Raw genomic sequence first — 72089 nt, 5'->3', positions numbered from 1 at the left:
TAAAGCCACAAGTAACACTTGAGCACTGTCAGGTGTTGCCCCAAACCAAAAATCAATCAATAAATAATATATGTGTGCTATAATATATATACAATCATATATTTGATAAAACTATTATTTTTAATGATTTTAATTGAGAATAAATTAAATTTAATCAGTTGATATTGTTTTTTTTTGTTTTATTTTGGATGGTTGGTTATAAATGACAGAAACCTAATCACAATTTACTGTTTTACATAATAAAACTATGCATTACCATGGACTCTTATTCATAGAGGGCAACATTTTATCCACCTCGCACTTATTCTTTTGTTTTGTTTTGTTTTGTCTTAATATTACTTCCTTTACTCAATTATCTCAAGGGAATAAGCATCTGTGATCACCACACAGGGAGTTTCCATTTTGTCCCCAGATAAGGATCTGCCATTGGTTGTCCAGCTTTAAAGTTCAAAATTATTGTGGAATGAATCCAGTTGGCCTTGTTTACCTAAGACATGACCTGGGAGGTGACTCTTAGTGAAGATTGCTAATTCCCATTAGGAACATATGGACAGAGGCCAACAAAATGCTACCTTTAGCAGAGAAAGATTTTCTACCATAGACCAATGTCCTGAAAAATCCCCCTATTGGAGTTTGAAGGGAATTTAAATAGCTCAGGAAGGCTTCTAGTTTGACCATATTTCACAAATGAGGAAGCTGTGTTTGGAAAACTAGTTAGCAAAACTAAAACTACATATCTGGCCTTTCAGTTGCCAACCTGGTGAATATAGTTTGTCATCTTCCATCCTCACACTATCAAATGAGAAATGTATTAAAAATACAGATTTAAGGTTCTCCCTTGGGGTGTAAGAGCTGGGGTATGCGGGTTTTGATTCAATTAGAAGTACACCAGCTGATTCATTCTGTTTTATTTTGATTTTTGGTGTACATCTGATGGTATCCAGAGCTTACTCTGTGCTATGCTCAGGGATCACTCTTAGCAAAGCTTGGTGATCATCGAGGGTGCCAGGGATCAAAACAAGGTCAGCTATGGGCAAGGCAGTTGAGCTGCCCACTGTAATATCTCTCCAGCTCCCAAATCTTTTTTAATTGAAAAAAGTGGCCCACACGGGTGTTTTAGGGGTAGAGTGTTATACCCACCAAGGTACCAATATATCTCTATCACTGTTTGTAGTATGCCTCTCACCTGCTTAGCTGGCCCCTCTTGCTAAACCTCTATTATGTTCTCAGAATCTAAATCAAGATTCTACTGAAACATTGCCTTGTGCCTTGCTTTGTTTATTTACATAAAACTTGAACTACAAGTGACTAAAGAGATGGCAAAAGAGTTAAGTCATCTGTCCTTTATGCAGCCAACCCTGGTTTAATCTCTGTCACTAATAATGGTTTCCTAAGAGTGGCAAAGGTCATTCCAGTGCTTTGAGCCAGGACTAAATACCTTTGCATGTGGCCCCTCAAATTTCTTTTTTTTCTTTTGTTATGGTGATGCAAAAATTATACCTTTAATTTATAAATAACTATAATTTTAATTGTTTTTTAAAATTTATTTATTTCTTTATGTAAGCACTGTGGTTACAAAATTGTTCATGATTGAGTTTCAGTCATATAATGTAACAGTGCATGTATGCCACCATCAGTGTTCCCAGTTTGCCTCCTACCCTCTTCTTCCCCTCAAGTTTCTTTTTTTTTTTTTTTTTTTTAGTTTTTGGGTCACACCCGGCAGTGCTCAGGGGTTACTCCTGGCTGTCTGCTCAGAAATAGCTCCTGGCAGGCACGGGGGACCATATGGGACACCGGGATTCGAACCAACCACCTTTGGTCCTGGATCGGCTGCTTGCAAGGCAAACGCCGCTGTGCTATCTCTCCGGGCCCCCCCTCAAGTTTCTTAATGGAAGTACATATTTCTCTTTCTGACTTATGTTGCTGAACATACCAACAAGTTGCATTTTTGTTGTAGCAAAGTGCAGGATTTTTTTATTTATTATAGTTCAGAAGTAGATTTTCCTGTGTTGTGTCATTTTTGTCCACATATATCAATATACTCAGTTATACACAGTGGTCATCTTTTAATATAAGTTCAGAGTTCAAAATAAGTATTAAAATTATAAAAATATTAAAAAGTATTAAAAAGAATAATTATTTAAAGTATTAGGAATGGAATATTTTAAATATCACAACCAATCTCAATGTCCTAATTGCTTGATTCTCATTAGAGGACAATTGAAATCATTTGTGTATAAAACATAAATAAAAGTGAAGAGAGAGGCTGGAGCAGTGGTGTGGAGTGGTAAGGCATCTGCCTTGCCAGCGCTAGCCTAGGACGGACCGCTGTTCGATACCCCTGCATCCCATATGGTCCCCCAAGCCAGGAGAAATTTCAGAGCACATAGCCAGGAGTAACCCCTGAGTGTCAATGGGTGTGCACCCCCCAAAAAAGGTAAAGAGAACTAAAATTCACCAAATCTCTAATGGTAGGAATAAATAAATGAAAGAAGTATAACTTTGTATATGAATATTAACCTTCATTATCCTACACTATCATTAGGAACTTCCATTGTGTTCATATTTTGGCTATTTGTTATTGTAAATAGCATGCCAGTGAATATAATTGTGCATATATTGTCTTTGGATTCATGTTTGCATATTTTTGTTTTTGAGATAAATGTCTAGGAATAGAGTTTGTAATGTATTACAAGCTTTATAATAGAGTCTGTGATCCAAACAATAGTAAATGAGAGTTTCTTTTTCACTAGGAATCTGCCAACTCTGGAGATATTTATAGCTTTTAAATTTAGATTATTCTCACAGGAAGGAAGTGCTTTCTCACCTTCATTTTTATTTTATTTTATGTTATTGATAATCAGTGATGATGAACACAATTTCCCATACCTATTGGCCATCTGTCTTATTGGCAAAATGTCTATTCTGATTTTTTTTTTTTGAGGGGTTGATTTGTTATTTTTGTTAAATTTCTGTGAGTCCTTTCTATCTTACATATTAATATTTTGTCAGTTACATTGTATGAAAATATCTCCCTCCACTCTTATTCAATAGGGGTTTCTTAAATTGAATTTATTTGGTAGGTGGTTATTAGCCACACTGAATGGTGCTCAGAAGTCATTTCTGGCTCTGTGCTCAAGAGTGATAACTGGTGGTGCTCAGGGGACTAACCATATGCAGGTTGACACATGCAAGTAAGAGCCTTAACTCCTACATTATTTCTCCAACCCTGTCCTTTTATTTTTAACTACAGTTCTTTTTTGGGGGTAGGATAATTTGGGGACTATATTCAGTATTGCTCATTGGTTACTTCTGACTCTGCACTCAGCTATTTCTCCCGTTGGTGCTCAGGGGATCATGTGGGATGTCAGGAATTGAACCCAAGTCAATCACATGTAAGGCAAGTGCCCTACCCACTGTACTCAGTTCTTTTTTTATTTTTATTTTTTTGTACTTAGTTCTTTCACTGAAGAAATTTTGTAGTTTAATGAGATTCCATTTAGAGTTTTTTGACAATGGAATTAAATCATTAAAAATTGTTATCAGGCTGGAGCAATAGCTTAGTGGTAGGGTGTTTGCTTTGCCTGCAGCTGACCCAGGATGGACCCAGGTTTGATCCCTAGCATCCCATATGGTCCATGGACCCTGCCAGGAGAGATTCTTTTTTTTTAATTCTTTATTTAAACATCTTGATTAAATATATGATTGTAGTTGGGTTTCAGTCATGTAAAGAACTCCCCCTTTCCCAGTGCAACATTCCCATCACCAAGTCCCAAATCTCTCTCCTCCCCACCTCACCCCCAACTGTACTCTAGACAGGCTTTCAACTTCCCTCATTCATTCGCATTGTTATGATAGTTCTCAGTGTAGTTATTTCTCTAACTTCATTCACAACTCTTTGTGGTGAGTTTCATGTAGTGAGCTGGACCTTCCAGCCCTCCTTTCTTTTGTCTCTGAGAATTTTTGCAAGAATGTCTTTCATTTTTCTTAAAACCCATAGATGAGGGAGACTATTCTGCATCTATCTCTCTTCCTCTGATTTATTTCACTCAGCATAATAAATTCCATGTATAGGAAAATTTCATGACTTCATCTCTCCTGATTGCTGCATAATATTCCATTGTGTATATGTACCACAGTTTCTTTAGCCATTCATCTGTTGAAGGGCATCTTGGTTGTTTCCAGAGTCTGGCTATTGTAAATAGCACTGCAATAAATATAGGTGTGAGGAAGGGATTTTTATATTGTACTTTTATGTTCCTAGGGTATGTCCCTAGGAGTGGTACAGCTGGATCATATGGGAGCTCAATTTCCAGTTTTTGGAGAAATCTCCATATTGCTTTCCATAAAGCTTGGACTAGACGGCATTCCCACCAGCACTGAATAATGGTTCCTTTCTTTCCACATCCCTACCAGCACTGCTTGTTCTGATTCTTTGTGATGTGCACCATTCTCTGTAGTGTGAGATGGTACCTCATAGTTGTTTTGATTTGCATCTCCCTTATGATTTATGATGTGAAGCATTTTTTCATATGCCTTTTGGCCATTTGTATTTCTTCTTAGTCAAAGTGTCTGTTCATTTCTTCTCCCCACTTTTTCATGGAATTAAATTTTTTTCTTGTAAAGTTCTGTCAGTGCCTTGTATATTTTGGATATTAGTGCTTATCTGCTGGGTATTGGGTGAATAGTTTCTCCCACTCAGTGGGTGGCTCTTGTATCCTGGGCGCTATTTCCTCTGAGGTGCAGAAGCTTCTCAGCTTAATATATTTCCATCTGTTTTTCTGTGCTTCCACTTGTTTGGAGAGTGCTATTTCCTCCTTAAAGATACCTTTAGTCTCACTGTCATGGAGTGTTTTACCTACGTGTTGTTCTATATACCTTATGGTATCAGATCTGATATCAAGGTCTTTAATCCATTTTGATTTTACCTTCATACATAGTGTTAGTTGGGGGTCTGAGTTTTTACTGTATTTCACATGTTCGGCTAGCAGGCTTATTTTCAGAGATTTTTAAATTTTTTATTTCCTCATTGGCACAGAAGTTATTTGATAGCATATGGTATCATCTCCAAATATTTGAAGTTTTTTTTCTCAGCTCTCTTTTATGCTCTATTTTTAGGAGTCTTTTGTGAATCAAAAAGATGCCTGATATTCTTGTAACATGTGGTCTGTGTTGGAGAATGTTCCATGTATTCCAGAGAAGGAGCATTTGTCTTTTAGGAGTTGGAGAACCCTTCACATATCTATTAAACTCAGATCTTCAACTCCTCATTTAAGGATGTTTTGAACATAGTGTTTTTCTCTCTGGTTGATTTGTTCAATAGAGTGGGGTGTTTAAGTCTCCTGTGACTGACTGTTGTAGTTTAAGTCTCCTTCTATAGTGACTCTTCTTGGGTTTTGTTGCTTTACTAACTATGCGACCCTTTCATTTGGTGCCTACATTGCAATAAAGATTAGGTTCTCTTAATGTATGTTAATAAAAGTTTTGTCCCCTTGGTATATGGTGTCATTATATCTTATTACATTTTTGGGGTTTGCATTATATACTTTTTTGATACATGTATGATTATCCCTGTCATTTTTCAGACTATCATTTGTCTAAAAGATGTTTTCCAATTTTTTACTTTGAGCTAGTCTTTACTTTTGAAATATAGGTAAATCTCCGGCAGACAGTGGAAGGTTGGATTGTTTTATGATTCTTCTAGTGAACGTTATGCCTTTTGATTGAAGAGTTCAAATCATTGATACTTAGTAAAATGATTGATACACAAATTTGTTTTGTGCCCTTTTTTTTTTTTTTGGTTTTTGGGCCACACCCGTTTGATGTTCAGGGGTTACTCCTGGCTAAGCGCTCAGAAATTGCCCCTGGTTGGGGGACCATATGGGACACCGGGGGATCAAACCGTGGTCCTTCCTTGGCTAGTGCTTGCAAGGCAGACAGCTTACCTCTAGCGCCACCTTGCTGGCCCCTGTTTTGTGCTTTTTAGTCAATAAGTTTATAAAATTTTCGGAGGTAAGGTGCCTGCCTTGCCTGCGCTAGCCTAGGACGGACCGCGGTTCGATCCCCTGGTGTCCCATATGGTCCCCCAAGAAGCCAGGAGCAACTTCTGAGCGCATAGCCAGGAGTAACCCCTGAGCGGCACAGGGTGTGGCCCAAAAACCAAAAAAAAAAAAAAAAAAATTTTCTTGTACTAGAATCCTTCCTGGACTTTTTTTTTCATATCTTCCTTTCTTTTTCAGTTTGGGGTGTGTGTGTGTGTGTGTGTGTGTGTGTGTGTGTGTGTGTGTGTGTGTGTGTGTGTGTGTGTAGCTTCCCACATTGTACTCAGAAGATCTTGAGGGCCTTCCAGTGATAGTAGGCAATTGTGCTGCGTGGTTCAATTCTAAGGGAGGAGTATGCAGATTTGATTGTCCCATAAGTGTTGGGGACCACAGCTACCTTGTTGGTGTTTAGGAATCCCTAGGATTATAGGTAATACTTGGGGATGATAAAACAGGATCTCTCTCATGTGTTGTAACCCCTTTGCTATTTTTCAGACCTTCTATTTCTTCATTATGTATTGTAAGGTACACATGCTAGGGATGACTATCTAAATTTAAGCTGGTATATGTAGCAATTTGGAGTTCATGGTTGTAAACTTGTTGAGACAGTGACAGTGGCTCAAAGTTTGTGTGTACAAGGGAATTTGTGGTTACCTATATCAGTCTAGCAGACTTGGACCCTGATCCATGGCTCACAGTTGCCAGTGTCTGAAAACAAATATGGTGTCAAAGTTCAGCCTGAGAGCAATTGGCGATTATGGTTACATGTGTCCAATAATAATTGTTCAGTGAGTGACCTTCATGGCTACCTGCAGTTTTACTTTTCCCATCATCTGGCAGAAATTGTAGTGTTCACTTTCCGTGGACACATTGCTGAAATAAATTCAGCAGACTGAGAAGATCCTGATGTTTAGGATTCATTGCTTAGATAAGAAATTCTCATACTTAGATTCTCACCCTGATATGTTCACGTGCTTTAGCTGAGATGTTGGGAGCATTTGCTGTGCAATACAATTGAAAACAGCTGGTTAAATGGTATATTACAAACATTTTGGAAATTTTATTAACCTTTTAAAACCTGGCTAACCTATATAGATGAAAATTTTATTTGTCTAAGTTTCAAGGTATGTTTCAAATTCTCACCAGCTAATTCTGCCTTGGGGTCAATGTTGATCGTTTTCAATTCAGACTTTCCTGCCTACATTCCACTGGTGTTATGATTGAGATATAGATTATTAAACACTTAATTTGCCATAAATACATTTAATTGCTTTTATATATCAAATGTTTATTTGGAATTAGAGGAACATTTTATTTATTTATTTTTTTGGTTTTTGGGTCACACCCGGCAGCGCTCAGGGGTTACTCCTGGCTCTACGCTCAGAAATTGCTTCTGGCAGGCTCGGGGGACCATACGGGATGCCGGGATTCGAACCACTGACCTTCTGCATGAAAGGCAAATGCTTTACCTCCATGCTATCTCTCCGGCCCCTAGAGGAACATTCTTAAATGTTTAAACATTAGTAGTTTCAATAATAAACTGTAACTTAAAGTCAGGGCCACTGGGCAAGTTGACAGATATATTACTGGTTCTTCATTATAGGCACATAAAAGACTGAATTTGTAATTTTCAACATTTGTGACAATCCTCCTTACTAATTCCCACAATCTGGTCATCATTATGCTGGTTTTCTGCCTATGTGCTGTGGTGAGGAGTTGGTCTTTATTTGCAGCATTATTGATTTTTCTGATGCAAAATCTCCTCATATGGCTGATGAAGGTTTCAAATATCAACAGTTTAAAAATTTATTCAGGAAATTTCTAAATATTGAAGAATAATCACTGGACTCGTATTTAAAGGAGTATTATACCATACAATGATCAATTTTGGCACCAATTGGCAATTTTTCTTCATAAAACAATATTTCAGACTGATTTATTATAGTCAAGCACATTTTAAAAAGTGGTTATAACAAAATTACATGAAAATGTCATTGTTAAAATACCTTGCAGTACTATCCAAGTGTCTAAGTTCATTTTATTCACCCAATTTGATTAGAATATAATAGACTTGACTATTTCAAAAAATTAGTTGTAAATAATACAAGCATAAGTCTTCCATCATTTGAATACAAAAATTGAAGAAAGTTTGGTATCTTTTTGTGTGTGTGTGTGTGTGGTTTTTAGGTCACACCCGGCAGTACTCAGGGGTTACTCCTGGCTCCATGCTCAGAAACTGCTCCTGGCAGGCTCGGGGGACCATATGGGATGCTGGGATTCGAACTGATGACCTTCTGCATGAAAGGCAAATGTCTTACCTCCATGCTATCTCTCCGGCCCAAGTTTGGTATCTTAGGTCAGTTGTTAAACCTCACTGAAATCTGTGATCCAGAGAAATTAAATTCTCCTCTAAGTTTTTAGCATATTCTCTTTCTGACCAGTTGTCCACTCATTCTACAAGTTGAAAGTAGGAAATGCTAGCTAAATACAGACCTTTGTGAAAAATGAAATACCCAACACTCTAGGCTAGGCAGTCCCTAGCCTAGAGTAAAGAAAAGTAAAGTAAACTGTAACTACTTTCAGTTACTTTTTAAGATTGTCTTGACCTATGAGAGAGTTAGATTGCACAGTAGAGCAGAGGGCACATACGCATAGGCTGTTGTGTACACAATAAAACCACAAAATAAAAAGCAAAGTAAAATGCAAGTGCTCTTCTAATCTCAATTGCTCCACCTTCAAAACACTCAATCTCATGACCAAAATAATTAATCAGGTTACCCCATCCTTTTCCTGTAAAATTTTTCTTTTCCTATTGATTTCTTTTCCTATAATTGCTGAAGTCACTCAACTCCAGTAACCTCCTGTCTCTTCTCTCAGGAATTATTCCTAGCAGTGCTCTGAGGACCAAATGGGAGGCTGAGGATCAAATCCAAGCTGACTGTATAAAAAGCAAGAGCCCTGGAGCAGGAGAGATAGCATGGAGGTAGGGCAATTGCCTTGCATGTAGAGGGATGGTGGTTCAAATCCCGGCATCCCATATGGTCTCCTGAGCCTGCCAGGAACGATTTCTGAGTGTAGACCCAGGAGTAGCTCCTGAGTGCTGCCAGGTGTGACCCAAAAACAAACAAACAAACAAACAAACAAACAAACAAAAATGCAAGAGCCCTACCTATCAAACTATCTCATTGGACCTATTTTTATTTTATTTTATTTTATTTGCTTAAGGGCCACATTCAGGATTACTCCTGCACCTTGTGCTCAAGACCCATTCGTGGTATGGGTTGGTGGGAACCATATATAATGTCAGGAATCAAACCCTGGTCGGTAAAGTATAAAGTAAGTCCCTTAACTACTGTGGTATCTCTTTGACTAAGCATTTTCTACTTAAAGGGAAGTTAAACATAAAGCAGAAGACCAGATGGTTGAATATTCTCTGAACTTAGGCCCATTTTATAGAGCATTCAGTTGTTTATTTCCTTATTACTGTTGCTGCCAGCAAACATTCAAAAAATGTACACAATTGATTCTGGTCTACGTAATGACATAAATTATTAGTCTCTCTAATTGAAGCAGAACGTTCCCAGCCTTCGTGGTAATGTTCAATAAGTAACCTTGGTAGGAAATACTTAAGCAACAACTTGATTAATATAGCCTTAATAATCCTTAATCCCAATGGGTACTAAAAATGATTTTTAATTTTAAAAGCTATTTATTGTATTAAAATTACAAAAATGATTATTTTAACATAGAGACAAAACTAAAACTATTGTCTTGTCACCAAAGAGCAGCTTAATTTTTAATTGTATACCCTGTAACAAAATAACATTTTTAAAATATATTTTATTTTATTTAAACAACTTGATTACATACATGATTGTGTTTGGGTTTCAGTCATGTAAAGAACATCGCCCCTCACCAGAGCAACATTCCCATCACCAATGTCCCAAATCTCCATCCTCCACACCCAACCCCCACCTGTACTCTAGATAGGCTTTCCATTTCTCTCATACATTCTCATTATTAGGACAGTTCAGAATGTAGTTATTTCTCTAACTAAACTCATCACTCTTTGTGGTGAACTTCATGAGATGAGCTGGAACTTCCAGCCCTCCTCTCTTTTGTCTTTAAAAATTATTGGAAATATGTCTTTCATTTTTCTTTTTTTTATAATTTTTTAATTTTGAATTATGAGAACAAAAGATGCAAAGAAAGAGGATAAGGTAAAGTTACAGTGGAAGGACAATCACCCATAACATAATTATCGGAAGAAGTCCCCTTGCTGATATCTTAACTTTGAACTTTCACCAAAGAAAGTTAAGATAAATAAAACAGAATCCTTGTGCAATTACTTTGTCCCTCAAGCCCCCAGATTGTAGCACATTATAATATTTCTTAACAGCACACAAGGCAATCTAAAGCCATCAAACTTACGTAACTCCTTAAACATTAGAGGCATAGTACTTTTTACATTTCCATGTACATGCATATTAGCTTAAGTTAACCTCAAATTTTAAGTGGGTGCGTTTTAAGGATTAGAGTCAAAGGAGCACAGTAAAAACGGTGTTAGAGTGGCAATTGTTGTTTGCATAGGCCCACCAAAATATGAGAGGCATGGAAAGGAATAACCTTGGCCTAAATACAAAGAGATCCTACCCCTGAAGTTTTCTGGCATAAGACCGGCTCTAGGCCTCGGGAAAGTTATCGTTCGCTCCAAGACATTGTCCGTAGCGCCAACACACTTATCACACAGTCTCTGTTGTTGGTCTCATGTTTCTGTATTAAAGATTCTGGAATCTGCATGTCCTACATTGAAGTCATGATGTGGAGTGCCTTCTCATTTCACCTCACCATGAAAGGGCAATGCAGGAAGCCCTGTCCTGTAAGCGGGTCGTTGTTGTTAAGTCTTCTCAGTGTTAAGGGAAGTCTCTTTTGAGCAGGACGATGTCTGAGCAGTGGTAGGGTCTTCCGTGGTAGAGGATTGCTTCCAGGTGATGTTATAGACAAACCTCACCATAAAGGGGCAATACAACAAGCCCTGTCCAGTAAGCAGGTCATTGTTCTTGTTGTCTTCTCAGTGTTAAGGAGTGTCTCTTTTGAGTAGATCGATGTCAGAGCAGCTGTAGGGTCGTCCCTGGTACAGGAATGCCTCCGGGTGATGTTATATACAACCTTGGATGTTTTGTAAATGTCTTCTGTAGATCAAGGGGTAAATGGAGAATGCCCATTCTTCTGAGGCCTGTGCCAGGTCTTTATGTCAATGTTCAGGGTGTAAGGTCTCCTTGCACTACAAGATTTGTGTGTTCCCATTTCTATTAGATAAGAACTTATTGGTATGTATAGTATTTTCCCATGTTAGTGTGCCTACGCAAACAAGTAATAAAGCCACGTGGTGCTATCAGATATATGGGGGCATAAGAACATTTCCAACAAGACCCATGACTTGGTTCAAACATAAGTATTAAACTGAGGGATTCTTTCACACCAAATTCCATATTGAGCAGTTCACAAAGAGAAGATAAAAAACATGGGGGGGATCATCACTGTATAAGAAAGTATTTAGAAAAAGTTATAGCCGTCAAAGGAAACACCCATAAAATGTTGAAAAGATATGTGTCCTTTTTATGCCTTTTAAAATAGTTGGGTGGGTGTTAACTTTACGGCACCACTTTGGTCTATGACTTAGGACTCAACAGTACTTAAGTTAGAAAGGGTAAAAAAGGAGTAATGATGATAAGAGTTAAAGAAGTTAAAGAGAAATATGAACTTATGAAGGGGTATGCAAAAGGACAGAGTACAAAATGGACATTCTGCATACATAAAAACATAATTCAATGATAGTGAGTACTATTAATGTTTCTTGTGAGAATACTATTAATGTTTCTTGTGAGAGTACTACTAATGTTTCTTGTAAGAGTACAATTAATGTTTTTTGTGAGAGTACTATTAATGTTTCTTGTGAGAGTACTATTAATGTTTCTTGTGCGTGCGGGGGCTATTGCCCCCACGCGATTTTGAAAATGTAGACTGGACAGAGATTACCAGTGCCAACCAAACCTCCTCCTGTTAGACTCCCGGCTCCCAGGAAGGAGAGATCCTTCAAGAAGCTGGGAGACCAGAAGTTCAGAGCCCCTCCCAGACCCTCCCTAAGGAGCCACATGGATAGTAGGGGAAGGCCTTGGGTACCTTCAAGCTCCACCAAGGGACCCAACTCACCGGCTTGCCCAGGCGTGTGGCCCGGGGAAGCCCTGGAGATCTGGAGCAAGGCGGCAGAGGGGTGCTGGGGTTACCCAAGTCCCGCAACCCCCTAGGCCCGGCCAAGCAGGCCTCCGGCATGGCGGGGGACTGCCAAACCTCCTCCTGCTAGACTCCCGGCTCCCAGGAAGGAGAGATCCTTCAAGAAGCTGGGAGACCAGAAGTTCAGAGCCCCTCCCAGACCCACCCTAAGGAGCCGCATATATAGTGGGGGAAGGCCTAGGGTACCTTCAAGCTCCACCAAGGGACCCAACTCACCGGCTTGCCCAGGCGTGTGGCCCGGGGAAGCCCTGGAGATCTGGAGCAAGGCGGCAGAGGGGTGCTGGGGTTACCCAAGTCCCGCACCCCCCCTAGGCCCGGCCAAGCAGGCCTCCAGCATGGCGGGGGCATGCCAAACCTCCTCCTGCTAGACTCCCGGCTCCCAGGAAGGAGAGATCCTTCAAGAAGCTGGGAGACCAGAGGTTCAGAGCCCCACCCAGACCCTCCCTAAGGAGCCACATGGATAGTAGGGGAAGGCCTAGGGTACCTTCAAGCTCCACCAAGGGACCCAACTCACCGGCTTGCCCAGGCGTGTGGCCCGGGGAAGCCCTGGAGATCTGGAGCAAGGCGGCAGAGGGGTGCTGGGGTTACCCAAGTCCCGCACCACCCCTAGGCACGGCCAAGCAGGTCTCCGGCATGGCGGGGGCCTGCCAAACCTCCTCCTGCTAGACTCCCGGCTCCCAGGAAGCTCATTTTTCTTAAAACCCATAGATGAGTGAGACCATTCTGTGTCTTTCTCTCTCTGACTTATTTCACTCAGCATAATAGATTCCATTTACATCCATGTATAGGAAAATTTCATGACTTCATCTCTCCTGATGGCTGCATAATATTCCATTGTGTATATGTACCACAGTTTCTTTAGCCATTCGTCTGTTGAAGGGCATCTTGGTTGTTTCCTGAGTCTTGCTATGGTAAATAGTGCTCCGATAAATATAGGTGTAAGGAAGGGATTTTTATATTGTATTTTTGTGTTCCTAGGGTATATTCCTAGGAGTGGTATAGCTGGATCAGATGGGAGCTTGATTTCCAGTTTTTGGAGGAACCTCCATATCGTTTTCAATAAAGGTTGAACTAGATAAGAGTTTGTTTCTCTCCACATCCCCGCCAACACTGTTTGTTCTCATTCTTTGTGATGTGTGCCAATCTCTGTGGGGTGAAATGGTACCTCATAGTTGTTTTGATTTGCATCTCCCTGATGATTAGTGATGTGGAGCATTTTTTCATGTGTCTTTTGGCCATTTGTATTTCTTCTTTGTCAAAGTGTCTGTCCATTTCTTCTCCCCATTTTTTGATGGGATTAGATGTCTTTTTCTTGTAAAGTTCTGTCAGTGCCTTGTATATTTTGGAGATTAGCCCCTTATCTGATGGGTATTGGGTGAACAGTTTCTCCCACTCAGTGGGTGGCTCTTGTATCCTGGGCGCTATTTCCTTTGAGGTGCAGAAGCTTCTCAGCTTAATATATTCCCATCTGTTAATCTATGCTTTCACTTGCTTGGAGTGTGCAGTTTCCTCCTTGAATATACCTGTAGTCTCAATGTCCTGGAGTGTTTTGCCTACGTGTTGTTCTATATATCTTATGGTTTCGTGTCTGATATCGAGGTCTTTCATCCATTTGGATTTAACCTTCATACATTATGTTAGCTGGGGGTCTAAATTCAATTTTTTCAAGTGGCTAGCCAGTTGTGCCAACACCACTTGTTGAAGAGGCTTTCTTTGCTCCATTTAGGATTTCTTGCTCCTTTATCAAAAATTAGGTGACTGTCTGTCTGGGGAACATTCTCTGAGTATTCAAGCCTATTCCACTGATCTGAGGGCCTGTCTTTATTCCAATACCATGCTGTTTTAATAGCTATTGCTTTGTAGTACAGTTTAAAGTTGGGGAAAGTAATTCCTCCCATATTCTTTTTCCCAATGATTGCTTTAGCTAGTCTAGAGTGTTTATTGTTCCAAATCAATTTCAAAAGTGCCTGATCCACTTCTTTGAAGAATGTCATGGGTATCTTTAGAGGGATCGCATTAAATCTATACAATGCTTTGGGGAGTATTGACATTTTGATGATGTTAATCCTGCCAATCCATGAGCAGGGTATGTGCTTCCATTTCCACGTGTCCTCTCTTATTTCTTGGAGCAGAGTTTTATAGTTTTCTTTGTATAGGTCTTTCACATTTTTAGTCAAGTTGGTTCCAAGATATTTGAGTTTGTGTGGCGCTATTGTGAATGGGGTTGTTTTCTTAATGCTCCTTAGTACTATTGGTGTATAGAAAGCTCATTGATTTTTGTGTGTTAATTTTGTAGCCTGCCACCTTGCTATATGAGTCTATTGTTTCTAGAAGCTTTTTGATAGAGTCTTTAGGGTTTTCTAAATAGAGTATCATGTCATCTGCAAACAGTGAGAGCTTGACTTCTTCCTTTCCTATCTGGATTCCCTTGATATCTTTTTCTTGCCTAATCGCTATAGCGAGTACTTCCAGTGCTATGTTGAATAGGAGTGGTGAGAGAGGACAACCTTGTCTTGTGCCAGAATTTAGAGGGAAGGCTTTCAGTTTTTCTCCATTGAGGATAATATTTGCCACTTGCTTCTGGTAGATGGCCTTAACTACATTGAGAAAGGTTCCTTTCATTCCCATCTTGCTGAGAGTTTTGATCAAGAATGGGTGTTGGACCTTATCAAATACTTTCTTTGCATCTATTGATATGATCATGTGATTTTTATTTTTTTGTTGTTGATATTGTGTATTATGTTGATAGACTTACGGATGTTAAACCCTCCTTGCATTCCTGGGATGAAACCTACTTGATTGTAGTGGATGATCTTCTTAATGAGGCATTGAATCCTATTTGCCAAGATTTTGTTGAGGATCTTTGGATCTGCATTCATCAGTGATATTGGTCTGTAATTTTCTTTTTTTTAATAGCATCTCTGTCTGGTTTAGGTATCAAGGTGATGTTGGCTTCTTAAAAGCTATTTGGAAGTGTTTCCATTTTTTCGATTTCATGAAAGAGTCTTTCCAGGATTGGTAGTAGTTCCTCTTCGAAAGTTTGAAAGAATTCATTAGTGAATCCATCTGGACCTGGGCTTTTGTTTTTGGGCAGACTTTTGATTACCATTTTAATTTCATCAATAGTGATGGGGGTGTTTATATATGCTATATCTTCTTCCTTCAATCGTGGAAGATTATAAGAGTCCAAAAATTTATCCATTTCTTCCAGGTTCTCATTGTTAGTGGCACAGAGTTTCTCAAAGTAGTTTCTGATAACCCTTTGAATCAATGCCATATCAGTAGTGATCTCTCCTTTTCATTCCTAATATGAGTTATCAAGTTTCCCTCTCTCTCTTTCTTTGTTAGTTTTGCCAGTGGTCTATCAATCTTGTTTATTTTTTCAAAGAACCAACTTCTGCTTTTGCTGATCTTTCAGATTGTTTTTTGGGTTTCCACTTTATTGATTTCTGCTCAAGCTTTGTTATTTTCTTCTGTCTCCCTATTTTTGGATACTTTTGTTGAGCACTTTCTAGTTCTATGAACTGCATCATTAAGCTACTCAGGTAAGCCCCTTCTTCCTTCCTGATGTGTGCTTGCAAAGCTATAAATTTTCCTCTCAGTATTGCTTTTGCTGTGTCCCATAAGTTCTGATAGTTTGTGTCTTTATTATCATTTGTTTCCAGGAAAGTTTTGATTTCCTCTTTGATTTCAACTCGGACCCACTGGTTATTAAGTATGAGGCTGTTTAACTTCCAGGTGTTAAAGTTTTTTTCTGTGTCCCTTTAGAATTCACATATAATTTCAGAGCCTTGTGGTCAGTGAAGGTACCCTGCAAAATTTCTATCCTCTTGATATTATAGAGGTATGTTTTATGTGCCAGCATGTAGTGTATCCTGGAGAATGTCCCATGTACATTGGAGAAGAATGTGTATCCAGGTTTCTGGGGACGGAGTGTCCTATATATATCCACTAGGCTTCTTTCTTCCATTTCTCTTCTCAGGTCTAGTATATTCTTGTTGGGTTTTCGTCTGGTTGACCTATCCAGTGTTGACAAAGCCGTGTTGAGGTCCTCACAATTGTTGCGTTGTTATTAATATTATTTTTCAGATTTGTCAACAATGGTATTAAGTATTTTGCTGGACCCTCATTTGGTGCATATGTGTTTAGGAGAGTGATTTCTTCCTGCTCTATATACCCCTTCATTAATATAAAATGTCCATCTTTGTCCCTTACAACCTTCCTGAGTATAAAGTGTGCATTATCTGATATTAGTATGGCCACTCTAGCTTTTTTATGGGTGTTGTTTGCTTGGATAATTTTCCTCCAGCCTTTTATTTTGAGTCTATGTTTGTTCTGACTATTCAAGTGCATTTCTTGTAGGCAGCAGAAGGTTGGATTGAGTTTTCTGATCCATTTAGCCACCCTGTGTCTCTTAACTGGTGCATTTTGTCCATTGACATTGAGAGAAATAATTGTCCTGGGATTTAATGCCGTCTATATCAAAATTTGGTGTGTCTTTTGGTCAGTCTTGTCTTAAATTAGGTCTTTCAGTTTTTCTCTTAAGGCTGGTTTTGAGTCTGTTAAGTTTCTGAGCTGTTTTTTGTCTGTGAAACCATGTATTCTTCCATCAAACCAGAAAGTGAGTTTTGCTGGGCAGAGTATTTTAGGTGAAGCATTCATTTCATTGAGTTTTTTCACTATGTCCCACCACTGCTTTCTGGCCTTGAGTGTTTCTGGTGACAGGTCTGCTGTAAATCTCAAGGATGCTCCCTTGAATGTAATTTCCCTTTTTGATCTTGCTGCTTTCAGAATTCTGTCTCTATCTGTGGGATTCGTCATTGTGACTAGGATGTGTCTTGGGGTATTTTTTCTGGGGTCTCTTTTGTTTGGTATTCTTCGGGCATGCAGGATTTGATTGCATATATCCTTTAGCTCTGGAAATTTCTCTTTAATGATGTTCTTGACCGTTGATTCTTCCTGGAAATTTTCTTCCTGGGTCTCTGGGACTCCAATGATTCTTAAGTTGTTTCTGTTGAGTTTATCATAAAGTTCTATTTTCATCTGTTCCCATTCTTTGACTAATTTTTCCATTGTCTTTTCATTTGCTTTAAGCTTTTTCCCCAATCTCTCCTGCTGTATGGATTTGTTATTTATCTCATCTTCCACAGCACCCATTCTATTCTCAGCTTCTGTTACCCTGGTGTAGAGCTTATACATTTTGTCATTCAATTCGTTTACTGAGTTTTTCAGGCCTGTTATTTGACCTGTTATTTCAGTTTGGAGTATTGGGATTTCTGTCTTCATATTTTCTTGGTTCTTATTAGTGTTCTGTTCAACTCGATCCATGGTTTCTTTGAGTTCTTTGATTTTCTTCCGTATTGCTCGTCTAAACTCCTTATCTGAGAGATTGATTAGTTGGTTGGTCGTTTTCTGGCCATCAGAATTGTCATCTTCATTCTCTATGTCTGATGCTGGCCTGCGTTGTTTCCCCATTGTCACACTTGTATTGTGGGTTTTTCTACGTGTTATGTGTTGTGGTGGTATTCATTGGCTAAATGATGTACGTGGACATGCTCCTCTGGCTCCGTTCTTCATGGGTGAGTTGACTTGCCTCCAAGGAAGGTGTGTCTTCTGTGGTTGAAGTCTCACACGGATAAAATCTAGGCCCTAGCATGCAGCAGAGAAAACAGTCTGGGGAGAAATGCTGTGCTTCAGTAATACAGCACAGTTCTGAGTGTGATTTTTTTCTTCTTGTTGCCATGGCGTTCTTTCCTTAGAAAGAGCGTGCAGCCGTGTAACGAAGCGAAGCAGCCGTGCTCTGCTGGAGCCTCTTTTTGGCCAACTCCCAATAGGTTCAGGTGACAGGACAGGAGACAGACAGACACAGGCAGCACTCACAATACTTTCCCAGCCTAACGTCCACAAAATAGCATTTTAATTGAATTAGTGCTTTGTATAAGTTCAGAACTATTTGGGGGTACCAAAAATAAATGAATGAAGCAGTCCCCCAAGATTTGGTGTAGAGGGTATTTGAATGATTAATTAGGAACTAGATTATTGGTAGACGGGTTAGTTAACTCTTGTTATCTTTATACATTTTGAATATTTATAGTCTTAAACTTAATTGGAAAACGTTATTTCTTAGGTATGTCAAGGTCCTCTACAACCTCTTTAAGTCTACTATAACTTTATTTTAACTTACTGCCTTGTACATGTTTATTTGGCTTTGATTATAATAAATAGATTTAATAAATCTACTGTGCTTATGAATTTGTTTGTTATGCTGATTCCTGTGGGGAGTATCCATTTCTGTGTGTTTTAGACATTAGATTTTTAAAATATAGATAGCTATTATGAATAGAGATAGATTTCATTCCCAGATATATTTATAAAAGTTTTTAAAAGAAACAGACACTTCTTTAAGAAGATATACAGATAACTAAAGGTATCTGGAAAAAATGTTATCTGTGACTTATCATCAAGGTCATGCAGAGCAAAACAACAGTGAAATATTACCTCATACTATTGAAATCAGGATACATAAAAAATAGCAAAAAAACAAAGACTGCTGGTATTAATGTGGATAAAAAGAAATCCTCATCCACTTTTGGTGGGAATGTGAGCAGAATCAACCTCTTTGAGAAATCATATGAACAATTAAAAAAAAAAAACCCTAAGAATTGAGCTTCCACTTTTACTTGTTTTAGTTCTCAGCATCTACCTCAAAGATCCACAGCCAAAATTTGTAAAAACAAACAAACAAACAAACATAAACATTTGTTTTTATACATTCCTTGCAACATTCTCTTGGAATATTCAAGGTTTGGAAACAGCCCAAAATACAAATACAGAATGATCTTTCTTATATATAAAATATTTTTTAAAAAATGTAAAGATGAAACAAATGGCCAAAGGCAACACACTGAAGAATCAATCGGTCTATATAACTGAACTTATGTAGTGAGGGAAGGAAATGGAAGGAGTCACAAAAACATTGATGATGGGAATAGGCACTCTGGTGGTGGGTGGGATGTTAGAATAATGTATGTGTGAAGTTATTATTATTAACAGTATTGTAAATCATGTGAACTTAATAAAAGAAAAAATAAAAAACAGTTGAAAATGTGAAGAAGAAGAAGAAAAAAAAAAAGAACCTGGAGAGATAGTGCAGCTTGCAGCTGGCCCGAGTTCTATCCCAGGCATCTTATCTGGTCTCACAAGCCAACTGGGTTTGATCCCTGAGTGCAGAGTCAGGAGCAAGTCCTGAGCAAAGTCAGCTGTGGCTCAAAAACAACAACATAAAAAAAGAAGAAAGAGGGCCCGGAGAGATAGCACAGCGGTGCTTGCCTTGCAAGCAGCCGATCCAGGACCTAAGGTGGTTGGTTCGAATCCCGGTGTCCCATATGGTCCCCCGTGCCTGCCAGGAGCTATTTCTGAGCAGACAGCCAGGAGTAAACCCTGAGCACCGCCGGGTGTGGCCCAACAACCAAAAAAAAAAAAAAAAAAAAAAAGTGAAAAATATGTATTTCAGACTGAGTGAATTAGTTGGTGCAACCAGCTTCTGACCCAAATAAGACCCCTCTCTGAGCCAAGTTGATAAGCCCAAGTCAAGAAAGGGAATAGGGTAGTTTCTTCTGGTCTCAGATAACTTCCCTGGATCACTTAAATATATGATTAGGACCTGATTCTCTGGCTTGGTTGATATGCCCCTCTGACCCAGTATCTTTAATCTTTCAGACATCACAAAGAGTTAGACTTAAATGAAAGAAATTGTCCTGATATATATCTGACTACAGTCAACTTGTCTCAGGTTTCTATGTGCTTCTAAAACGGCTAATGTCTGCTCTGCATTCCATTCCACTGACCATGTGGTACATTCTCCGTGCAGTCGGCTGGATGAAGAAAATACAGCTGCTCAACCCTCAGAGTTCCAAGTGCTTTCTCTTGTCATCTGCTTTCTCTGGCTCCTGCCTGCCTCTTCTCTGTTGGTGCCATAACTTTGATCCAGGGTTTATATTCATGTCTATTCATAGTTTGTATCTGTTTCTAGCCTCAAACTCATGTCATTGATACCTTCAAGGGGATACAGAGGCCAGATTCCTGACATCAGGTTCAATGACAGGTGGTGATTTTGCCTATTCCCTTCTGGTAGCAACAGCTAAAATTGGTGTTAGGAAGGATTGGGGGAGGCGTTTACAGGGAGGAGAGGGAGAGTTAAGGGGAGAGGGCGTTCTGATGCATTCAAAATGTCCCTCCCTTGGCCAATAAGTGAGCATAAGTCCCAAACCATATAATCTCTCTCTTGCTACCCCTGCCCAGATCAGCAAAAATTTACAATAACCCCAAATAGTCAAGCCTACTCAACTCAAAGATAATGCCTTTTATTTCTATTATCTAGAGCAGGAGTGAGGAGTATTCATTTCATGGTCTATATTTGCACAGGTGAGGCTCAAAATTAAGCCTACGAGCATATTTCATGGCAATATAAATGTATATTAAGTGAATCAAAATTTTAAATTTATAACTTTGTATCACCTGTAATCAGGAAACAAATGGTCCTTGGCATTAAAAAGATCCCCCAGCCTTGACCTTAATTCCCTAATTTCTTCTCTTTTTATTTTTTCATTTTCTTATTTAAAGAAAATGCATCACATTGTTGCTATAGTTGAACATAATACATTTGCTTCCAGATAAGTAAAAGCAGTTATTGAAAAAAATAAAAGAAAAATAAAATGGAAGAGGAAAAGAAAGGAAGAAAAGAAAAAAGAAGAAAATAAAGAAAGAAAAAAGAAAGAAAATAGAAAGAAAAAAGAAAGAAAGAAAGAATGAATGAAAGAAAGAAGAAAGAAAAAAGAAAGAAAGAAAAGGGGCCAGAGTGATAGCACAGCAGTAAGGCATTTGCCTTGCATGCAGCCAACACAGGACGAACCTGGTTCAAATCCCAGCATCCCATATGGTCGCCCAAGCCAGCCTGGAGCAACTTCTGAGCGCAGATTCAGGAGTAACTCCTGAGTGCTGCCAGGTATGACCCAAACAAACAATCAAGAAAGAAAGAAAGAAAGAAAGAAAGAAAGAAAGAAAGAAAGAAAGAAAGAAAGAAAGAAAGAAAGAAAGAAAGAAAGAAAGAAAGAAAGAAAGAAAGAAAAGAAAGAAAGAAAGAAAGAAAAATGAAGGAATGAAAGAAAGAAAGAAAGGAAGGAAGGAAGGAAGGAAGGAATGAAGAAAGAAAGAGAAGAAAGAAAGAAAGAAAGAAAGAAAGAAAGAAAGAAGAAAGAAAGAAAGAAAGAAAGAAAAGAAAGAAAGAAAGGAAAGAAAGAAAGAAAGAAAGAAAGAAAAGAAAGAAAGAAAGAAAGAAAGAAAGAAAGAAAGAAAGAAAGAAAGAAAGAAGAAAGAAAGAAAGAAAGGGCCCGGAGAGATAGCACAGCGGCATTTGCCTTGCAAGCAGCCGATCCAGGACCAAAGGTGGTTGGTTCGAATCCCGGTGTCCCATATGATCCCCCGTGCCTGCCAGGAGCTATTTCTGAGCAGACAGCCAGGAGTAACCTCTGAGCAACGCCGGGTGTGGCCCAAAAGACAAAAAAAAAGAGAAAGAAAGAAAGAAAGAAAGAAAGAAAGAAAGAAGGAAGGAAGGAAGGAAGGAAGGAAGGAAGGAAGGAAGGAAGGAAGGAAGGAGGAAGGAAGGAAGGAAGGAAGAAGAAAGAAAGAAAGAAAGAAAGAAAGAAAGAAAGAAAGAAAGAAAGAAAGAAAGAAAGAAAGAAAGAAAGAAAGAAAGAAAGAGGGCCCGGAGAGATAGCACAGCGGCATTTGCCTTGCAAGCAGCCGATCCAGGACCAAAGGTGGTTGGTTCGAATCCCGGTGTCCCATATGATCCCCCGTGCCTGCCAGGAGCTATTTCTGAGTAGACAGCCAGGAGTAACCTCTGAGCAACGCCGGGTGTGGCCCAAAAAACAAAAAAAAAGAGAAAGAAAGAAAGAAAGAAAGAAAGAAAGAAAGAAAGAAAGAAAGAAAGAAAGAAAGAAAGAAAGAAAGAAAGAAAGAAAGAAAGAAAGAAAGAAAGAAGGAAGGAAGGAAGGAAGGAAGGAAGGAAGGAAGGAAGGAAGGAAGGAAGGAAGGAAGGAAGGAAGGAAGGAAGGAAGGAAGGAAAGAAAGAAGAAAGAATAGAAAGAAAGAAAGAAAGGAAGAAGAAAGAAAGAAAGAAGGAAAGAAAGAAGGAAAGAAAGAGAAAGAAAGAAGGAAAGAAAAGAAAGAAAAAGATATAAAAGGAATGAAAGAAAGAAAAAGGGGGCCGGGAAGGTGGCGCTGGAGGTAAGGTGTCTGCCTTGCAAGCGCTAGCCAAGGAAGGACCGCGGTTCGATCCCCCGGCGTCCCATATGGTCCCCCCAAGCCAGGGGCGATTTCTGAGCACATAGCCAGGAGTAACCCCTGAGCGTCAAACGGGTGTGGCCCAAAAAAGAAAGAAAGAAAGAAAGAAAGAAAGAAAGAAAGAAAAAGATATAAAAGGAATGAAAGAAAGAAAGAAAAAGAAAGAGAAAGGAAGGAAGGAAGGAAGGAAGGAAGGAAGGAAGGAAGGAAGGAAGGAAGGAAGGAAGGAAGAAAGGAAGGAGGCTGGAGTGATAGCACAGTGGTAGGGTGTTTGCCTTGCATGTGGCCAACCTGGGAGGGACCCAGTTCAATTCCTGGCATCCCATATGGCCCCCAGCCTGCTAGGAGTGATTTCTGAGTGCAGAGCCAGGAGTAACCCCTGAGCACCATTGGGTGTGGCCCAGAAAACAACCAATAAATCAATCAATCAATAAAGTTTAAAGAAAGAGGAAGGAAGGAAGAAAAAAGTAGAGTAGCAAACATATTTGTGAAAATTATTGCATCTCCAGTGGCAGAAGGTTTAGTCTGCTCTTATTGTTAGAGGTTTGTTAGCTTAGTCTGCTCTTACTCTCCATTCTGTTAAAGTGGGGGTGTTCCTTTAGAGAATCTCAGCACCAAACAAGTGAAATTTTCCAGAAGTTCAAAGCAATATTACTGATAGTGTGACTTTTAGGGGCATGTACTCACCTGGCAGACCTCTTAGAAGAAGGAAGATATGAGTTGGAAGTGGGGAGGGTGCCCACACTCTAAAAAAACCCTGGTGGTATCAGTCCAAAGAGCAGCATACTTGAAGTGTGGTCAGATTGGTAAACCTCACAGGGAATATTGTAAAGTGTCAGTTATGATGAAGCAAAGTCATCAGGAAAATGGTGATTCTGGATAATGGAGGCAGCAAATATGGCTTCTGCAGTGTGGGGCTTGGTCCACTCTCTCCTCCCAAGATGGCCAGCTTTCTGCTGTGTGGGCCAGTGTACCCATAGTATTTTACAGCTCGACTTACATATCGTTTGAGAGTAGAATGAGTCTATAGAGCTGGCTTGTTTCAAACATCTCCTGCTCTTTTTTAAGTGTGTCCTATAGCTTTTTCTTAAATCTCCAGGGTTCCTTTATCTGTTTTGTTTTTTTTTTTAACAACAGCAAGGTCTGTTTCTACTCTTTGTGATTAATAGATACAACCAGTTAACAACGAGCTTTTGTTATTTCCTTACAATTTTAAGCATTATTTTGAGAGAGAGATTTATATCCCAGGGTTACATAGAGGTCAGTAGAGTAAAGTCAGGCTGCATATTTTCCCACAGCTCTTACTTTTGCAGAGAAGGAAACTAAGATATTAGATATTAAGGTATACGCAATGCCCTGGTCATCTATTTTTTTTTTTAGAAGAACAGTATATTAATCACTTCTTGGTGGGTACAGAGTAGGAACATGAAGACCTCCTTACAAAATGCGAATTTAATCACTCAAATTATTTTGGAAACAATACCTCAAATTTACCAAAGTCACTACTTTTTTTCTGTTAAGTGGTGCTTTATTATTTATGTGTGGTAATTGAAAATAAAGGAACTTGAATTACTTTTTTAAATTTCTCATGACGTTCTTCAGTATAAATTATCTTCCTTTTTAGTTCCTAAAGAAACTGTTAAAATTATTACTATTTCCAATATATATGTAATGATAACATTATAGATCCATCACAAATGCAAGATATATAATTATAATGGTTATTCCAGGTAAAAAAATAAAAGAGGGTCATGTTTCTATAGGTGAGGTTTAAAGAAAAACTTTGGGTTTCTAAGATTTACTTTATTTAGTTAACTTCACTATTGACAACTTGCAAAGGAAGGAAGGAATGAAAAAGGGAAGGAAGAAAGGAAGGAAGGAAGGAAGGAAAAAAGGAAGAAAGAAAGGAAGGAAGGAAGGGAGGGAAGGAGGAAGGAAGGAAGGAAGGAAGGGAGGGAGGGAGGGAGGGAGGAAGGAAGGAAGGAAGGAAGAAAGGAAGGAAGGAAGAAAGGAAGGGAGGGAGGGAGGGAAGGAGGAAGGAAGGAAGGAAGGAAGGAAGGGAGGGAGGGAGGGAGGGAGGAAGAAAGGAAAGAAATTGATGTTTGATAAGGAAGCCAGCAGTTGCTAATGGTGAAGTTTGGCCTTCATGAGAAATGATTACACTATTTTAGGTTCTTGCCAAAGCTGGAACAGGTGCTGACTTTTTTTTTTTGTTCTTAGTTACTCAATGCTTACAGGAGTTAACTGGATAGAAGGAGATCCATACTTGGCAGACTTATACCTAAATGGCTGCTATTTAGGCACTTCTACTCACTTGATGCTCTGATACAATCCCCAAAGCACTTCTGGAATAGTTGGCTGCTGGACTTCCACCCATATTAAAATAGAACCACACCTGTCACATCCAGCATGTGTTAAGTTTCTGAAAATACTAGAGAAAGACGATAGCAAAAATACTCATGCCAAAGTCTTTAAAGAGACTATAGTTCTAGAAATTTTGGGGTTGGAGTAAAAGAAAATAGAATGGAAATAATCCATGACTTTTCCTTCTAATACCTTGAATTTATGCAGCTCTATGGGAATTCTTTGGGTAAAATTGTGGTAAAACATATTTCCTCTTTTTGTTTCATAGTTTTCGAACAAAGGCTTAATTTTGAGTTCTTTTTCTTTGTTATAATTTTTGGGTAATTCTTACATAGAATTTTGCTGAGAATAGACTGAATTGCAAAAGATTGGGAAAAGTAGTAAGAGCAATCAAGATAGCACAGTGGCGTTTGCCTTACAAGCAGCCGATCCAGAACCAAAGGTGGTTGGTTCGAATTCTGGTGTCCCATATGGTCCCCCGTGCCTGCCAGGAGCTATTTCTGAGCGGACAGCCAGGAGTAACCCCTGAGCATCGCCGGGTGTAGCCCAAAAACCAAAAATAAATAAATAAATATATATATATATAAAATATATATAAATAAATAAAAAGTCAAGAGGCACAGAGGAAGGAACACTAAATGGGCTTGTAACTATCATGCCATTCATGCATCTCTATCTTTGTCAGAAGCTCAGATGCTTCTAGATCCCAGGGTTTCACAAAAATGAGTAACTTGGCCTGGATGAACGAACACTGGAAGTGAACTCAAGAGGGTATGCTCTTTGAAGGCTCCTCAGCTCCAGCCAATTCCTGCATGTGAGAATGTGGACACTGCTGCCAGATCTGAGTTTTCAAGAGAAGCCAGAAATCTGAACTTTTATAAGAATTTCCAATGTTTAAGATCCTGAATAGGTTAAACACAAACACTTCTGTCAGTTTATTTAGCCTTTGGGCTGTTGATTTTTGACCCTGGCCCATACAGCTCATTGCCTCTGTACCATCTGCTTTTCACTAAAGCTCCCTTTTGTACCATGAGTCATTGGTTCCAGTGTGGCCTGGTTTTGCCCTTTTCCTGTCAGCTACCAATATCATTTTAGGCCTGGAGTGTGCTCCCATAAACCTTAATGTCCTGCCCTGGCATCATCCTTCACTAAGGCCTTCCTTTAATTTTTCCTCTCATGTTCTCTAATAACCTTCTGAGCTTCCTCAACCCATTTTTTAATTTAATACATAGTTATTGATTTTAAGGCTTTCTGCCTGGCATGTGAATATATCAGAGAAGAGTTTGGGCAAAAGCACCACAGAAATTATGCTTTCTCTTAATCATGACTTCAAATTTTTTAGTTTATTTTTTAACTCCCTATTTGATATATTTGTGCTTTCTCCTTATTGCATATGCATAGAAACACACAAACATTCTTTTGCTTTTCTCTTATTTTTTTGGTGACATTGCCATACTTTAATTTGGTTATTTTAATAAGAAGGAAGGTGAGAAAATTAAGATTACATATACAGTAATATACATATGCAATTACATATACATGTATGTAGTGTACATATGCATGCATATGTAGTATATATACATGTATATAATATGTAATTACATATACATTGCTGTTTAACTTGGTATAATAATTAAAGTAGAAAGTGTACATATCTTCTATGGCACAGTATAATGGGGCCTAGAGTATTTTTCATCTTTTTAAAACAGTTTTATTGATTGACAGACTATAGTTCATAATACTCTTAATGTTGATTGTCCATATACATAATTACAACACCATAGCTACATCAGTGCACCCATCTCCCTCCCACAAGGATTCAAATGTCTTTTCATTTCAAGCTCACAACAAATTTGTTTTTGCAGATCAATTGTATTACACTCTTTTTTCTGAAATTAAACATTTAGGAGACTAAATGCTGTGTGTAAACATGCACATTTTATTGCCTGTTCTATAGATTTTTTTATACTTGACTTGTGTTTACTTATAGCTAAGAGAATGCTCTGAACCTTCATGAACAAAAGGGAGAAAGCATAAATATATCAAAATGCTAACAAAAATAAAAGTTTTCTGGGCTGGAGCAGTGGCACAAGCAGTAAGGCATCTGCTTTGCCTGAACTAGCCTAGGATGGACAGTGGTTCGATCCCCCGGCGTCCCATATGATCTCTCAAGCCAGAAGTGATTTCTGAGTGCATAGCAAGGAGTAACCCCTGAGCGTCACCAGGTGTGGCCCTAAAACCAAAACAAAAAGTTTTCAAACATTTCATTTATAAAGAAATAATCTTTCTCAACAAAAAAGGGAAGGGGGAATAATCTTTCTCAACTTCATATCCCTAAAACAGACTACCATTTATATTTAAATAGATGGTCTATACATTTAATACATATTTAAATGAAATGAAATTAGATCAATTAGAATTCTATGTCTCTGGTAAGATATCTAGTTCAGACTATCTCTGTGAAAAATAATCCAGTACATGAAATAATAAATTCAAAGGGTATTTTTTCTTTAGGCATAACTGGATCTAGGAATTCATATTCAGATAAGAAGATTCATATCTTCTCTCTCACACACTCTCCTTTCACACACATGCTTGTACATACACACACACACACACACACTCATAGTACTATTTTCCTTCTGTGTCTTCACTCTTATTTTAAAAATATTTTATTTAAAACATTGTGACTTACAAACATATTCATAGTTGAGTTTTAGTCATACAGTTTCAAGACCAATTCCATTACCAGTGTCAATTTCCCTCCAAAAATATTCCTAGAGTCAATCCCATACCACCAACCCTAGCCCCAACCTGTGAGCATAACAGGTCCTTTTAAAATTTTGGTTGCTAAAGTTTGGGTCTCATGATTTCATTGTTGTTGACCTCTGTCTTGGAATATTTAACTCAGTCCTTTCTTAACAACACCAATGTACCTGAATTCCCTTAACCCCCATGTCCTGTTATTTCACATCTGTCTGTTGCTTCCTCCATTCTAATTTTTTTAATTCTCCTCACTATAGTCTAGGCTAGGGCCAGAGTGTTCTAGATAACTCTCATTTAAACCATTGCATTCCTTCATGCAGTTATTCTAAATACCACATATAAGTAATATCATCCTGTTTTTATCCTTCTGGGTTACTTTATTTAACATGGTATCTTCTAGTTCCATCCATATTGCAATAAATTGCATAATTAAATCCTTCCTCACAGCTACGTAGTATTCCAAATTATATGTGTATCACATCTTCATGAACCACACTCATCTATTGTTAGACATTGATCTTGATTCCAACTTTAAGTAGTGAGTGCTGCAATTAACAGTGATGTGCATATGTCCTTTTAGATGAGTGTTTTTATGTCCTGGGGACAGATACTCAAAAGTAGAATTACTGGGTCATAGGCAGCTTGATTCTGAGTTTATTGAAAACCTTTATGCTGTTTCCTATAGGGGATGAACCAGACAACCTTCCACCACAAAGATAGATGAGAATTTCCCTTAACCACATCCTCACCAACACAGATTGCTCCCAGTATTTTTTTCCCAGGGGAGAGCGCGAACGCAGTCCCCACTACCACAAATTATGCAGTCGAGTTTCCCACATTTGGGGAAATCGCAGGGGTCAGCACACCCGGAGTGCAACGGGTGAGCCTGGCCTTGGGGAAACCACCTTCGTGATCATGGTATCTCCCCTGCCAGGTAAGTATGCACCCAGTATTTTTGATTTGTGCCATTCTACTTGTTTAAGATATAATTTTTATCTATATTTTCCTAATGATAAGTGATGATGGGCATTTTTCATGTGTCTGTTAATCATCTGTTGGTCTTACAGAGATTTTTTTCATTTCTTCTCTCTATTTTTTGATAAATTTTGGACTTTAATCTTGTGAGGCCTCCCAATTCTTACCACAGGTTGTGTTCTTTACACTGACTGTATAGAAAGAGGAGGTACAGTAAATGTACCCCATATACACCTCAACCCAGGCCCATTGCCTGATCTGTATTGTAAATTGGGGGACAAAAAAAATCTTGTGATTACTTTGTATATACTACATATCAGTATGAAGAAGTATTTTTTTCAATTCTTTTTGCTACATACTGAAGAGTGAGTCTGTTTTATTTATTTAATTTCTGTTAAAATTTTTTTTATCAAACTGTTCCATAGTAGCTACATCATTTTATAACCCCACAATATTATAGGGGAGTTTTATTTGCTCCACATTGTTACCAACACTTGTTATTATCTTAATTTTTTATTACAACCATCCTAGTGTGTGTAAAGTAATAATGCGACTTCAATTTGCCTATTCTTGATTCCCTATAGTGCCTTTTTCTCTTGGCTGCTGGAAATTCTCTGTGGAGATGCACCAGAATGAATGTCACTTTATTGGTGATTTTTATTTTTTCTGGAAGCTCATTGATCAGTAGGAGAGAAAGGCTATAAAGTATTATCAGTAAGCACAGAACATTCTAGAATTTAAAAAAAAAAAGGAAGAGAAACTCATCCTAAATGAGAAGCAAACAGCCGGAAAAGTGGTTTGTCCTAGAATGATAGCTTAAAAAGGATAGACAAGTCTTTGGTTAGAGAAATTTCAGACTTTGTGTACTTACAGAAATAACATCCTCTAATTCTTTCACCCACCATTCTTTCTATTTCATGTAGATGTTACTTATTTAAGTCAAACTTTCCTTATTCTGGTGTAACTAATTTTTCTTTTCTTAGCAATATAGAAGATCAGTAAATGACTGGTAAGGAGCGTACATTTTCTGTGGTCATATTGGTATGCCAATATAAAAATATAAAGAGACAAAACTCTGAAGCAGGAGTCTCAAACTCAATTTACCTGGGGGCCGTAGGAGGCAAAGTCGGGGTGATCCTTGAGTGCAAAGTCAGTAGTAAGCCTTGAACATTGGGGGGTGTGACCCAAACAACTAAAACAAAACAAAACAAAACAAAACAAAACAAAAGATTCCTCTAGGGTAGGGCCACAAAATGTTGTACTGAGGGCTGATTGCGGCCTATGGGCCGCGAATTTGAGACCCCTTGCTATACTGTGTCTAAATTATAATTAAACAGCTCAATTAACACTTTTTTCTTTGTGGGAATAAATGCTTAATTATAATTTCTATTTATTTTTATGGTTTCTAAACATAAAGAAATACACTTAGATTGCTAAATTCCCTAGTAAATGTCCAAATTCCTTGTAGGTAAGTCACAAATTGGCTGACTTGTTGATAGGAAGAAAAGTAGAGTCTTGGTTTATTACAATTCCCATGTGACTAACAGGTGGGGGCATTTTATCTTTAATCTAGTGGAATCTCTCCTTTCTTCTCAAAGGATAATTCTTAACCAGAAGGTCAGAGAACTTTTTTGTTCTATTTGGCTCAGAATTTCCCAGAAGAGCTAGAGTGATAAATCAGTCATTAGGGCATTTGCTTTACATGTGGCCAATTGGAGTTTGATTCCTGGCATCCCATTTGATCCTCCAAGCCTGCCTAAAGTAATTTCTGAGTGCAGAGTCAGGAGTGCTAAGAATTGAACTCTAAGTACAAGGCATACAACTTTAGCTTCTGTACTATCTTTTCACTGTACTGTTATAAAATCTCTAGAGTAAAAAAAATGTATCATAAGGATACATTAGATAGGCAGGATACCAAAGTTAGAAGAGTTGAAACTACATATGTAATTAAAAAGAAAAGAGCATGTATAATTGTAACCTCCATAATTAGTTTATAATACTAAGTTACAATAATTGTTCCAAGTTGACAAAATTGTACTTCCATCCTATTCACATATACATAACACAAATAATTAAATTTAAGATTCAAATTAATATTTTATTGGTTTTTAATATATGTGTGTTCTTTTTCTTTAAAATAGGGTCAGACTCAGAATAATGGGGTTAGGCGTGTCATGCTGGGGTCTTAAACTCAGGGTCTCACATATGCTAGACATATTCTGTATGACCAGTGAAATTCCAAGTCCACTTGTGCTATCAGATGAATGAGGTACATTTTTGTGTTCTTACGTGGACATTTTTCATGATACAATGTTTGAACAGAAGTTGCAGGACAACATGCCTATTATGATTTCATTTTTATAAAAATAAAACAATTTGGGGCCGTAGAGATGGCACAGCAGCGTTTCCCTTGCAAGCAGCCAATCCAGGACCTAAGGAGGTTGGTTTGAATCCTGGCGTCCCATATGGTCCCCCCCCCCCCACCCCCCCACCCCCGTGCCTGCCAGGAGCTATTTCTGAGCAGATAGCCAGGAGTAACCCCTGAGCACCACCGGGTGGGGTCTAAAAACCAAAAAATAAAATAAAACAATTTTCCATTTCTACACATATATAGAAGATCATATTAATTATCATATAATTACTATACATATAACAATCACATGATAATTACATTATAAATAATCTATTATACTACTTAGGAGCTAGGACTATAAGTTGTGGACTTCAGTCTGCCATTTCAATCTTTTTTTTTTTTTTTTTGGTTTTTGGGTCACACCCGGCGGTGTTCAGGGGTTACTCCTGGCCGTCTGCTCAGAAATAGCTCCTGGCAGGCACGGGGGACCATATGGGACACTGGGATTCGAACCAACCACCTTTGGTCCTGGATCGGCTGCTTGCAAGGCAAACGTCGCTGTGCTATCTCTCTGGGCCCTGCCATTTCAATCTTACACCTCTCTGTTATTTAATTTTTTAAACATCATTTTTGAAAGAGGGCAGAATGTATGTTTTTAAAATAAAAATACTATAAAATACATTCTCCAGAACATTGAAAACCTACAAGTTGACCATCTAGATTCAAACCACCAGGGGATCTTTAGCATCCTCATATCCTTTTTAAAATAAAGGCAAAACTTACCACCCAGCACAGAGATATAGTCTTCTAGTAAATTGTGTATCTTCCAAGCCTCCCTTTAATTTTCCTAAATCTGAATGAGGGTTGAGATAAGATCCAGGTTCAGAGATTCTTCTAAATAACTATGTTTATAAGACAAGAACAATAAATCCAATGCTTGATATCCTTTGACTTGTCTCATCTCACTCACTCGATTAGAATGTTGAAATGGAGGAGACTTGGCAGTCAACTTTGTTGAGTCAACCTCTCCTTAATGAATCTGGCCAATATTTTGCACTTAATTCCTGAAAAACTAGATGGGAGGTTGAGATTTGATCACAATTACTGGAAATTTCCAGCCAAGTGTAGTATCCTTCATTAATTTCATACCAGGAAGAAAATATGGTCCAGAAAAATCAAGATTCTACTACACCAAAAAAAGGGCATCCTCCCTTTTTTCTCACTTGGATAGGGAGGCCTCAATCCTGTGTCCTCACTCATGACTTTCTATTTATTTTCAGTCAATGTGAAGTCAGGTGACCACGTGGTTGGTACCTGTCCAGGAGAGAAGGCACTCTCTAAAATGAACTTAAATTCTGCAGCTATTTCCCACTTGAGAAGTCAGACTTATGTAACTTTTTTAAAGTTAGCTGTGGTCTTTAAAATTAATTATTTTTCTTTTAAAAAGGAGTTAAGCTACTGATTCTTGATAATTCTCACAAGGTCACTACAGTGATTTCATTTAGTCTTCATAGAATCTCTTAGTAGACTATACAGCTCAACCCAGATACCCATTGCTGTTGCATTGAATGTCAGCTACTCTGAACTTGAATGTCAAGGTTGTACTAATTTTACCTTCCTCATTCCTTAGAACTGCTCTCAGGTGGACCATCAGCCATGCTAAGATGTGATTTACGCTTTCCTAGAAAATCAGAACTGGGAAATATCTGCAGGAGTACCTGTAAGCATTCAAGTCCTGCCAGCCAAGCTAGGTAGCTGTCAAGCTGCATTTGACATGCACTTGATCAGAGTAGCACAGGGGATGGCCCCTACAACTTAAATTTGGGGGTTAGTTATGGTTCTCAGGCTGAGACAAATTTATGAACTTTTGGGAAATAAAAAAATTTCGTCTCAATATTTATCCACTTTCTTTCCTAGTTTTTTTTTTTTTCCATTCTCACAGAAAAACTTTCAGGGTTGGAGAGCTAGCACAAAGCTAGCCTTATATGTGGCTAACTTCAGTTCAATCTCCAGTAACACATAGGGTTTCCCATGAGTGACCCCTAAACACTGAATTAGGAGTAAGCCCTGAGCACCACTAGGTATGTCCTCCACCTAAATGAAAGCAGTTTAGAAAATGCTGAATAGTGAAGTAAACACATTTTTAGTAAAAGGGGTGAGAAAAAGAAAGTGTATTTAAGAAAGAATGTGGGTTTCCTCAGTGGTAGAGGAGAACCCTTAATGGCACTGCAGAAGAAATTATATGGTTTCCTTTACATTGCCATGATCTAGAACTCTGCAGGTTAGAGTTATTGCCATGGAAAAAGGACTTTGAACTTTTGTGGTCTTCTTTCATGGTGTTATTAGATCTTGCTTCCTGCGGAATTGCCCTGTGTTCTAAATGGGTTAGTTTGTAGCACATTAGTAAGCTTTGAGCACAGCATGGTATGGCCCCCAAACAAAACAACAATAAAAGAACACAGTTGTATTCAAGACTAGACTTTACTTTTTTTTATTCTTGCTTGCCTTTTTCACTTACAAGTCTCTTTCTCTCTCTGTGTCTTTACAATTCTTTCCTAAAGAGCATTCCTAAACCCTAATCCCTGACATAGTACAGGTCTCAGGTGCATTGAATTTATCTATTTATGTTTCCTGACAGTGCTGCTATATGTGATACATTGGTAAGATCCACTTAATAGAATCATCCTTTAGATCTCAGAGTTACCTGGTCATTTTACAGATATGCATATATATATATATTTATGTGTATATATATATGAATGCAAATAAATATCTAAAGATGCTTCTATATTCATTCTCCTGATTTTTCAATCAAATATTATATTTTACTTTTCTTTTGTAAGCATAATTATGATAAAGATCATTTTTATTTTGCAAATCCTAAGGCTTTGCTTCTGACATACCTATCAGACTAAAACTCAGGCAAAAATGCATTGATGTTTCAAAATGGCATAAACCAAAGAGAGGGATGGACTTCTTAAAGTAATAAGAGAGAAGAATAACCATATATATAAAAGAAAGAACATAAAATTATGCCAGATCTCCCATACAAAACAGTCCAGGCAAGAAAAGAGTGGACTGACATAATCAAATTACTGAATGAAAAAAGTTTTTAACATAGAGTCCACTACATAGCAAAGCTCTCATTGATGTGGGAGGGAGCAAAAAAAAAATAAATTCTCAGACAAAAAAGAACTTGCAAAGTTCGTGATAACCAAACTGACTCTAAATAAAATACTGAAAGGTCACTTATATAAATCAAATAACCAATTGTTACAGCAACAACCCTAAACAATATAATAGCACAACAGCCCTTTTTTGTCAATAATTTCTTTAAATGTCAATGGAAAAAAAAACTCTCCCATCAAAAGGCACAGAGTAGCGGGTTGGATCAGGACACAAAACCCAACCATTTGTTGACTACAGGAAACACATACAAAATCTCAGTATAGGGGCCGGAGAGATAGCATGGAGGTAAAGGCATTTGCCTTGCATGCAGAAGGATGGTAGTTCAAATCCCGGCATCCCATATGGTCCCCCGCGTCTGCCAGGAGCAATTTCTGAGCATAGAGTCAGGAGTAACCCCTGAGCTCTGCTGGGTTTGTAACCCAAAAAAACAAACAAAACAAAATCTTAATATAGAACAGGCTCAGAGTAAAAGGATGGAAGACAATTACACAAGTCACGAGAAAACAACAAACAAGCTGAGACAGCTATAATTTTATTAGACCAAATTGCATTCAACCTCAAGAAAGTAATTAGAGACAAGGATGGCCATGACTTATTCATCAGGGGAATAATAGTCCATGAAGTACAAATTCTAATCAACATTTCTATGCAAAATATTGGGTCACGAAAGTATGTAAGGCTTTGGTCATAAATCTAGAGAAACAATGGAAGGGAAATGTGATAGTATTGGAAAATTTCAACATGTCACTCTCTCCACTAGATAGATCCACTAGTAGAACATCAGGAAGAGCATAAGAGCCCTAAGTGAGAAACTAGAAGAGCTGGACTAATGGATTTATACGGTACTTTCCTTCCTCAGAAAACTAAATATATACTCTTATTAAGTGCACATGGAACATTCTCCAGGCTAGATGACATTATAGGACATAAGGCTAACTTAAAAAAATTCATCGTATTAGACCACAATGCCACAGTGATAGAAATTGATTATAAAAAAGATGTAGAAAAAAACTAACAACCTGGAGACTAAATAACATGCTGCTTAATAACAGTGGGAGCAAAAATAATCAAGGAAAGAAATAAAGAGATTTCTTGAAACTAATAATAATGAAGAAAAAAGATACCAAAATCTATGGGACATCGCAAAAGCAGTAGTTAAAGCAAAACTCAGTGATGCAGGCCTAGATAAGGAAAGAAGATAAAGATAAAGTCAACAACTTAAAGGCACACCTTAAATATCAGAAAACTCAGAAAAAAAGGAGCCAAAACACAAGTAGAAGAAAAGAAATAATAAAAACCAAAGCAGAAATTAATGATATAGAAACCAAGAAAAAATACAAAAAGAATCAATGAAACCAGGAGCTGGTTTTGTGAAAGATAAACAAGATAGACAGCTCATGAGGAAAAAAAGGAGAGAGCACTCAAAACAAATTGGATCAGAAATGAATGGGGAGAAATTACAAAAGAACCTCCAGAATTCCAAGACATCATGAGAACTCATTCTGAACAATAACAGAGACCCTAGAAGATATGGACAGATTTTTGGAAACATAAAATCTACCAAAACTAAATAAGGAGGAAGTAGATAGTCTAAACAGGCCAATCACAAGCAAGGAAATTGAAACAATAATTAGGAATCTCCCCAAGAAAAAAAGTTCAGGACCAGATACGTTTATGGATGATCTTTACCAAAGATTCAGAAAAGAATTACTATCATTGATCCTTAAATTATTCCAAAATATCAAAGACATGGGAACCCTCAATACATTTTATGAAGCTAACATTATGCTAATTCCCCAAGCTGATAAAAATACTACCAAGGAAGAAACTAAAGATCAATCTCACTGAACATTGATGCAAAAATCCTCAACAAAAACTTAGCAAACTGAATCCAACAGCACATCAAAAAATTTGTACATCATGATCAAATGGGTTTCATCCCTGGTATATAGAAATTGTTCAATATATACAAATCAATTAACATCATATACCACATCTGTAAAAGAAAATATAAAACTCATATGATTATATTGATCAATACAGAGAAGGCATTTGACAAGATCTAACACTTATTCATGATAAAAACCCACAGCAAAATAGGTGTGGAAGAAACCTTCCTCAAGATAGTAACAACAACCTATAGAAAGTGCATAGCCAATCTTTTTTGTTTATTTATTTATTTATTTTTGGTTTTTGGGTTACACCCGGCAGTGCTCGGGGGTTACTCCTGGCCCTGCATTAAAAATCGCTCCTGGCAGGCTCGGGGGATCATATGGGGTGCCAGGATTCAAACCATCGTCCTTCTGCATGCAAGGCAAATGGCCTACCCTAATGCTATCTCTCTGGCCTCCACCAATATTATTCTTAATGATGAAAAACTGAAAGCATTCCCCATGAGGTCAGGCACAAGTCAAGGATGACCATTGTCTCCTCTCTTATTCAATATAGTATTAGAAGTTCTAGCAATAGCAATCAGGCAAGAGAAAGAAATCAAAGGGATCCAAATTGGAAAGAAGCAATCAAACTCTCTCTATTTGCAGATGATAGGATAATATACATTAAAGACCCTAAAGAGTCCACCAAAAAGCTCCTAGAAACCATAAACTAATATCAAGTGGCCACCTACAAAGTTAATACACAGAAATTTATTGCATTCCTTTATACAACTGTGTCAGAGTAGAAATAGATCAAAGAGTCTATCCCACTTAAAATAGTGTCAAAATCCATCAAGTACCTAGGAATCAACTTAACAAAAGAAGTGAGGGGACTATTACCAGGAAGACTTCAAAACTCTTTAGAAGGAAATGGAAAAATATTCCATGTTCATGGATGAGAAGTATCAATGTGATAAAAATGACCATCTTACATAAACTACTATTATAGACTCAATGTAATCCCTATCCAAATTTAGACATTCTTTAATGACTTATAAATTATATATCAATTATAAAGTTTGTGTGGAATTATTAAAAGACCTAGCTTAGCCAAATCAATACTGAAAAACAAAAAATTGGGTGGTATCTTATTACCTAACTTGAAGCTGTACTACAAAGTCATAAGTGATAAAAACAGCATGGTATTGGAACAAAGACAGACTTTCAGACCAATGGGTCAGAATAGAATATTCAGTGACAAACTCCCAAGTATATGATCAATTAATCTTGGACAAAGGAGTGAAGAACCTGAAATGGAATAAAGACAGCTTTTTCAGCAAATGGTACAGGGACAACTGGATAATCACATGTATGAAATTAAAGATATCCATATCTCACTCCCTATACAAAAGTCAACTCAAAGTGGATCAAAGATCATTAGATCAGACCTGACTCCTTAAAGTACATTAAGAAAAACATAAGCATATTATTCCAATTCTTAAACCTCAAAGGAATTTTTTATAATAGGATACCAATAGCAAGGGTAGAGACTCAAATCTGAATAAATGGAATCAAATCTTACTAACAAGTTTCTGTATGAATAAAGAAATACAACACAAACTAAAAGATAACTGAGTGGGAGAAAGTATTTTCATTCAACACTTCAGATTAAGGGTTAATATCTAAGGATATCCAAAAAACTCACAAAGGTTAACCCCACAAAAAACTAAAAACAAAACAAAACAACTCAAAAATTAAAAATGGGGAGAAGAAATGAACAGATACCTCTCTGAGTAAGATCAACAGATGACCAACAGGCACATGAAAAAAATGTTCATCATCACTTATCATTATGAAAGTCTAAATCAAGATATCATCTTACATCATTGAGGATGGAATATATTTAAAATATTGGGAACAATTTATGTTGGTAGAGATGTAGTGAAAAAAGGAACTTTCCATTCACTGCTGATGGAATGCTTTGATCAATTTCTATGGAAAACAATATGGAGGGTTCTGAGTAAACTCGGAATTGAACTGCCATATAACCCAGCAATCCTGCTTTTGGGTATCTATCATCAGGACAGAAAAACACTCATCCAAAAAGGATATATGCACACAGCTATTTATTGCAGTACTCAGTCCAATAAATAAGCACTAAAATCAACCTAGATGTCCAATAACAGATGAGTTGACCATGAAGATGGGCTACCTATACACAGTGGAATACTACATATTTTAATTCCTTACATAGTAAGGAATGATGTCATCATACAATTTGCTGCAACATGAATGGAACTGGAAGATATTATGTTAAATGAAGTAAGGCAGAAATACAGGATGATATCACTTATATGTGGTATTTAGAATAACTGCATGAGGGAATGCAATGGTTTATTGGGGGTTGTTGAGAAAACTTTAGGCCCCAGAATATAGTGAGGAGAATGAAAAAAAGTGAGTGGCAGAAGAGAAAGATATATATGAAAATATGAAAGGCCGATGGTGGGGGACAGAGGCCAAGGAGTTTCAGGTGTATTAGTGGTGTTAAGAAAGGAATGAAACCCAAAAACAAACAAAAAAACAACAAAAGAAAGGACTGAATTAGATATCTAAGCCAAAGTCAACAACAATTAAATAATGAGACCCAAACTTTAACAACCAAAATTTAAAAGGTCTGTTATACGGATGGGCTGGATTTTGGTGTGGTGGCATTGGACTGACTCTGGGAACATTTTATTGATTGATTGATTGGTTAATTTGGGGGCCACACCTGGTGACGCTCAGGGGTTACTCCTGGCTATGCGCTCAGAAATTGCTCCTGGCTCGGGGGGACCATATGGGATGTCAGGGATCGAACCCAGGACCATCCTGGGTCAGCCGCATGCAAGGCAAAAGCCCTACCGCTGTGTTATCGCTCCAGCCCCACTGGGAACATTTTTTTTTTTTTTTTGGCTTTTGGGCCACACCCGGTGGTGCTCAGGGGTTACTCCTGGCTGTCTGCTCAGAAAGAGCTCCTGGCAGGCACCGGGGACCATATGGGACACCGGGATTCGAACCAACCACCTTTGGTCCTGGATCGGCTACTTGCAAGGCAAACACCGCTGTGCTATCTCTCCGGGCCCCACTGGGAACATTTTTAGAGGGAGGTTGACACTGGTGGTGGAATTGTTTCTGAAACATTGGATGTCTAAAACTCAACTATGGATAACTTTGTAAATCACAATGGTTAAGATATAGAACATTTAATGCATTAATTTTTTCATTAATTTACTTATCAAATATTTATTAGACTTCTATTCTGTTTTCTTTAAAGTAAGAGAAGCCTATGATAAGATATTGAAGAAATCTTTTACCTTTCTCCCTTCAAAGTTATTCTATGCTAATGTTTGTCTATAGCGACATCTACTGGTAACATTGAGCTATCAAACAAAAGGAATTGTGAGTACATTAACCTCCAAGGTATTTTGACAGTCCCTTTTTTCTTAAAGTCAAGTCCAGACTATACTTACTTACTTCATTAATGTTTCTTGATAATGAGAATGCCTAAATCACTTTATTATAAAATCTTTTCTATAAATTATGTATGAATCTTAAAAGCTTTTCTGTTCGAAATAGTACATCTATCTTAGCTGAAGCTACAAGGTAGTCTTTGAAAAGACTCTGCAAGCATATAGAATTGTAGGAAGACAATGCATTAAAGTAACACACATAAAATGGAAGGGCTAGAAAATATCACTCACAAAGCATTGCCTTTACTTTACGTATTCCAGCTCACAAGTTAATTACAATTCATTCCCTCCTAACTCTGCTCTTTAGAATGAGATGGGGTCAACCTTTGCTGGGAAACTAAACAAAATTGGGGATAGTCAATTTAGGAACAGGGGAAGGTAGATGATGGATCGTGGCAGGCAACCAACAGTGTTGGTCATACAATAATTGAGAAGTAGATAGAGAAGAAAAATAAGAAAGGTAGGGTAGTTTTGGCTTGCAGCTGGGAGAAATCTGAACATAGTTGTGTGTTAAACAAGTGGGGCCAGGAGAAGTAGAGAATTAGAAGAAGTAGAATAATAAATTACTGGAATGGAGATAAAGTGCAGGTGTTAAAGCACTTGCATTGCATTCATTTGACTCCATTTCCATTATCAGCACTTCCTGTAGTCCCCTGAACACTGTCAGAAATGACTTCTAAGCAGAGCATCAGAAGTACCATAGGCCCTGGGGGCCGGAGAGCTAGCATAAAGGTAAGGCATTTGCCTTGCATGCAGAAGGACAGTGGTTCGAATCCTGGCATCCCATATGGTCCCTGAGCCTGCCAGGAGCGATTTCTGAGTGTAGAGCCAGGAGTAATTCCTGAGCACTTCCGGGTGTGACCTAAACCAACCCCCCTACAAAAAAAAAGAAGTAGTTCCTGAGCACTACCCCTAATCTCAGCACATGGACCAGCACAACATCAAAAAGAAGAGAGAAAAACAACATTTTGTAGCATATGAGAATGGGTAAAATCTTTAGATTTGGGGATTTTGAAAATCAAAAGTTAAATTTGTAATGGACAAATTTATTAGGCAAGTACCAACTTTTTATTGCCTAGATTAGAATAATTAGAACCTCAACTATTTTTGAATTTAAAATGTCTTAGTGGTAGCTTCTGATTTTTAAATACTTCTCTGATTTTAGAATTGTCCAGTAATATCTTTTATAATTGCTATTGAGAAAATTGAGGAAATCTGATTAATATTGGTGAATGAGGTAGTAGCATGATATAACATTTTTGGTGTGATTTAATTTTGTGTGTCAGCTTGGCTTCTAGTTGATGAAATCCTTATTTACTTGGTATGAAGTGATTTTAATGATTTTTTTTTGGGAGTTGGTTGGTTTTGGTTTTGAAGCCACAACTGGTGGCATTCAGGGGTTACTCCTGTCTCTGTGTTCAGAAATTACTCTTGGTAGATTCGGGAGACCATGTGAGATGCCAGGGTTTGAACCTGGGTAGGTCACGTGCAAGGCAAATGCCCTAGCAACTCTGCAATCGCTCTGATATTTTAGTAGATTTTAGGTAAACCAGATTATACAGATGTTGTCATTCAGTTAAGATATTGGAGAGCAAAGAGTTATTTTAGATTTTTTTCAAGAATAAATTTTCTTTATTCCTGAAATATATAGGTATAGTGAGTAAGGTGTTTGCCTTGCAGACATCCAACCCAAGTCTAATCCTAGGCACCAGGTATGTCCCACCAGCGTCGCCAGGTGTGATAGCTGAGCATAGAGTTAGGCATAAATTCTGAATACAACTGGGTATTGCCCCTACCAAAAATAAAGAAAAAGTGCAACTCAGAGATGATCTAAATGTCCAGTTCAGTTTTATGTCAAGTCTCAATACTGTAAATTGAATTTTTACCTGAATTCAGAATGTTTGCTTGAACTACAGATTTTATCATTATCATCCACCACAATTGAAGCCAATTTGTTAAGTAACCTCTCAACCTCTCAGTTGACCCCTGAACAAGATATTTTAAACATCATGGTCCTCCTATGAGGACTTTTGTTTTTCTTCACAGGTTTCATATTCCATTTTCAGATAAAGTGATATTTGAGGTTGGTTGAATCCCTGTGTGCGAACCCAGCTTACATTTAGGGTGATGCTCAAAAACCTGAGTATCTTATTTTGAAATCTATTTTGGATTTCAGAAGATGACTTTAATGAGGTTTTGGGAAAGTCAAAAGTTAAATGCAGATTTTTTTGACTGTATAGAAGGAAGTTGGAGTCAACTATAGATATGATATACAAGGGAAAGACGTGCATATGTCCTACTTGTTTGCTTCCCTTGAGAACCTTAAACAAAGAAGGTGAATAGCATCAAGCTACAACTTATATGGGTGAAAATGAAGATTATTTGTTCAATTCTTACAATGTTTGTGTAATTGTGAAATTGTGTCCAAATAGAAGTATAAAAGAAAACTAAACTTACTTGAAAACAGATTTGAGACAGGGTTGTTTTCTTATGCACAAGTATAAAAATGTAGCTAAATTCTCCAGGAAGTTGACAAAGGTCTATGTAACACATGATATCAATAAAACACAGTATCCTCCCAAGATAATTAGACAGAAAGAAATCAATATTCTTTTAATAGTGACTTACTTAGAGAGAAAAATATTTTTAATTAATATTTGTCTTGGTGGATAATAAGTTGCACAATTATTTAATATTCAGAGCCAATGTAAAAACTTTAAGGAAAAATTATGGCAAACAAGGGACGGAAGAAAGAAAACTGAAGAAGTAAAATGTGGCACCTAGAAAGGAAGGGGAGATAGTTTTAAGAAGGGTGTATTTGTTTTAATTGGAAGAATTTTTTTTGGGGGGGGCACACCCAGCGATGCTCAGGGGTTACTCCTGGCTGTCTGCTCAGAAATAGCTCCTGGCAGGCACGGGGGACTAATTGGAAGAATTTTTAGTACACCTTTTGTACTGAGAAAATTGAGTTAGGGGAGAGAGGAGAAGGTAGCTGAAAGTATACCAGACAAAAGAAAAATCCAGTATGTAAGAAACAGTGGAAAATTCAGAAGTGTTACTGGTTTTTATTATATATTATACTTTAAAAATAATAATGTAACTGAACACCCAATATAATGAAATGAACTTTATTTGCTAAGTGAGGAAATCAAAATACAGACAAAAATGTCCAGACAATGTCCAAGCACTATTGTAGAAGGGAGGCCTTTTAGTTTCTGGTAACTAAAGACTGAAAACGAGATTGAGAGGTAGTTCCCTGGGTCTGAGCAATTTTATTTCAAAGGGATTGGCAAGGGAGAAAACAAGAGGAAAGCTTTGAGCAAGCGGGAGTGTCATTGACTGAGTTGCCAATGAAGAGAGGCTGCTACCTTCTTTCATATTTTTGTAACGCGAGAGTGGGTACTTTTCATCTCTATGCCTGGGAATACTCTTTTATTGTAAGTTCTAGGCATGTCTTGGGCATACTTTGTATCTTGTGGTTGAACTTGATGCTAGTAGGATGTTAAAAGGCCTGCAGGATATTAAGCCGAGATAGGCAGGGAATTCAAGACAGGGCTCTTGTTTTGACCATTTATCAGGTCTGGCCCTGCAACCTTGCATTCATCCTCATTCTTGGAAATTAGTTGTTGCTGTTGTTTTTGGGCCACAACCAGAGACACTAAGAGGTTATTCCTGGCTCTGTGCTCAGAAATCGCTCCTAGCAGACTTAGGGGACCATATGGAATGCTGGGGATTGAACCTGGGTTGGCTGAGTGCAAGAAAAATGCCCTAAACCTGTCAGGGAAATTTTTCTTTTCCTAATTGCCCGGCCTTTTTCTCCTCTCCCTAGTTATTCCTATTTCACACAATTCCCTAATAAAAGTATTTAACTTTTAATACAAATAAAGACATGATTTAAGCATTGAATAATTTAGCATAACATTTTTATTTCACTGAGGTCTGTTTAAGGACACTAAATTTTGGGATTAGTTCTAGCTGAGCAAGTGTAGGGATATGTGCTTGCAGCCCAAGCAAGCCCATCAGGATGGGTGTTTTCACAGAATAAAGGTTCAAGGCCCTCTGTCCCCTATCATGCATGACCTTTGTTCTTCCTCTGACTCAATGATCTTTGTCACCTAGTTTACCCACAGTCCCAATCTTTGGCTTTTGCTCCTTCTGAGGACAACCCGATAGGCACCTATCCCACTCACTTTATTTAAATTGCATCTTTATCTGCCAAGATTATTAGTATTTTATATCACCTGCCTTTTGTTAATGTTCAAACGCCCTAATCTGTCCTGGATTAGTGTCATTTTCCATTCTTTTTTACCTTGCTACTCTCCCCTCCCTCCTCTCTCCAAGCTTCTCATCATTTTTGGGTGTGGTTTTTTAATTTATTTTTCCAGGAAAAATGTATTCATCCCCTTGCTTTATATATCCCAAGTAGATGCCATCTGCCTTCACAGGGAACAAAAGACTCAGTTGCATACTATATTTTCAAGGTGAAGTTAGTACAAGCTTTATATGGCCCTGCACTGCTTCCCTTTTGGGTAAAGTCCAACAGTTTATGTCTTCATATCTGTGAATGGAAGCATGACATTGATTAGAAAGTGCTTTGGGTCAAACAGACCCATATGTGACTTTCTCTGTTTTCAGAATTTTGCTGGTTATATAGTTTTTACACGTGTCTCAAACTACATCTTTATCTTTGACATCCAATGGGGAAAGTGCTTTCATGGGGTTATTACAAGAAGGAAGAGAGAGAGAAATGTGTAAGGAGCATGTTTCAGCATGTTGCAGAGCTCAAGAAATAGTTGCTGATCAGTAATTCTCTTCTTATCTAAATCTTTCTAGAACTAGGCTCTCAAACTTAGTAACCATTACCCCTCAATTATGTTCTCTGTTCTAGTGTTTCTGCTTGTTGCTCAAATGACCTTGAGAGAAAAACTTGATTTTGTTGAGCTAAAGTTATGGTGTGTGTACTCTTTAGGTCACTGGGGACCTAAACATTCTCTGCTGGTAGCTCCACCAGAACTATAGGAAGTTAAGTTTCATAGTTCTTCAAAAAAGAATTAGCAATGTAAAAAACATGATATGTTTTCACCAAATTTTGTTTTGTTTTCCTCTTCCTGGACATAAAAGAAACCTTCACTTTTAGTTAGGTTAAGATTAGTGAGATATATTTAGAAGTTATTTTCTTCATGTCAATGCCCAAAAAAAAAAAAAAAAAAAAAAAAAAAGAAACATAACTTAAGTAGTCCTCAGATTATTGAATAAATAAAGATCAACATTCATAATTTTTTTTTTTTTTTGGTTTTTGGGCCACACCCGGCGGTGCTCAGGGGTTACTCCTGGCTGACTGCTCAGAAATAGCTCCTGGCAGGCATGGGGGACCATATGGGACACCGGGATTCGAACCAACCACCTTTGGTCCTGGATCGGCTGCTTGCAAGGCAAACACCACTGTGCTATCTCTCCGGGCCAAGTTATGTTTCTTTTTGTTGTTGTTTTTTTGGGTCACACCTGGCAGCGCTCAGGCATTACTCCTGGCTCTATGCTCAGAAATCGCTCCTTGGAGGCTCGGGGGACCAAATGGGATGCCGGGATATGAACCACCATCCTTCTGTGTGCAAGGCAAATGCCTTACCTCCATGCTATCTCTCTGGCCCTAAGTTATGTTTCTTATAGTAGAATTCAAGAGTCTGTTTGGCTAGATACTGCAGCCTACAAGAGGTCACACATAGAATAAGCAATAACATATTATTAGAGTATCCATGTTCTTTTTGAAAGATTTTATTTAAACACCATGAACCACTAAGTTATTCATAATATAGTTGTTTCAGGTATTCAATGCTCCAACACCAGTATTGGAGTTCAATTCCACCACTTGTGTGATCTTCCCTCTACCTATGTCCCCAGTTTCCCAGGCATAAGTCCAAACTGCCCGTCAGCTGGCACAAGCAAATTTACTTCATAATCTTTATTACAACAGAAAAAGCAAATGGAATATTCAAAACTTAGAACAATAAGAGTCCAATTTGTGATACTATTATATCTCACAATGGTGCCACTGAAGAAATTTTCTGAGGATGTACTGAACTAGCTGAGGCTTCTGTATTATTGTTTTTGCTCATTGAACTTAGTGATCGTATATGCAATTTTCCCATAAGATTTTCTGTGTTCCTACTGGGCTGACAGTACTGTGAAATTTGATGGTGCAGAATAGCCACACATGCTGTTGCACAATCCGGATGCTATGCCGGATGCTGGAACAGTTTGTTCGCCTGGCAGCTTGATGAGGTTCAGTTGTAGAAATAGGCTATTTTGTGTCGGAGGGTGTCAGGTGTGGCTTTGGGCTGTTGTGCCTTCAGGCAGAAAGGGGAATTTTCTTGTTCTCATTTTTAGAAGGCCTCAAAGTTTTCAGCTCACACCAGCCTAATGTTTTATGTTTATGTTTGTGTTGGACTACACCCAACAGTGCTCAGAGCTTACTCCTGGATCTGCACATAGAAATTGCTACTGGCAGGCTCAGAGTACCATATGGGATGCCAGGGATTAAACCCGTGTCTATCCTTGGTCAGCAGTATGCATAGACTAATGTTTTAAAAGAACATTGAAACTCTAATAATATATCATTGCTTACCCTATGTGTGCTCTCTACCATACTCAATATCTAGTTAAATAGACTCTTGAACTCTACTTAAAGAAACATGACTTGGGGCCGGAGCGATAGCATGGAGGCAGGGCGTTTGCCTTGCATGCAGAAGGACAATGGTTCAAATCCTGGCATCTCATATGGTCCCCCGAGCCTGCCAGGAACAATTTCTAAGCATAGAGCAGGAGTAACCCCTGAGCCCTGCCAGGTGTGACCTCAAAACAAACAAACAAAAAAAGAAACATGACTTAAATAGTCCTCAAGCTATTGAACACTAAAAATCAACACCTATTATTCTTTATATATCCTTGTTATTAAGATCAATATGATGTGATTCAGTTTCTTCCCTACTTTAAGTGAAGAAGATAGTGGGTTAACAAAAGATTAAGCTTCCAATTTGGCAGCATTATGTTCTTTGTGAGATTAGTTGTCTTCAGTGCCAAATTTTTTTTTGTTTGTTTTTTGGTTTTTGGGCCACACCCGTTTGACGCTCAGGGGTTACTCCTGGCTATGCGCTCAGAAATCGCCCCTGGCTTGGGGGGACCATATGGGACACCGGGGGATCGAACCGCGGTCCATCCTACGCTAGGGCTTGTAAGGCAGACACCTTACCTCTAGCGCCACCTTCCCGGCCCCCAGTGCCAAATTTTTAAGGGCTAGAAATTAAGTAATTAAATTGGTGATTCAAAATAATATCTTTACAATAAAGTGCAAATGCATCATTAATTAAGATCAATATTGCAAGAATTCTTTTAAAGCATAAAGCTTCACAGACTTTAGCTTCAGGTTTAGGATGAACAACGGAGTGACAGAGTTAAGAGCATGTTTAGATTATACACACCAATGTTTTAAGATCCAGGCTCTGTCACTTACTAGACTTTTTTTGGGGGGGGGCACACCCGGCTTCTCAGGGGTTACTCCTGGCTGTCTGCTCAGAAATAGCTCCTGGCAGGCACGGGGGACCATATGGGACACCGGGATTCGAACCAACCACCTTTGGTCCTGGATCGGCTGCTTGCAAGGCAAACGTCGCTGTGCTATCTCTCTGGGCCCATTTACTAGATTTGATACTTTGGACAAGTCACTTCTCTAAGCCTCTTATTTCACCAACAGTGAAGTAGAAGACTTCCTTATAAATAGAATAGTCAATAGAAGTCTTTTTTTTTTTTTTAATAAATAAAATAGTTGAAAGGAATCGATAAGCCAGAGCACAAAGAAAGGTTTGGATCGTAACTGGAAAAGTAAGGAGTATTGGTTATTGTTGCTATGATTATACTCTAACTTATAAGTTATATCTCTGTGATTTTGTCTCCAGATTCTTAGAGGGAGTATTATAGTTATTCATATTCTCTTTTTGGGGGGCACACTCGGTACCACTCAGGAATTACTCTTAGCCCTGTGCTCAGAAGTGATCCTGGCAGGCTCGGGGGACCATATAGGATGCCTAGGATTGAACTTGGGTCCGTCCTGGGTCGGCTGTGTGCAAGGCAAACTCCATACTATTGTGCTCCAGCCCTGCTATTCATATTCTTGATGTATCCCATCTCTATAACAGGAACCGGTCTGTCACATTCAGCTTCCTCCCTGCTTCTGTATTCTTTTTTTTTTTTTTGGTTTTGGGTTTTGAGTCACACCCGGCAGCGCTCAGGAGTTACTCCTGGCTCCATGCTCAGAAATCGCTCCTCGCAGGCACGGGGGACCATATGGGATGCCGGAATTCGAACCAATCACCTTCTGCATGAAAGGCAAATGCCTTACCTCCATGCTATCTCTCCAGAACCCCCTGCTTCTGAAATTGGCTAATCATTCCTTTGATTAAGTACATAGCTTTAAAGAGGTCATAGAGCATCTACGAAGGTCGTGACTCACTCCATTTGTTTATTTAGGCAATGTGGAATTCTCCATTCTTTGCTGGTTTGTTCTAGAGACTATCTCTTTTCAAGGCAATTATTGCCTGTGCATATTGATTATCCTGTGTATATGTCCTGTTCACATCTAGTTTTGACCATTCTGAGGTCTTGACAATGATTTAATAATTTTTTTGAACTGGCTTTCGCTGTATATGTCTATAGCACAAAAATGGTAATAAACAGAAAGAAACAAAACTAAAATATATACAGTGTTCTCATATTTTTATACCCAACTCATGCTACATAGGAGGGAGAAAAAAAGAGGAGACATAAATCTCTTCAAGTCATATGATCAAGAAATTAAATGTTTGGTAGAGTGATAGACTCTACAATGAGTTCCAAGCTTGCATTTTACCCCAACTAAGATAATAACATGGAAAAGCTATTGGAAAAGTCATGTCTTTGAAGTCTGATATGACCACACTTAGTAGTGAGAGTACTGGAATTTACATAGTAGTTTATCCCATTCACTCTCTTTAAATTTCAAATTCTTATAAACTCACTTCCCAGTGTTGGCAAGGACTGGTCATAAAGAAGTGAGGCCAGAGCAGTAGTAGAATAAGTAGGGCCTTTGTCTTGAATAACAGCCAACCTGAGTTCAATCCTTGGTCATATGGTTCCCGAGAGCCAGGAGTAAGCTCTGAGTATCACTGAATATAGCCCCCAAACTAAATGAATAAGTGAATATATAAGTAAATAAATAAGCTCCTGGACCTGGTGGGATAAACTCAATAAATATCAATTTCCTTTCTAAGGAAACTGGTTTTGGTACTCTTAATCAGAGGCAGAAACTTGGCTCAGGCTAAGGCAATGTTTTCTGATATCTTAGGGTATTGTTTATTAAAAAAATAAAATTAAATTTTTCCTTTTGTGTTTTATTTCATTGTGAAATATGTGGTTACTAAATCTGAATTTTGGCTGAATAAAACAAACAAAAAAGAAAACAAAAGGAAGCTATTAATGGTAAAATAGGTGGTGATAGTCTGATAAAAGCAGTAATATCTATAGTTTATTTGTCTATCTAATCTCTGTCAAGTTGTCCTTTTGCTTTTATTCCACAGGTTTTATTATTTGTCAGGGGGGCACATCTAGTAGCATACAGGGATTACTCCTGAATCTGCACTCAGAAATTACCCCTGACAGCTATGGGCATCATACGGGATGCTGGGGACTGAACCTGTGTTGTCTGTGTGCAAGGCAAATGCCCTACCTACTGTGCTATCACTCTATTTTTTACTTTTATACCAAGTATATATCCATGTTGTTCACAATTCTAAAGACATAAAAGGAAAAATTTCTGTTTTCATCCTGACCTATTACTGCCAAAATCTTATGTTAAAGGCAATCACTGTTAATAATTTCTTATGTATCCTCAACTATCAACAACTTTGTAATTGTGTAACACATATGATTCAGTTAAAAAAATTCACATCAGTCCCTGTGAATGCAAAAATCTTAGGAGAATCTGGGGCCAGGCGGTGGCGCTGGAGGTAAGGTGCCTGCCTTGCCTGCGCTAGCTTAGGACGGACCGTGGTTCGATCCCCCGGCGTCCCATATGGTCCCCCAAGAAGCCAGGAGCAACTTCTGAGCGCATAGCCAGGAGTAACCCCTGAGCGTCACAGGGTGTGGCCCAAAAACCAAAAAAAAAAAAAAAAAAATCTTAGGAGAATCTTACATGAATATATTAACAGTGTTTACTTTTCTGCAAAGGACTAAAAGAGTCATTTAACAATGATCTGGGGGTGTTATTATCCAGATTTCATATGTTTAACACATATCCTACCACCAAGTTCTAGTGCCATGTACTAACCATGGTTTCATATACTTGAAGCAAAGGCCACTAGGCTCAAGGTTATCTGGCTTTCTTCCCACTAAAACAGAGCTTCTTATTTTTTCTACTTTCAACATCATTCTACCTGAGAAGTCTGGTAGGGGTAAGCACTGCCAGTCACCTTGGATTCATTACACATTTAAATATATATATATATATATATATATAATTTATATATATATATATATATATATGCATTGCATGTTCATGAACCTTTAACTGTTGCCAAATTAGAGAGAAATCCCATATCTAGTTTCATGATTCTGTGGAGTCATGGTACACACTTTAAAAAGCTAGCACTAGGTTATTTTAATGAGACTAAATATAGTTAATGCAAGAATAAGAGGCCAGAAGAGACATGCTGAGTATAGAGAATAGTGTGTGGAAAACAAGAGAACCAACCAGGCTTATTCCCCTAGTCAGAACCAAAAGTAGTGACACAGACAACCAGAGCTAAGGTCAAAAATGAAAAGAAGGCAGTACCTATGCCTAAGATAAAAAAAAAAAAGAGACTAAAGACACTAGTGGCTAAACTTGTGGCTATAAAAACTGTGGTACATATACACAATGATATACTATGCCACTATTAGGAAAAATGAGGTCATGAAATTTGCCTATACATGGATGGACATGGAGACTCTTATGCTGAGTGAAATGTCAGAGGGAGAGAGATAGACACAGAATAGTCTCAGTCATCTGTGAGACTTAAGAAGAATAAAAGACAGTATGGTAATAATACCCAGCTACAATAGAGATGAGTGCCAAAAGGACCAGCCCATGATATGAAGCTTACCACAAAGAGTGGTAGTCACAGTTAGAGAAATAACTACACTAGCAACTATCATGGAAATGATAATGAGAGAGAAAAATAGAATGCCTGTCTCAAAGACAAGAAGAAGGTGGGGGAGGAAGGAAATAGGGAACATTAGTACCGGGAAAGTTGCACTGGTGAAGTGGGCGGTGTATATTTTATGACTGAAACCCAAATACGAACATGTATGTAACCAGGGTGCTTAAATAAATATATTATATAAAAAAAAGACTGGTGGACATTCAGCAGCCTATATGGGCAGATAGGTCAGGAAATGAAAGTTGTCCAATAGAGAAATTCTGTTAGCAGGAAGGCAAAAAAAAAAAAAAAGTTTATAATTCAGAAGATAGTTCCTCTACTCCACACAAAGTCTTCAGGGAAAAGAAGCCAGTTAGGCATCATTTGGAGAATGAATATGCATTTCTGTAATATTGATCACAGTGTAGCTTTGAAGAGTTTTATTCTTTTGTTATAGTCTTTCTTTGTAACAAGGATTGAAAAATGAAGACCTCACTGGAATGGAAGACAGGAACTTAGGACTGGATATTCACAGATAGAAAATTTAACATGTTAGTATCAGAGGGAAAGGCAGTATAGAATTTGTGATTATAGGGGCTGGAGAGATAGCACAGTGGAAGGGCCTTGCACACAGTCATTTCAGGATGAATGGTGGTTTGAATCCTGGCATCCCATGTACTTCCCCATGCCTGCCAGGATCGATTTCTGAGAACAGAGCCAGGAGTAACCCGAATGCCACCAGGTGTGAACCAAAAACCAAAAACCTAAAAAAAAAAAAAAAGAATTTGTGAAATAAAAATATTATCTGACATATCTCCTATAATTGTAAAAACCAACATAAGCCTTTTTCATAATAATTTTATTTGTACTTATAAAATAAGAGCAATTTATGAAAATACTTTCCTTTTCAACATAAACTACAATCTGTAAAATATATATATATACATAATCATTACAATACATGTCCATGTATGTACGTTGAGCATTATAAAAGTGTTGAAGAGTTTTCCCCTGTTAAAAACATTGGGGAAAGAAACATTTTATGACATTTAAGCACTTAAACCACACTGCTAAATAAAATATTTCTCTAGTGTATAGGCCCGAAGGGATTTAACTTTCAAGGCCCCATAAATTCTTTTACTGTGCAAAGTAAAAGAACTACAAGAAGGTTGCCTGAGAGTTAATTAGCCTTAGGTAGCTCAAATAATGTTTACTTTCCATGTTTTATCATGGAACTAAGGGAGAGGGGGGGAAAGGCCACAGAAACCCATCCCATACTCAAATTCTAAAACTATTTAAGGTATCTGCAAATGATGCATTTGCAACTCAAAACTCTAATACTCAGGATTAGGCTGAGGTTATAATAACAGAGGTGACTCTTCTAATCAGAATTCATTTAGTATTTGTTAAGTAAGTCAAAAATTCTCTCCTTGTACTACAGGAAAGGGTCCTTTTTCTCCAAGGCATAACCCATAGAAACCAAGTTCCTTCTAATTTTGGAAGAGTTGTGATTAGAGGGTGGGAAAAACTATAACCTTTCAAATTTGTAGGCTTAGGATAATAATAGGTGCTGCTCTCATACTGGAGTTGGAGGCCATTCCAGCCTAACCATAAAAGAGTTCAAAAGAATTTGCATGTATTCCCTACTTTCTGATTTTTGTTTTAGTTTTTGTTTGTTTTTTTGGGTCACACCCAGCAGCGTTCAAGGGCCACTTTTGGCTCTACGCTCAGAAATTGCTCCTGGCAGGCTTGGGGGACCATATGGGATGCTGGGATTCGAATCACCATCTTTCTACGTCTAAGGCAAATGCCCTACCGCTGTGCTATCTCTCCGGCTACTTTCTGATTTAATCTCCCAAGCTTTCCTAAATATTAAATTTATCTTTTTAACTATAGAATTCTGGTTATAAAAATGTGTTGCTTGGGCTCATGATGTTTGTATCATATTGGGGCATTGACATTTAATATCATATTGGCATACTAAAATGAATAGTAATATTTTCCATTCAAGAAATTATAAAAAGCCAATCAACCATAGATTCATAGGTCTTTACATTTAACATATGTGATGCATTACTACATGTAAGTACATAAAGAAAAATCTATAAAAATAAGTATTATTGGGTCACTGTACTTTTAAGAAGTTTCTTGAAAAATATATATATTCTAACTTCCTTTAATATTTGGCTTGGAGAATAAGGGAGGTATCTATTAATGGAACCATAGGAAATTATGGTTTTTGTAATGTTAAAAAGGTAAAAATCCCAACCACTTTATATGGTTCCACTTAATGAATCCTGAGAAAACTTTATTTGGCATTATACTATAAATTCAAAATAATCTCTAGAAAAAAATCACATTTCTAATGTGGGAAAAATATGCCAGGATGTAAATAAGCACAGGGCCCAGATTGTTTCCTCTCATGTAATTAAAAACCCCCAAAACTCAAAAGTTAAGCACAATATAGTGCCACTTTAGAAAAAAGAAATGGCAATTAAAATTATAGATTGATAACAGCCAGTACTTAATCCAACAAAACTATTAGTCAAATTTGGTTATTTTAAAGCTTGAAAAAGTTTACATGTAAAAATTCTAGCACTGAAATCAAAAGGCACAAATATGGGTTGCAAAATCATAAAGCCTTGAAAATAAGGCTAACTACTGTTAACATCATTAAGTAGGCACCTGGTCCAAGTGTCAGCTTTGGCCTTCTAAATAGAATTATGTTTCAAATGAATTATCAAATATATTTATTATAGCAGCCATTATCAATAAGTTTCTTTCTATACTACTAAATGAATGTCTGGAAATGTCCTCCTTCCACAAAGTCAGCAGTTTCAAAAATATACCTATTTATAATAGTTACAAATTTTGTTTATAAAACAAGGACTATAACCTAGTCCTTTTTTAACGCCACCCCTATAACAACAATGAGGGGAAAACTTAAGAATAATAACAATAACAACCAAAAAACTGATGGGGAAAACTGCTAACTCAAACTAATTGTTGCTCTTATTAATTAGACATACCAGATTAAAAATAGAAATTTAAGTTTCCATTTTAAATCTGTGAAATGTATTCAGAATCATCAGCACAGGAAATGCATGTATTCCAGGCAGGTGTGTACATGATTGGTGCCTGAACTGAGTGGACACATGGGCCATGTTGCTTCACTTGGAACTCTGGCACCATTTCCGAATGGCCGCTCCAGTACTACTGGCTATAACACATAGAGCACCACCCACTGTCCACCATGTTGGGATATCATTAAAGAAAATAATCTGAAAGATAAAAGCAAAGACCACATCCATAGTCTTCATTATTGCTACTAGTCCTGCTTTTTCTATCTGAAGGGCTTTGGTTAGAAACACCTGACCTCCTAAGCCAAACAGTCCAATGAGAACAAGAAATAGTCTGTCCAGTCCACAGTTCGGCAGACTCCATGCTCCCAGAACAAAGAGGATAATGATACACTCAGTGAAGCCAAGTACGACATAATACCAAATGCTCAAAAAATAGTCCACAGACACCCCCATTTTCCTGAGGATAACAAGTGTTGAAGCACCAAAGACAGCATATCCAACTGCAGCAAATGTGCCCTTCAGGTGAACTGAGTACCGTTCACTGGTCAAAGCACTGCTAGAACCAAACAGAAACGGTGGCCTTACGATAAGGATCACCCCAACAATGGCGAATACGGTGAAGAGCGCATCCCATGGGCTGTATTTTTCCTTGAGAAAGAGCCAAGCAAATATTGATGTAAAAACTGGGCTGCTGAACGAGATCACTGTGGTGTCAGCCAGGGATGTTGCTTGCAAAGCGTAGTAGAAAAGGACCATGGCAGTAGAACCGAGGAGTCCTCTCAAAAGCAGTAAGAGTCGTTGACCTTTGGGGCCTATAAAACCCGTTCTGTAAATTCAAATAAAGGCATACATATTAACTGAAGCTGAAATATGCTTTTAAATTATAATTTAACGTAAACATTATTTTTAAAATCCCATGTATCAAAAAGATAAGGGAACACTACATGATCACAATGGAAGTCTACTTAAAATTATTTATTACAAAAATAATTTTTAAGACTTAGCTGTTCAATTTGAGAAAACTTTGTCCTAGCTAGTATAAATTTTCTTAGTTATTTTTTTTTGTAGAAGCTGAAGTCATGTAAAATTTGTTTCTACTAATGAAAATGAGACATCACTGGGAAAGGAGTTAAGATACGTACATTGAAAAAGATATAAGCATAATGAATGCTACCTTATTTTTCTTCAACTGAATATTTACTAAGTAGAGTATAAGTTCCTGGCTAGACTTGTGGCGAAGTGTGATATCTTTGAGCAATTCTAGATATGACACGAGGAACCCTGTATCAGGGAACAAAGGGTGGTCCATTCTTGGAGTGTGAAACTAAAAATAGGTCAAAACAAATCAATGTGAGATATTCAAGAAAATTCTTTCAGTATCTCTCCACTAACAAGACATTTATTCTAAGAGAAGGTCCAATACAGTAGAAACCTCATTGGTCTATCCTTAGAAACTTCTATTGTCATGCCCTCCAAAGTTCTATGGCTTATCCATTCTTACACAGGAATTTCTAACCTTGCCCAGGAAATCCCTAGGATTCAGGTAAAACTAATTTAATAAATCTGCATTCTTATATAGATAACAGGTGACTTTGGGTGGTAAGCAACTGAAGTTTTACATTAGGAGTTTGAGCATCTTTTTTCTGAAAAGGCAGCTATTAGGGATCCAAACGTTTCTCTTTCAAAGGATCTAATAACAGGGAGAGTAAAGGCTTTAACACTGTAAAGGAGTCATAACTTTAACCTGGGAGGGGTTCTATATAGAAGGGGAGGAGGGGCTATGTGGATAAATAGAAAGGATGGAGAATGAAGGTAGTTTTCATATATTGTTACATTCCACATAAAGTGTGCTGATCTATTTTATACTAAATATTAGTTGATCCTTGCAATCAATAACCTTGCAAGGTAAAAGACAACATTTCTTTCAGTTCACAGATGAGGAACCTGAATATGAAAGTAGGGTCTTGCTCAGTATTACTTTTCTGTGCACTATATTACCCTACAGAGGATTCAGTCATTAATAATGTAACCTGTTGTCACCCCTGCTAAGAAAGCAATCTATTCTATGCAAAAATCCCAGGACAGTAGGAGACACCACTACTTCTTCTTGTTTATGTTTTTTTTCCAAATACCAGTTATGCCAAAGAAGGAAAGCAGAGAGTAGATGAGGTTACACAGCACAAGCATTTTTTTCTCCAAAGGAGGGATTGTGATAACTGAATTTGTTTCTCTCCTCTGTTGGGCATGTAGTTTGTGCTTTTGAGAGAATCTTCTGTGGGTAGATCCTTATGTGTTTTTTTTTTTGATTACTCATATCCAAAGGATTCAGAAACTGATAAGTCTACAACAGAGACAAAGCAGATACTATAGAAAAAACATTAAGCAGGTCAAAGTATTTATTAATAGCTTGTTAAGAAATACTTACTTTCTGTATATTAAGCAAGGAATAATGGCAAGCATTTGGAACACACATCGAAATCCACTAATTTCTACAGCATGGACATCTTGTACTTTTTTAACAAACACAGAGGCAACTGAGAAAAGGAAGGCAGACAATACTGTGTAAACTAAGCCAAGTCCAGGACAGGGTTTCTTCTTGGCTTCTGAAAAAGATTAAATTCTGGTTAGTCCTTGTTTCCAACTGTATGCTTCATCATTTAGAAGTCAAGAAAAAATAATGAAACTGCATTCATAATGACAAATTTATCTCCTAATCACATCCATTTCCTAAATCTGAATGACTTTTTCCTGACCATAGAGAAAGGTAATAATTTTAACCTTGTATTTTAAAAACTTGTTTCACCCTGTAAAAGAGATTTCCTATGGCTTACTCAAGAATCATTCCTCCTGAGTCAAAAGGAAGGAAAATCTTAGCAAAATGGTGAGACAAATCTTGAAGATACATTTGTCAAGATGGCTCGAGAAAAAAATGCTTCCAAATGATATTTTATACTATCTCATCGGTGAATTCAGTTTAGAAACAAGTGTTCTCTTCTACAAAAACAGCATATACCTGCAATTTAGGACTACTGATTATCCTACTACTCAAATAACCCTGCATAGTGCTCTAGTTAATTAATATCTAGTTAATTAATACCTCAGATGCTTTGTTCATGGCTAGCGTATCAAATACCCCAAATAAAAATAAGCTTAGTGAGGAGAGAACTTTTTAGAAATATGTACAGCCTAATACAACTGGCAAAGGCATAACCTTGGAAGGCTTCTGTCTTTGTTTTTCTGAATGATTAAACATTTAATGTTCTATGTTAATTGTCTTTCCTGCCATTTAGAGCATAAATTTTGGGGTCAAGGACAGGTCATATAACCCTTGGCCCCATTGTGCTTATGAATGCTATTTAATGCCAGCCTTGTGGTTTTATCTGAAGCAGAAAATTTCTGCTTCTTCCAGGTTGTATTCAATCCATTCATGATAGTAAGAAAACTAAACTTATTCACTTTCTCTAAGATAGAAGAAGAACCTGCTTTTTGCCTATTCAGACAACAAAACTAAACTAAGCAGGTGAGTAGAGAACTCCCTAAGATAAGCCTTGCATTGAGAAATACACAGTTTGAATAAAACTGGAACTGTCATTTAATCTAGGAATTTACAACTTGTAAATCAGCAACAGAACAATAATGAATAATAAAGATTTTTTTTCTCTTAAGTGAAAAATATTTTGCATAGCAGGACCAAACTATAATGAGGGGGTCTTTCTGAAGCTTGACTTTTTTTTTTTTAAACAATGTTTGTAGTAAAAGATGTCCTTCTGGTCAGAGACACCATCTCTTTAGTCTTTAGTTACACAACCAGAGAGAAGAATCTGGAGCTAGCAATTGTCCTATGTATTTTGTTCTAGGAGCCAGAATTTTCTACATTTTGCCCTATGTGATTGCAGAAATTAACTGCACACACACTTTAGCCTAATAGATGGAAAATTTAGAAAACTTCCAAGCTAAGCACCACTAACTCCATATCTTGTATTTCAACTTCTGAAATTTCCAATTCAGGTCCAAATAAAATTGTTTTTCTTAAAAGAAACACCACCCCTACTTAGAACCTATACTGTCAAAGAGAACAGAACAAGCACAAAGACAGAAAACATCTCTCTAATCTATTTCAAGGATCTTTTCCAACCTAAACTCCATGCATACTTTAACTTAATAAGATATTTTAACTACTTTTAAAACTTAATTTTGCATCTTTTGTTTTGAATGTGCTTTACCTTTAAAACATACACAGACACAGATTTTGGCCTATAAATTCTTAAGGTCCATGCTTAAGTATTCTTGAATAGTATTCTTGACTTGTTAGAAGGCCTAGCAGAACTAGTTTGTTGCCTTTTTTTTTCTCTCCTTTGGAGGGTTTTAGAGTTATACCAGGCCTATGCTCAGGGTCACTGCTGGTGCAACTTGAGAGACCAGACCCAGTGCTGGCTGGGGATGACAACATACAAGGAAGTTCCTTAAACCCTGGACTCTTTCTGTGGCCCAGAAATTGATGATTTTATTAAGTAGGGTGAGAACTGTTTCTATTCAGACAAATCTTAAACTTTTACTAAGGTTTCCATGTAAATGAAAATGAGAAAGAGATTAGCATGGTACAAAAGGATATTTGCTTCTCTAACGTGCTTCCATGTTCTAGTCCACTTCAGATTTACCTAATAACTTGGCAACTAATTCAAATTAAGTAGTCTGACATAATAAAACAAAAAACTTGCCCAGGTTCTCTATCCTTTGCTTTACGAGTGGTGAGTCACAGTCCTGGATGGGAATTAGATGCACCTGAGTAACTTGTAAAAACCATTTTTCCAAGCCCAATTCCAAACTCTATGAAACAAAATCAATGTAACTGTGAAAAGCTTTATTAGGTTTAGAACCATGGCTACACTAGAGAGCTTACTCCTTCTAGGGGAATATGAGGTACAAATATTAGACAATCTCTCCTCCTTTCAGACTAAATTCTACATTCTCTCTGAAAAGAACAGACGTCTGGGATTGGACAGATTATGCTATAATAAACTTTAAACAGCACTGAAAATCTCAATCTCAAACTTCACTTCAAAATAAGTGTTGTTGAGATAACCAATTGGATCAAGTGGCTAACATGATGTAATGGCAAATATCAATGACAACTGTACAGCAGTTTAACCTTTTTCTATGGCAATTCTGTTTCCAGAATATTATGTAGCCACCTTACTAAAAACCAAGTGTTATCGTTAGGGGCTCTCTCTGAGGTTAAAAAAAGAGCTCTACCTTCTTAGATTTAATTACATTCTATATGTCTCTGTTTAAGTGCTACCCATATGTACAACGTTGTTGCCTTTTTTTTTTTCTTTCTCCAATTTACAAAAGGGAAAGGTTTAAGAGTTTGCAAGGACTAATTCCACCTTTCCACTAGAATGTAACTGACTGCCTTTGGGACAGACATCTGGTCAACCTAGAGTCAGTATGCTCTGCTCTGGAGACACCAGACCAAGCAGAAACAGTGAGAATTCTGATACTTTCTGTTAGCATTTGGGGACAAAAAAAAAAAAATTGTGCATGAACAGTCTTCCTTAGGTCGGTGTCTCTAAATTGTAGGAAAGGAAGAAGAGAGGTGGGGAAAGTAGGATAAGGTAAAAGAACAGGATTTCAGGGGTCACATTCAAGGGTGGAGACTCAGGGGTGGTATGGACTGTGTAATTTGCCCTTGAAAGAGTATCCCCTTATTTCTTTCAGGAAACTGCTCCAGGCAGGCGGGTGGTGTACTGTGGATGTGGAGGCAGCACCCGCTTCAAGCAGCCCTGTGATCTTTAGGAAGGGGCCTGGCTAAGCTTTCTGGTAAAGTGGTGGGACTCATCATGGATGCTGCCTAGACCTATGCTTATCTTGCAGGCACAGGTCAGATCTTGGGAAAAACAAAACCACCTCCCAAGTCTTCCCATTCCTGGGCCTCGATTTCTTTATAAAAATAAAGGGTTGAGGGGCCGGAGAGATAGCATGGAGGTAAGGCGTTTGCCTTTCATGCAGGAGGTCATCGGTTCGAATCCCGGCGTCCCATATGGTCCCCCGTGCCTGCCAGGAACAATTTCTGAGCCTGGAGCCAAGAATAATCCCTGAGCACTGCCGGGTGTGACCCAAAAACCACACAAAAAAAAAAAAATAAAAAAAATAAAAAAAATAAAGGGTTGAGGAAGGCAGGTAGACTCTGACAGGAAAAAAAAAATAAATGCGAGTTAGCGTAGAAGGAAGGCAAGCAGTTTGAAAAGATTTGAAGGAGGCTGTGGTGGAGGAATAGTGGCCTTCGGGTGATGGTCGTGGTAAAGTATAAACCTATAACATGTGGGCTTGCAAAACCTTTACCTCAATAGAGCAAAAAATATTTTTTGTAATGACCTCCCACCCCAAATACACATAGACACAGAAGCCCTGGCTTTAGCTTTGTGACACGGGGTCTATGAATCTTTTGATTAAGACTGGGTGTGTGCCTTGCTTCAGTTGCTAAAAACCACCAACAAGCCCCGGGACCCCAACAGGTTAACCTGTGGCCCCCACTCCATCCTCCTTGCACAGGATTCTGAGCCTCGGAGGGGAACATTTTCTGGGTGCGATGGATCCAACTTGCAAGCCAGCGAGCATCATTCCCATCCAGATCCGTGTCTCAGGCTCACTCCCTTTTTCTCCCTCGTTTCCCCACCACTCACCCCAGAATCGGCCCCCCCCCCAAAAAAAAACAAAAAACAAACAGTCCAGGTACTCCACGTTCCAGCTAGCAATGCGTTCATTGCAAAACTCCCCGTAGAACCTAAAAAAGGTTCAATACAAACCCCAGCAACTTTGCCCGCTCTTGGCGCTGGAGAGGGCACGCAGGACTGGGGAGTGGGAGAGCCTAGAAATGGGGGTGCAGTCGTCCCTGCATCCCCCCCAGGTGACAGCTCGAGCTTGGGTCTTCCCCCAAACTCTGGCTAGAGAGAGGAGATGACGAAGGCTGGCTGAGATCGGCCGCTCCCCGATCCTTTCCCCCATAGCCCCCGAGTCGGGGCAGCCCCCCGATCCCCCAATCAATCCCCGGGCTGCGGACCCCGCAACTCACCGGGCTGAGCGCACGAGCTGCAGGGCGCCGAGAGGCACAGCCAACACCTGCGGGGAGCGGGCGCCGCCGCCTCCTCGCCGGCGCTCTGGGGGTCCTCGACTGTCAGTGGCAGCCCGGACTCCCGCGGCTCGGCTGGCCCGGAGCTGTCCAGGGGCCGCATGGCACGGCCGGCGCTCTCCCCGAGGCCGCCGGGCGGACTGGCGCCCGCAGCAGCCGCTCCGCTGCCCGGGCTCTTCCGGCCGGCCGCGGCTGCCAGGCGCATGCGTGCGCGGCCAGGCCTCTCCCCCACCCTGGCCAGTCCCACCCCCCGTGGGAGCGCCCGGCCTCCCCTGGACCTCTTCTTACTCTCACCCCGGGGCTTGCTGCAGAGAGCAGGGAAGGGAGGATGCGGTGGACCCCCTGTCCAAACGGGGCTGCAAAGTCTTAATTGAGTCAGAGGTTTGTAGCCCTCTGGCCCCCAAGCACCCAGAGTCTTTTCTCTCCCCAAGAAGACAGGGACACCCCTGGAACCTGTGACCTTCTCTCTTGGCAGACCATCGAGTTAGGAGGGAAGGTGTCTCAGAATTTCAGGGGTATCCCAAAGTCACTGCAAGTTTGCCTACCTAAAGAGTAGGCTTTCTTTCTCTCTGCTGGCTTCTTGCCACTTGGCCAGGGAAAGTAAAATGTACTACATTGGGGTTCCAAAGTGGGGGAGCACAGGGTTATCTTCTAAGAGACATGGATCTGTAAAAGAGGGGTGAAACTCATTTATTTTATCTTATTTTTTTTTAATTTTTAATTTTGTTTTTGTTTTGGGGCCACATCTAGTGACACTCGAGGGTTACTCCTAGATCAGCACTAAGAAGTTACTCCAGGCTCAGGGGACGCTATGGGATTCTGGGGATCGAACCCTGGTTGGCCTAGTGCAAGGCAAACGCCCTACTCCTGTGCTATTTCTCTGAGAAACACATTTATATGTTTCTTGTAACACGCTCTCATTCATTGTTGGTCTTTGCTTTGGATTTGTTCTGGTTGCTACTTGAAGCATTCTAATTGGGCTGGGTGTCAGAGTTCAATAATCTGACGTAATTATATTGGCTAAAACCAAACATATAAATCATTTGGCCCCAGAGTTCACCAATAGACACTTTATATTTACTGAGTTCTTCTGTCATCACTTGCTGTTAAATATGAGAGGAAAATCTTTGGGCAAGGATGAACCTGTCCAAACTATTCTAGGCTCCAAAACAAGCAGATTACCAAAGGAGAGAATGATTATAGAAATTGTTAGATCATGAGTTAGATTGTAATTATTTATGAAATAAGAACTAACAAGCTTCTCTAGGCATCTAGTTTCCCAATTACATTATTAGTTTTAGATGTGCCTCAGGTTTGTTTCAAATGGTGAAAATGGTGGGTAGAAGGTAAAGAAAAAATTGGGATGATTGAGCAAGAAATAGCTTGACTTTAAACACTATTCCTAAACAGAAAGCAAAGAGCACAGGTATGTGGCTTAATCATAGAACACTTGTCTTGTATGTGTGAGACCCTGGGCTGTACCAGAGGCTCTGAATCACCCAAGAGAACCTGCAGAAGCAATTCCCTACTGCCAAGTTCATAAAACCAGGAACCACCAGATAGGGCCCCAAAATAAGGGCGGGAGGCAAAGGAATAAAGAAGAAGAAAAATAAAAAGGGTAGGAAAATGGATGCCACAACACTGTTTACTGAGATGACTAGGGGGTGAGCGAATGATTTTTTGTCATTCCTCATTTAATTAAATGTGTTCTCTTTAATGTCCTTCCCCTCTGCTGCTGACCTTAATGTCAGTCATGATCATTTTTCCATCTTAACAAATAATAGCCATGAGGCAAAACCCTGATATGAAACCTATGACCAGACATGACTCTTACAGCTTCCTCCAGCCGAGGTCAAGTTCTTTGTTCATTGTTCTTTATTCCAAAGTTTTACTGACAGTGACATTGACCTGGCAAGAGACTATTTCCCCTAGGACTGGGAGCACCGAAACCTTGAGTTGAATGAGATCAACTCAGAGTCCATTGCAACGGTCTCCATGAGGGTCAGACTTAAGGAAGAAGAAGCAGGGGAGGATTGCTGTCAAGTTCTCAAAATTATACAATGTTCTTAGGGAAATTCTATTGATTATGGAAGAATTAACTCCTTTTGTAGAAACAGAGGCTCTCACTTTGGCGTTAGGTAACCACTGTGAGACTGACACCCTTGTAGTAAATGTCAAGAAGCAGGATAAATGTAGAATAAAGATAAGTTTACTTGTCTCACTAACAAGTGAGTAGATCTAACAGTATCTTCATCAGCCCAAAGTCAGGAGAGATTTCCAGAAGAAATTGAATCCTGGTTTCTGTGAATATTTGCTTGTCAGTGATGAAACTTATAAGTCAAAACCTCTTATTATTCCTGGTATGTCTAACTCAATCTAAGTTTGTATCTTTGTACTGCTCTTCATTTTCAAGCCACATCCCCCCAACTTAGTTTTGACTCTTTTAACAAAGTAATTTATGGTTAACATAAATATAGTGTAGTATATTGAAAAATCTAAATAAACTGATTGAATATAATAGAAGGGAATTAACAGGTTCTGTTCCCCCCAAAAATAAACAACATGGAATGCCTGAACTAACTGTATTATGAGAACTTTGTAAACCATGTTATTTAAATAAAATAATATATTTTTTTAAATTTGGGACCATGCCATCAGTGCTCAGGGATTACACCTGGCTTTGTGCTCATAAATCAATCCTGGCAGCTTCAGGGGACCATATGGGATGCTGAGAATCAAACCTGGGTCAGCTACATGCAAGGAAAATGCCCTACTCACTGTGCTATTACTCTGGCCCCCAAGTAATAATTTTTAAATATAAAAAATAAAATAAATAAGCAACCCTAAAGTCACCATATGATATGGAAATTCTTCCATATGATACAGCAATTTCTGGTTTTGTATCACGTAGAATTAAAAACAGGACATCAAACATAGTTGAATGGCAATGTTCAGGGCATTATTCACAATAGCCAAAAGGGAAAAACAGCCAAATATTCACTGATAGGTAAATAAATAAAAATATGAAATGACTATTAATCAATCTTAAAAAAAGGGAAGAACTTCTGACAAATAACACTACGAATGAACCTTGAAACACAATGCTAGGAGAAAAAATGCCTAACCTAGAAGGCAAATGCTGTATCATAGAGACAAAGTAGAACGGAATTTTCTAGAGAATGAAGGGAGGAGGTTATGGGTGGTTATTGTTGAATGGCAATGAATTATTAATTTGAGATGATGAAAGAGCTCTGTGGATGGGTATTAGTGACTGTTATGTAACAATGTGAAAGCAATTAATTCTATTGAACTTCACATAATATGAATAAAGTGATAAATATTTTTATAAATATAACCACAATTCATTTTTCAAGTGACAGGAAAACATTTGAGAGACAGCCAATACAGCAGTAAGTTGATCCAAAGTTGAAATAAACTTGGATCTGAATACAAACTGAGGTATGCTTAATGCTTTTTCCCATTAGTCAGACTTCTTCTTCACATTCTGGCTCTTAGTTATGAGGAATGATGATTCCTTAAAAAGAGAAATAAGAGGGGCTAGAGAGATAGCATGAAGGTAGGGCATTTGCCTTGCATGCAGAAGGATGGTGGTTAGAATTCTGGCATCCCATATGGTCCCCGAGCCTGTCAGGAGCGATTTCTGAGCATAGAGCAAGGAGTAACCCCTTAGTGCTGCTTGGTGTGACCCCCCCCCCAAAAAAAAAAAAAGAAAAAATAAGAGGAAAACAGGGATAGTATACTTAGGTCTTTTGAAACTTTTTTGAATTTTATTTTATTGAAACAATTATGATCAACAGAAGCCTTCATAATTGAATTTGAAATATACAATGAGTCAGGGCCCTTCCCACCACCAGGATCAACTTCCCCACCAGTGTCCCCAGACTGCATCCTATACCACCACCATTTGCCCCCCCCCCCCTGGCCTGCCAGTTTAACAGGAATGTGGAAAACTGCCACTACATAATAAGATAGACACTGATAAGAATTATACCTATTAAGGAAATATGTCTAAAGAAATATTCGAAGGAGATACACATGTCCCTTTAAGTCTTTTGAAATAGTCAGGGGAGGGGGCGGAGGGATAAAATCTGGAGCACAGCTTCAGCTTGCGACATGGTTTTGTGGAGTCTGAAAAATGGCTCCCAGCAGTCACATATCAGGAAATGTCTTCAAGCTGGGGGCTTCTCAGAAACCAAATTTGGTAGCAAGCAAATGTCCATAGTGAAGAGGGGTGAGGGAAAAGGGGACACTGAGAGCAAATCAGCAGCGGAGGTGGCAGTTTCTTTTCGGTTTTTGAAACCTTTTAAGCTTTCTGTTGCTAAAGAGTTGAACTTGAAATTCTAAACTATAATTTCTGGAATTCTTATCAGAAATGGAGAGTTTCGTGAAAATTCCAGGTCTCATACTAAAAATGTGGCAGTTTCCAAGGCTGCAGAGATAGTGGATAAGACACCAGACGTGATCCCTGACCACAGAGCCAGGAGTAAGCCCTGAGCATAGATAGCTACGTGTGTCCCAAAAGCAAACAAAAAAATCCCAGTCACATTCCATTCTATACCCTAAGATAAGTTTATCATTTAATACATCTCTTATCTAACTCATTCAACAGGTGTTGTATCGAAGCCTGTTTTAGATCGTATATAATTATTCTCCTTTTGAACGCCACATCCAATGCTCAGCACCACACTAAGAGGCTCTGAGAAAAAAACTTCAGAGCTTTGCATGTATCTGAGCTTACTAAACCTCTATATACAAATTTTAGCAGGGATGGAATGGGGAACTGAGATGACCAGGTTTCAACCCTCAAGGGAATGGGGGTGAGTGTGGGAGGATGAAAAATGACTCAAACAGTATATAGCAGAGCATTATGCAAAACCTTGGCCTAGAAGCCAGCACACTGAGTTTTATGGTTTTTATCAAGTTCATGATGATCAGCTAAACCCTATCCTCTCCAGCTCAGAAGATAAAGGGTTGGGTTCCTGATTCTTGTTGACAGGAAAACCCTGTAGGCCATGACAAGGTTAGGACTTTCTCTTAGATTTCCATTTCTCTACTCCTAACCCTTCGTACTCTATATAAGATACCTCCAATGTAAATGACTTTCTGATGCCCAAGAGAACCTTGTCTGTCTAGATTCTCTATGAGCGAGAGTTCCTAAGTTTTTTTCTTGACTCTAGGTGGTAAAAATGCAACATAGTCTACCCTAGCTCCAAATTTGTTATCATTTGATATTTAGATTCCACCCAGCTCTTATCTTAATAACTGCTGTCGCTTAAATGCTCAAACAAGTCAAACATTATTAAATATATTATGGCATTTTATTCTGTGAATTATTACAGGCAGTTAAAGGGGTAAAAGTAGGACTGCAGAATAAAACAGCTTGGCACCCTTCTGGCTGACTTACTTACTAGCGTTGTGACTTAAAGCCTCTATTTTCAAATATACAACAATTTCTAGCTGTTGAGGATAAAATTTGCTATTACATATAGATTAACAGACAATACTCTTTAAAGTTAAGCATATTTTTTCTACCCAACCTCTGTGACTACACTATAAGTATAATACCATAGTTGCTTGGGATAATGGTGTCTCTCTAGAACATTAACTTTCTTTAAAAATGTTACAAATTGGGGCCGGAGAGATAGCATGGAGGTAAGGCGTTTGCCTTTCATGCAGGAGGTCATCGGTTCGAATCCCGGCATCCCATATGGTCCCCCGTGCCTGCCAGGAGCAATTTCTGAGCCTGGAGCCAGGAATAACCCCTGAGCACTGCCAGGTGTGACCCAAAAACCACAAAAAAAAAATGCTACAAATTGAAGAAGTAAATTAATTATTATAATACTATTAGAAAATTTCTTTATCTATGAGGAGCCAATGGAAAGAATCACATTCTTCCAGTACCCACAGCCCAGTGTTTCTTTCTAAATCACTTCTGTTATCCATAACTGGGGTATTCCTTAGAACCCACAGAATAAGAATAGTTCATTGGTAATTTGCAATGAGTGAATAAATGCCAAATGATACCAAACACTTACCATGAATAATTCATACTTGACTGTAGTTCTGTCTATTTGGAAACTCTCATTTCTTTATTATTTTGGTCTCTGCTCCATTTTTCCATGCTCATTACTAAATCGTCTTCAAACTATTTTTCTGTCAGGAATTTTAGTAATATAAAAACTCTAGGTACAAGAAAGAGTCAGTGATGACCTTAGGGATATGATCAATTAATCTTTGATAAAGTGGCAAGAAAAACAAGGTACAGTAAGGAAAGCCTTTTCAACAAGTGGTATTGGAATAACTCTTCAGCTACAAGCAAAAAAGTGAACTCAGACCTCTCTATAACACCATGCAAAAAGGTCAAATCAAAATGAATTAAAGACCTTGATATCATACCTGAAACCACAAAGTACATAGAGGAAAATGTAGGCAGAACATTTCATGACATTGAAGCTAAAGGTAACTTCAGAGATGAAACACCATTGACAAGCAAGAGAATGCAAAGTTAAACAAATGAGACTACATTAAACTGAGAAGCTTCTGTACTTAAAAGGAAACAGTGACTACTCATAGAATGGAAGGAACTATTTACCCAGTACCTATCAGATAAAAGTTTAATATCTAAGATATACAAGACACTGATGGAACTTAGCAAGAAGAAATAAAAAACAGCTAACCCCATCCAAAAATGGGGAGAAGAAATGAATAGACATTTTCTCAAAGAAAAAATACAGATGGCCAAACGGTACATGATAAAGTGCTACACGTCACTAGTCATCAGGGAGATGCAAATCAAAATAATGAGATATCATTTCACACTACAAAGACTGGAACATCACAAAGAACATAAGATAAAGAGCTTAAAAATTCTTTGATAGTTGAGTTTGGCTCATACTATGTTCCAACATTCATTCCTTCACCAGTGTTCATTCCCCACCACCAATATCCTTAGTTTCTCTCCCTCCTTCCTTCCCTGCCTGCCACTGTGACAAACAGTTCTTTCTCTCTCTCTGTCCCACTCTCTTTCTCTCTCACTTTTATTATTTTAGACACTAGTTTTCAATATTGCTACTGAAAGGGCATCATGCACTCACTTACCTCCTTTCAGACACAGTTCTTGTCCAGAGTTATCTTTCTTTCTTTCTTTCTTTCTTTCTTTTTTTTTTTTTTTTTTTTTTGGTTTTTGGGCCACACCCGGCGGTGCTCAGGGGTTACTCCTGGCTGTCTGCTCAGAAATAGCTCCTGGCAGGCACGGGGACCATATGGGACACCGGGATTCGAACCAACCACCTTTGGTCCTGGATCGGCTGCTTGCAAGACAAATGCCGCTGTGCTATCTCTCCGGGCCCCAGAGTTATCTTTCTAACTATAATTGTCATAGTGGTTCCTTTTCTGTCTTAACTACTTTTCCCATTCATCATCTCTATTGTCTTTGGAGTATTATTCTCATACTATATGTTGTTTTATTTATTTATTTGGTTTTTGGGCCACACCTGGTGATGCTCAGGATTTACTCCTGGCTATGCATTCAGAAGTCACTCCTTGGGGGACCATATGGGATGCCAGAGGATGGAACCACGGTCCGTCCTAGGTTAGTGCTTAGCAAGGCAAATAAATGACCTACTGCTTGTGCCACCACTTTAGCCCCTATTTTATATTACGCAGATGAGTGCAATTATTCTATGCTTGTTCCTCTCCCTGATTCATTTCACTCAGCATAATATTCTCCATATCTATTCATATATGAGCAAATTACATGACTTTATTTTTGCTAACAGTTGCATAGTTAGCATTTTGTAGATAGATGTACCACAGTTACTTTATCCAGTCATCTCTTCTTGGGCACTTGGGTTGTTTCCAAATTCTGGTTATTATAAATAGTGATGTGATGAATATAGGAGTGCAGAGGGACTTTCTGCATTGTGCTTTGGGCCCTTATGCTATATTCCCAGAAGGAGTAGTGCTGGATCAAATGGAAGCTCAACTTCTAGTTTTTTGAGGAAAATACATCTTATTTTCCTAAAAGGCTGGACCACCAGCAGAGAACAAGAACTCTTTGCATTCACACCAATGACGATTGCTTTTTTTCTTCTTAAATGTGCACCAGTGTCTGTGGTGTGAGGTGTTATTGCATCGTTGCTTTTATTTGCATCTCCCTGATGATTAATAATGTGGAGAAATTTTTCATGTGCCTTCTTCTCTGAGGAAGTTAATCTCTTCTCTCCATTTTTTTTTTAAATTTTGGGCCACACCCAGTGATGCTCAGGGGTTACTCCTGGCTATGCACTCAGAAATCGTTCCTGGCTTGGGGGACCATATGGAATGCTGGGGAATCGAACTGTGGTCTGTCCTAGGTCAGACACACGCAAAGCAAATGCCTTACCTCTGTGCCACTGCTCCGGTTCCTTCTCCCCATTTTTTTGAGACATTAGATAATTTTTTTCTTGTTAAGCTCTATGAATGCCTTATATATCTTAGATGTCAACCCCTGATCAGTTGAGTATTGGGTGAATAATTTCTTCCATTTAATGGGTGGTCTCAATATTCTAGTCATTATGTCCTTTGAGGTACAGAAGCTTCCTAATTTAATGTTTGATTATCTTCATTTCCACTTGCTTGGTCAGTGGTTTCATTCCTGAAGATGCCCTTAGCTTCAATGTCATAGAATGTTCTTCCTACATTTTTTCCTACATACCTTATGGTTTCAGATAGGATATCAAGGTGTTTAATCCATTTAATTTTACCTTTATGTATTAGAAAGATGTCTGAGTTTTTCTTGCATATGGCTGACTAGTTTTCCCAGTACCACTTATTTAAGAGGCTTTCCTTGCCCTATTTCATATTTTTGCCTCTTTATCAAAAATTAACATATACTTGGGGGTCTGTTTCAGGTTATTCAATTCAATTCCACTAATTTGAGGGTCTGTCTTTATTCCAATGCCATGTCATTTTAATTACTACTGCTTAAGTAGTTTGAAGTTGAGGAAGTTGCTGCCACTTGTCTTCTTTTTTCCCAAGGATTGCTTTAGCTATTTATGGAGATTTATTGTTCCATATATTCTGAAGTGTCTGTTCTATTTCTTTGAAAAACATCATGGTATCCTTATAGGAATTGCAGTGACTTTGTACAATGCTTTGTACAATTGCCAGTTTAATGATATTAACCTTCCCAATCCCTGAGCAGGGATGTGTTCCCATTTTCTCATGCCCTCTTATTTCTTGAAGTATTGTTTTACAGTTTTCTTTGTATGTCTTTTGCCTCATAAGCTGATTTGGAGGCACTTGATTTTTCTGAGGCACTATTGTGAATGGAATTGTTTTTAAATATCTCTTTGCTTTAATCATTTATAAATAAGAAAGCCATGGACTTTTGTATGTTAATTTTGTTGCCTGCCACTTGGCTGTAAAACTATTGTTTCTATGTGTTGAGTGCAATATTTTTTTTTCCAATCAGTTATCTAGCTTCTAGTTTTAACACAGGAACTTTTTAGTTTGATGTAGTCCCATTTATTTGGGTTTGATTCTTTAGCTCTTGCCATCGGCATTCTATCATCAAAGACTTTTTTGAGTTGTAAGACTTGGAGTGCTATGGTTCTGGAGAGACCCTCAGCTCGAGGACACTACTTGATCCCTGACTTCTGGGAACCATTTCTCAGACTCCACAAGCCACAAAGTGGGATAAAATTGTACTCTGGATTTTATCTCCCCCCCCAGACTATTTAAAAAAGACTTATAAGGATATATATATTGCCTATGTATATTTCTGTAGACATATTTTCTTAATAGTTATAAATTTAGTGTTTATTTCCATATGTAGAGGTAGCTTCCCCCATCCCATTTTTGGATCTGCTTAGTAGGAAATTCTAGTTAGAAAAGTCTTCCTTGGATCTGAGGTCAGGTTAAAACCAGGTTACAGAGATTGTTTAGCTTTTTATTTTTACCCCTAAAGGCACCAGGTGTATCATATGGCATTGTTCTTTTTTGATTAGGAACACTAAAATTGAGAAATCTTACATATAGAAAGAAGTTATTATCTAATAGGTATAAGAATACATAAATTTTATAGTGCAGGAATGACTTTTATCCTGAAAATTTGTCATGGAGACTTGACGTAGGCTTCAATTGATTAGCCATCAACCATTAAAAGCCCAAACCTTGGATTCCATTCTTGGAACCAGCATGGTTTTCTGCATCTGCGTCAGGATTCAAACTGTGTCTGGGGTTGGCCCTAATGCCACCCTGACACCAACCTGCTCCAGGATTGATTCATATGACACCTTGATGACAAGGAAACAGCAACAACTTGCTTTAAGGACAAACTTCCTGCATCATCACATAACAGTAAAATAAAATCAGAAGATGCTCTTTTTTTTTTTTTTTTTTTTTTGGTTTTTGGGCCACACCCGGTAACGCTCAGGGGTTACTCCTGGCTATGCGCTCAGAAGTCGCTCCTGGCTTGGGGGACCATATGGGACGCCGGGGGATCGAACCGCGGTCCGTCTCCTAGGCTAGCGCAGGTAAGGCAGGCACCTTACCTCCAGCGCCACCGCCCGGCCCCAGAAGATGCTCTTTGACATCCTGGCTTTGACATAGAATTTGTGCAAAAACCAAAATATTTAATTACTGAAGCCTGATTGTGACAACCATGACTGAGTAGAACTTCCTGGGACCATGAAGAAAGACCTTGGGTTGGTCTTATGACAGTATATTCATGGGTAGAAACACCTATTTTTTAAGACCAAAGGTCTTTAATTTTCCAAAAGTGTACTGCACCCATACAAAAACAAACAAAAAACCAAAACCAAAACCCCCCCAAAAAACCCTGCCATACTTGCCCCACTTTCTAAATTCTTATTTTATTTATATCTTCTAGATATGTGATCCTGCATTTTTTCATAGAACTATGGGACATGAATTATTGCTTTACCTCATATTTCTACATC

At 38.3% G+C, this 72089-nt stretch overlaps 1 protein-coding gene and 2 non-coding genes across 3 annotated transcripts; 1 reads left to right on the top strand and 2 right to left on the bottom strand.

Annotated features, from left to right (window-relative positions):
• Positions 1 to 28589: 28589 nt before the first annotated feature.
• LOC125995470 (U1 spliceosomal RNA) lies at positions 28590 to 28751 on the bottom strand. The gene has a single exon (XR_007490991.1). It is a non-coding gene; the product is annotated as a U1 spliceosomal RNA (small nuclear RNA).
• A 183-nt stretch (positions 28752 to 28934) lies between these two features.
• On the top strand, positions 28935 to 29067 carry LOC125995575 (small nucleolar RNA SNORA51). The gene has a single exon (XR_007491074.1). It is a non-coding gene; the product is annotated as a small nucleolar RNA SNORA51 (small nucleolar RNA).
• Positions 29068 to 53862: 24795 nt separating this feature from the next.
• On the bottom strand, positions 53863 to 61290 carry SLC35G1 (solute carrier family 35 member G1). The gene is made up of 3 exons (XM_049764305.1): positions 61069 to 61290; positions 56422 to 56599; positions 53863 to 54822 (listed from the first exon to the last, which is right to left on the bottom strand). Exons 1-3 carry the CDS (start codon positions 61226 to 61228, stop codon positions 54084 to 54086), a joined length of 1077 nt encoding a protein of 358 aa, XP_049620262.1. The 5' UTR covers positions 61229 to 61290; the 3' UTR covers positions 53863 to 54083.
• Positions 61291 to 72089: the final 10799 nt, after the last annotated feature.

Source organism: Suncus etruscus, chromosome 17 (genome assembly GCF_024139225.1).
Source record: "Suncus etruscus isolate mSunEtr1 chromosome 17, mSunEtr1.pri.cur, whole genome shotgun sequence".
Taxonomy (NCBI): domain Eukaryota; kingdom Metazoa; phylum Chordata; class Mammalia; order Eulipotyphla; family Soricidae; genus Suncus; species Suncus etruscus.
This window is presented reverse-complemented; position numbering and strand designations above follow the sequence as displayed.

Coding starts and splice junctions, on each gene's coding strand:
- SLC35G1 (XM_049764305.1), bottom strand. CDS start 61,228: ATGCGGCCCCTGGACAGCTCCGGGCCAGCCGAGCCGCGGGAGTCCGGG. Junction 56,600..61,068: donor CAGCTCGTGCGCTCAGCCCG/GTGAGTTGCGGG, acceptor AATCTTTTTCAG/AAGCCAAGAAGAAACCCTGT. Junction 54,823..56,421: donor CCTTGCTTAATATACAGAAA/GTAAGTATTTCT, acceptor TTGAATTTACAG/AACGGGTTTTATAGGCCCCA.